Source organism: Sminthopsis crassicaudata, chromosome 6 (genome assembly GCF_048593235.1).
Source record: "Sminthopsis crassicaudata isolate SCR6 chromosome 6, ASM4859323v1, whole genome shotgun sequence".
NCBI lineage: Eukaryota > Metazoa > Chordata > Mammalia > Dasyuromorphia > Dasyuridae > Sminthopsis > Sminthopsis crassicaudata.
The window spans coordinates 132,654,059-132,726,147 of NC_133622.1; the positions used below are offsets into that span (position 1 = coordinate 132,654,059).

Genomic DNA, 72,089 nt, shown 5'->3' on the forward strand with positions numbered 1-72,089 from the left:
GAGCTTTAGATAGAGAGACCCTGTAACCTCTTGAAGCTAAGAAATTCAAGGTCTTTACAGTCGCTGCCAGAGACTCCTCCCTAGTAGGGCTACAGAGCAAGATATCATCCACATATTGAATAAGGCTGCTGCCGGGCAGCTCAAGATCTCTCAAATCTTTAGCTAAGGCTTGCCTGAATAGATGTGGACTGTCTCGTAAATTGCCCAGTTTAATTGACCAGGAAGTCCACCTGGCTTTGCCCATTCAAAGGCAAAGAGAAATTGGCAGACCTCCTGCAGAGGAATACAAAAGAAAGCATCTTTTAAGTCCAGGGTGGTGAACCATTTAGTATTTCCTGGAATTTGTGTAAATATAGTGTGGGGATTAGGTGCTATGGGATGGATTGGGATAACTGCTTCATTAATTGCCCTTAAATCATGTACCATACGATAATCCCCGTTCCTTTCTTAACAGGAAGGATAGGAGTGATTGGCAGTGGACCAGAAGTTTAAACTTAAGAAACTTCTCAATCAAAGGTTGTAACCCAATCCTGTCTTCCTGCTTAATTGGATACTGCTGTCTATGTGGGAACACAGTAGAATCCTGTAGCTTAATGAGGGCTGGTGTAACAAGAGTTGCCCTTCTGGGAATGCCCTGATCCCAGACGGAAGAGTCTATGTCCTCCCAGATTTCATAAGGAACATGGGAAGGTCTCAGAAGGAGCACAAATATATCACTTGGAGATTTGAGCAGAGAGAATTGGGTTCCCAGCTTTTCCATTAAATCCTGGCCCAATAGAGAAGTGGGACAGGAAGGAATCATTAAAAAGGAGTGTGGAAACAGCAAATCTCCCTATCTACAAGGTAAAGGAAAAGTTTCAAAGCACCTCTGGAGGTTCCCTTCAATCCCTATTACTTTACCGGGGGAGGGGCGCGTTGGACCAGAATAGGATAACAGAACTGAAAAAGAGGCCCCAGTATCAAATAGAAAATTAATGTGCTTACCTGCCACGTCTAGAGTCACCCTGGCTTCAGCTGCGCTGATAGAGAAAGGGGGGGGGGCCTCGCCAAACCCCGGGCCCTGTCATTCCAAGTCCTGAGAGGACTGGAGGGTGAGGCTTGAGGCAGTAGCTCTACCCCTTTCTGGGCAGTCCCTTTTCTAGTGTCCTTCCTTGTAGCATTTAGGACAAAGACCTGGAGGCTTTTTCTGGGGGCATGTTCTCTCCCAGTGACCCTGTCTCTTGCATCTAAAGCACAAATGGGTCTGATCTCTAGAAATGGCAGCCACTAAAAGCTGAGCCTGTTCTTTATTTCTGGCTCTGGCCCTGCAATCCTTTTCCATTGCTGCTGCTTGGTCTCTATTATTAAACACCCCAAAAGCAACTTCTAATAATTGAGTCATGGGGGTTTGAGGCCCTAGGGCCAATTTTTGTAGCTTCCTTCTGATATCTGGGGCAGACTGGTTAATAAAATGCATGCTAAGAACTGTGGCACCCTCCTGAGAAGTGGGGTCCAGATTAGTGTATTTTCTCAGGGCCTCTTCCAATCAACTTTGGAAGAGGGTGGGATTTTCCTCAGCTGTTTGAAGTGATCTCCCTGAGCTTGTCATAATTGACTTGCTTTTTGATTCCTTTCCTCATGCCCTCAATGAGGCAGCTTAGTAGGTGGTCTCTCCTCTCTCTATCCCTGCTTCCCTCCTGATAGTTCCATGCAGGGGAGGAGGAAGCCATATCGTCCCCGAATTTTTTTTTTTTTTTTTTTTTTTTTTTTTTTATTGTTTGTCCTTTTTTTTTTTTAATTTTTATTTTATTTTATAATTATAACTTTTTTTTTTTGACAGTACATATGCATGGGTAATTTTTTACATTATCCCTTGCACTTACTTCTATTCAGATTTTTTCCCTTCCTCCCCCAACCCCCTCCCCCAGATGGCAGGCAGTTTTATATATGTTAAATATATTATAGTATATTCTAGATACAATATATGTGTGTAGAACCGAATTTTTTGTTGCACAGGAAGAATTGGATTCAGAAGGTAAAAATAACAGTTTACACTCATTTCCCAGTGTTCCTTTTCTGGATGTAGCTGATTCTGTCCATTATTAATCAATTGGAATTGGATTAGCTCTTCTCTATGTTGAAGATATCCACTGCCATCAGCATACATCCTCGTACAGTATCTCGTCCCTGAATTTCTGGGCTAAATCCCAGATTCGCCTTTTCTCCTCTATGGTACAAGAAGAGGAGATTATATTAATATCTCCCCAGGAAAGATCATATTGGAGGGTGATGGCTTTGAATCCCTCAATATATTTAGTAAGATCCTTAGAGTATCTGCCCAATTTTTCCTTGATTTGGGAGAGATCTGACATGGAAAAGGGCACTTGTACTCTGAGTATTCCTCCCTGAAGGTTGGCAATTTCCCTCAAGGGGAAGAGATTGGAAGGAGGCTCCTGATCCACAGCTGTAGCAGGATCAGGCTCCGGTGGAGGAGAAGGGGAATTTACAGCTTTAGCCCGAGGAGGGCAAAGGCCTTGAGATTGGCCAGCCTCAAAGGGAGGCTGGAGAGATTGGGTTGAGGAGAAAGGCAGCCCACTTCGTGTATGAGAAGGACTAAGAAGTGGGGATTGGGCATTTCAGAACTCGACTCCCGTGGAGAGGGGAGTCCTATATCTTGGGACCCCGATCCTGTTTCTGATAAGGAGGAGGTTCTGGAGTGCAAGCCTTCTGCTGAGAGCCGGAGGGAGAGTAGAAGCTTCTTGTGCCCCTGAGGGAGTGGAGAAGAAAGGATCGTCTAAAAAGTATTTGACAACTTGTTGAATTCAACCAGGGAAGCTAATTACTCTATATCTTTTCTTACTTGGGGTATCAACTCCCTTTTTGTCATTCTTTCCATCTCCTCTCCTGTTTTCTGTCATGTTATAAATTCTTCCTGTTTGTAGTTGGGGCAAGCTGAATTTATGATGCAAACGCTTGGTATAGCTACATACTTCCTGCTCTATGCAAAGAGAGTAAGTGAACATCCCAAGCACAAATGGGTAATCCCTTTTCCTGCCTGTCCAATTTAGGTCAGTTAGTCTCTGCACCAGGGCAACCTTTTTTCTCATCTTATTCAGTGTAGTTCAGATTAAAATGTTCCTAGAACAAGTTCTATTTTACTATTGTTTTACTATTTAATATTCTATGGAGTATTACCCAGGTTGATAAAATATTTGCTTTTAATAATTGAATGAATATACTGGAAGGTAAATGCATTTTCTGTACACTTGCTGAAAGAAAAAAATAGCATATTAAGAATAATATGTACCTTGAATTATTACTAGCTAGAAAGCTCAGTGGATAGAATGTCAGATGTGGAGTAAGAAAGATTCATCTTATTTATGAGTTCAAATCTGGCTTCAGATACTTACTAGCTATGTGATCCAGCTCAAGTCATTTATCCCTGTTAGCCTCAGTTTCCTCATCTGTAAAATGAGCTGGAGAAGGAAATAGTAAATCAATCCAATATCTTTGCCAGGAAAATTCCAAAGGAAATCCAGAAAAGTGAAACATAAGCAAACAAGGGATAAATCATTAACATATGATTTAGATTTCTTTTTTTCTAGGCCTCCACATTTGATTTTTGTTCCACATATTTTGAAGATTATGAGCATTTTCTATTAAAATTCTGTTCAAAATATTTCTCCGTTTTTATGGATCAAGGGGGATAAATGTAAGTAAATAATGTGGAATCTATGATAATGATCTAATTACAATACAGTTTATTGATTGAATTCTCAAGAATATTTTCAGGTCTATATTTGTATCATGGAATCTGTTATTCATTATTTCATGATATACTGATTACATCTGATAAACATTTCTCTCCACTTGGCCATAATCTGCTAGATATTTGCTAGGTATTAGATTTGTATAGCTTCAAATGATATGATACAGTTTCTACCATTTTCTTCCATCTAGATAGTAATAACCTAATCCTGATTTGTTATGATAAATTACTCTTTTTTTTTACAAAAAAAAAATTCACATGATTTAGGCATATGTTAGGCAGTGAACATATCATTGTCTGAGTTCATATGAATATCTTCATATCTTCATATCTCTGATTCTTAGATTTGCATCTTAGCTATTTTATAAGCTCTATCTGGATATAAACTAATTTTGATAAGTACCTGGTGTGTACTTTTTATTAACATTTACTATTGATTATTGAAATAATGTACAGCTATTCAAAAAGTATTTTTATAGATTTTTGACTAGTTTATCATACATTCTGAGAATGTTTATCAAGGCTTTTCCTCTTTTTTGGAGAGTGAGGATTTGCCTTGTGTTTTGTCAAAATTCTATGGATTCTTGTACTCTACTTTTCAAGTTTGCTAAGGTATATTTTGCAGTTCCCAATGTGTACATTAAAACAGGAATTATATAGTTTTTACTTGCTTTAAATGCATTATTATCATTTACTTTTTATTTCTGGATGACAAAAGTCTCAACAAATTTACCTTCAGTTTCTCCTTGTCTGAAAGAAACCAAGATATTTCTAAGCATTCTTGTCCATTCCAATTTGACCTTTAGCTTCAAGCTCAGTACCTCGGTCTTTATTTCCCTGGTAGACACATTTAATGCTTTACATTTATCAAAACAACTGGAGAAAGATTCCATAAGATAAAGATATTTAATATATTATTTATTTTTAGTGGATCCATACAGATAGATGTCATCCATATACATCGAATACTTAGTGGTGTGTTTGATTTGAGTGTCTTTTAAATTTGGAAGTCGTATCTAGTTTTATATCCAAGCAGATCTTATTGAATAGGCAGAACAATAAGATTCTTAGGCTATATTCCTGAAATACACAATTAAAAATATCTTAATATTATTATGTTGTTAGCAGATATGAAATGGAAAATAACTTTTATAGCTTAATAATAGCAATATTATTTTTTTCATTATCAATGGGATTCAGACAGATCTTAGTATTATTGTCTAATATTTATTGTTACTTGAATTGTATTGATCAAATAAAAATGCCTGCTTTTTATAGTCAAAATCCAGTCAACAAGTGTTTATTCAGTGTCTGCCATATACCTGGAACACTTTGTTTTATTTTTGTCTTAAATATGGTTAACTTAATATAGTGCCTGGCACTGGAGACACTGAAATTCAATAAATACAAGGGTGACATGATCAGAATTGCATTTGAGGAAGATCAGTTTGACAGATAAGTGAAAGATGGACAGGAGTAGGAAGAGACTTTGGACATAGAGATCAACCAAGAGGCTATTGCAATAGTCTAAGCATGAGATGGTGAGGACCTGCATCAGTATTGTGATATAATGTCCAAGAGGATAAAGAGTATAGATGAGAGCTGTTACTAAAGTGCAATCATTAGGACTTGGCAATAGAGTGGATAAGAAAGATGAAAGTTGGAGCAGCTAGTTGGTGCAGTGGATAGAACAACCAGCCTTGAAGTCAGGAAGACCTGAGTTCAAATCTGACGTTAGACATTTAACATTTCTTGTCTGTATGACCTTGGCCAAGTCATTTAACCCCAATTGCCTCAGCAAAAAAGGAAAAAAAAAAAGAAAATGATAGTGAGGAGACAAAGATGACTACATAAATTTTAGGCTTGAATGATTAAGAATGTCCTTGACAGTAATCAGGAAGTTAGGGAGAGGGGACAATTTTGGGAGAAAGATATTGAGTTTAAGATATCTATAGGAAATTTAGCTCAAGATGTCTGATAGGCAGTTGTAGATATGAGACTGGAGGCCAAAAAAAAGGTATGAAATGAATTAAGTATATTTGAAAATTATCTTCATGGAGATGTTAATTGAAAAAAATACAAATCTTAGAATTTGAGTTCATTGTATACTCACTATAAATATGCTTGACATAACTGAAGAGGGATGCTAAATGCTCTTCTTATTCCCAAACGATTTTAATCTTTTCTGTTTCTATGTTCTAGAAACGTTTAGTTCCTTCAACATCAATTCAATAACTGTTTTTCAAGACTTTATGGGACAATGTTAAGTACTGATGAATATGTACAATCGTTTAGTCTATGATAATGGGATATTTTATTGGCTGAATTCCCAAGAATATTTTGAAGTCTTTTATTTGCATTATGAGCTTTTGTGTGTCTATATTTGAAATATGGTGAGATTCTCATATATTAGTCTAGTTGCCAAATCATGCCTTATTATATATTATTATTTAATTTAATTTTTTTAAGTTCAACTTTTTTATTATAGCTTTTTATTTATTTATGTATTATGATTTTAAAGAAAAGTTTGGATTCGCTCCTATAAATGACGCTCTCAAGCTCAATTAAAAAATGAAAATAAAAAGTTTTAATCAAACAAGGTACAATTTAGATTTACACGACAAAACAAATAGAAATAAGAACAATTAACAACATGACAATTATAGCAGATAGAGGAAGAGAATACATCACCAATTCAAGGGAACCTCAAAAACTCAAATGGCTGGGAGTCCCGTTTCAGCCTCAATCAACTTGAATTGTGTAAAGATTTTTCCGGGCGAAGCGTCCTCCCCAAGGGTGAGACTCAGTGGAGATGTGAGATTCTCAATCTTATATACCTCTCTTAAACAAAGAGGGCTTTCAGCCAAGAAGTCTGACATGTGTGACCATTTAGTGTTTTAACTCATTCCATATGTTATGGATCAAGTATCTCACTTTATCTGTCATTTTGACATATGTATGTATCAAATATCTAGTATTTTGACTCATTCCATATTGTCTATACCTTGACTTATTTCCTTAGCAATAGTATATGCTCAAGGACGGAGCCACCCGCTGTAAGCATAAACATTTCTAGAATTGGCTAGTTCCTGGTATCTATTGTCAAGGACATATAGAGTTCATGGAATGGTCAAATTCCCATAATTTAGAAGCTCAGACCTGTTAGATTTGAGTGAGCTTACAATTCTAATATGAAATTTTAATTTCTTATTCAACAAGACATATGCATGGGTAATTTTTCAACATTGACCCTTGTAAACCCTTCTGTTCCAACTTTTCCCCTCCTTCCCCCCACCCCCTCCCTTAGATGAAAGGTAGACAAATACATGTTAAATATGTTAAAGTATATGTTAAATGCAATATATGTATACATATTTATACAGTTATCTTGCTGCACAAGAAAAATCAGATTTAGAAAGAAGGTAAAAATAACCTTAGAAGGAAAATAAAAATGCAAGTGTAAAGGTCAGAGGAGGAATCAGGCACTCCACAGTCATGAAGTAAACAGGCAAATAAAGCCCGAGACCCTCAGATGTGATTTGCTGTGAGTAAACAGAGACCACCTCCTGAGCAGCAGCTCTGATTACATTGAGATTGCATCATCTCCTTCTCTGATTATGTGTATGACCTTAAGCTGTGGGGAAGAGGAAGCAGGTCCTCTTTGACCTAGAGCTCATCAGGAGTTCACAGGGAGTCAGCAAAAGTTAGCTAGGAACAGGATGTGAACATGTGAATAAAAGATCTTGAGCTGTTCTAAAGGCTGTTCTCAAGTACTCTATCATGTATTTAATTCATCTTTCCTATGAAATGATGGCCAGAGATCTCTGAAGACTTCAGACAGAGGCAAGCTTGGTAAAATTGGTTTAAACACTACAAAAGACAGTGACCAGAGATTTCTCTGAGGCCCTGGGAATTAGGAGAGACTGGCAATAGTGAATGCAGAGTGGGCATTAACAAGGGTATTCACAAAAGTAGTGAATGCTTTGTGGGCATTTACAAGTGGTGCCAGAATGAATGCATTGTAGATTGCCAGAGCCCCCATTTATCAGGAAGATGGTACTCCATCTGGGAGGGAAGCATTATGGATCTAGGCATAAGTCTACCTAAGATCAAGCTCTAGGATGATGAGGGTGTGATTTGGGGCAGGGATGGATCTGCTGTCCTTGTCTCCAAAGCTTTTGGGTGGGTCTGTAGCAAAAGAATTTCATGTAATCAAAGCTGTGATAAGAAAAGCTTTTATTGGTAAGAAAGGCTCCAAGATGTCTTGGCAGGCAAATCACTCAAGAGAGAAGTGATTTTGCAAAGAAACATAATTTGAAGGCCTACTTTATACAGAAACCGAATAATAGAACAGAATAAGCAAGACTACTTAAGTTTGTATCTGAAAAGGTCTTCCTGCTTTCAGAGGATGTGGGGCCATTTAAGTTTGTATAATGTTTTGTTGGTGATTTTACAATAACTTTACAGGGCTGTCTGGTTTCCCTCTCATAAAAGGACATAGCTGTGCATGCAGCTCAAGTAAATAGGTGAAAGAGCCAGATGGATCACCTCTGAAGAATAGCAAGGAGCTTGCTTTCAAGCTGGGAGGTATTTGCTCCCACGCCTATTAAATATAGCTCAGCAAGGAAAAAATCTAAAGCTAATAGAGATGGTTGAGAGTATAGATCAAAAAATATAAGCATTAAAAGTTGAGTTAGAGGTAAAATGAAAAATTACATTACAGACAATAACAAAGAGAGATAAAAGAATTACAGGCTGAGTTACTTGGTTGAGTTAGAGAAAAGACAAAAAGAACTGAAAGTTCAGCCTACTAGCTGAAACTGAGAAGGAAAAAAACAAGCAGAAAGTTGGTGAACATACCATGTGGAAGTTAACCAGAGAAATATTCTTTAGTATTTTGTTAATTTATCTCAGCTGCTATTGCTTTAGGGGATCTACAGAGAAAAGAATTAAATATCCTGCTAATGGGAAGGGGTTTGGATCTATTCATACACAAAACTTGGTTTTGGCTTTAATTCTGCCTACCACCAAGCATGCACCTTTGGGGAATTTCCCATTTCTTGATCTTCCTCCCTCAACTCCACCTTCATGGGTGGGAGGGGGAGGAAGAATGGGAGGGGTGATGATATTATCAGCACTGCTCACTACCCAATTCCAACCCCCAGGAGGCTTCATGGCCAGAGGCAAAGGAGACTTGTGTTTTAAGTGTACCAGTTGTTATTATGCTCAGAGAGTTTTTGAAAATGCAGCACTCCAACCTGATCAGTTAGTCTCTAAGCAAGCCTGTGAGGATAAGAGATTGCAGTTAGAGAAAGTAGAGTTTTATGCCTACAAGACTACAAAGATATTATCTGGGGAGCTGAAACTTGCCTTTGTTCATCTTATAGATCTTTCTTTCGCTTTTGCACAGAGTTGAATGTCCTTTGTTCATTATCTGTATGAATGACATACCATTGAAAAGATTGTTAGACACAGATGTAGATCGTACAGCTATTAGAAATGCCAGCTGGTCTAGTAATTTGCTAAAGATTACAGTAAACACCTATATGTCTGCCATAAAAGGCGCTATAGTAGCTAAAATTAGTGCTACCTCTTTGAGATGGGAATTTAAAGATAAGACAGAAGTTTATTTTTTTTAATAATTAAAATAAGATATGATTTAATTAATTATAATGTGTATAATGTACTTTTTTTTAATGACATAAGTAAGTAGTCTGCATAGGGTCTAGGAAAAGTAAAGGCAAATATTAATAAAGTTCTCTCATTACAGGCTGTCAGAAGTTCAGTTTTGGAATGTCCCTAAAGGTTGTCTAGTCAAAACTATAAGTCTTGTCAAGATAACATGCATATGTTAAGTGCTTACTGTATAGCAGAAATAGTGCAAAGTATGGAAATACAAATAGGTAAAAACCCGTCCTTGCCATCAATGAGTTCAAAGGCAGTAGGCATTTCCTCTACCACATTCTTGAATGAGATGAGGTGAGATCTTTCAGGACAGTTGTGAAAATCGAGTGGGGCTTCATCTACTTCAGAGTTCGCGTGGGCCTGAAGGACTCTGAAGTTCGAGCAAAGGGCATTGCCTTCCCCTCCTATGACATCTCCCTATTTCATCCAAATATGGGCAACTATGTACTTATTGGTCAAGTTCAATTTCATGGGTAGATCTCGAGTTTAGAATGTAAGACTCTCAGCCAATGAGGATGAGGGTCAGTGGTGGGAGGGAGCGTTTTGCGTTAGGGATTAAAGGTGCTGTCCTGCCCACAGGAGGCGCTTCCTCTCTTCCTCCAAGAGTGGGACGCCCTTCTCGCGAGAATGTACAATAAACTTTGCTTTTCTCTAGAGCTCTCTCCAGCTTTTTTATTAAATGGTGACCCTTCACCATTTCCGTACCACACAGTTTGGGGGCTAGTCCGGATCCTTTACTCGGTGAGTAAGTGAACTCCTGGGTGCTAATGGGATGGCGCCCTGCTTTGATTTAGGCAGCCCGCTAGCATCTAGGGGCTTCTCCTTGCTCCCTGACCTAGAGTGGACCCGAAGTGGAGAAACTCAGAGAAAAGCAACGGAAACTCCGCGGTGAAAATCCCAACCGGTTGGTGGAGGACAGATCAGTCAAGAAATTTGCTGCGCAGCAACCCAGTGGAGGTAAGCGTCCTGTGAAGCCCCTTGAGTCTAGTTATAGGTTCTGGAGGGGGCTGTAGACGGTAGACAGGAAGAGAGCTGGGCCTTCCTGGGTGACTGAGTTAACTGGCGATGGTTAGCGTGTTTGGGCATTTAAGGAGTCTGTTAAACTCCTTCCAAATTCAATGGGTGTGGCCTAGTCCCAGCCAGCCCTCGCGGAGAGAAATGAGAAAAATATCAGAAAATACCGGTAGATAGTCCCTTGGGAGATAAATTAAGTAATTGGAACAAACTGCCAAAATATGAGGAAAAATAAAAAGCAAGAAAAAGCGGATAAGGTATTGTTGTTTTGTTGCAGACTGGTGGTGCCAAAAGGATTAAATGGTACCTGAAGGGAAGGACCTGAGAGGATTTAATTCCATTAGCCCTTCCAAGGGCCTTCGGGCGGGGAGGAGAACTAGGTCTTTTGAAGCAGGGGTAGTTTCAGCTGACCAGAAATAGCTGTTAGTAGATCCCATTTGGGATCAGAAACCCTGTACACGGGGAAGTATGTGGGATTGAGCCAGTGAAGATGGTGGTTTCCTTCCTCTTCCTTCCACGTGTCCTGACTGCATTAGGGCCACATGGGCCGGGGGAAAGAAACCGCTATTTGGTGAAGTTCATTGTTTTAAATATGATAGCAAAGTAGTTTTATATTATTGGGAATTTAAAGCTGTGATTGGGATTTTAAGTTAAAACATAGGTTTTTAAAACAATGCTGGTAGCTTACTTAGGGGAGGTTGTGGTTGTATCTCCCTACTTAGATGGTATGTTTGCTAGAGGTATTGGGTAATTTGTAACTGAGCTATGCCTTAAGTGTTTGTCAGCTCTGTTGGGCATGTATTAAGTTTTATGAAATTTGGGTCAGTTACGTGCAAACATTGAAGTGTAATGTTTAAAAATATATACATATATATTTACTTAAGGACGGGACAGTAAAGATTGATTTGTAAAAGTAATTAATAGTTTAAATGGAGCTATGATCTATTGGGTAGGGAAGCATGGTGGTGTGGGGGAAGGGTGACCAGGTGGAGAGGTCCCTCCTCCCATTAAGTATACTGGGTTTTTTTTTTTTTTTTTGTTAGTTTGTTTTTAATAACTGCACCTCCTTGCTGATTTAGATATTATTTCTACTGTTTAAAGGAACAGCCTACATTTAGATAAAATCTTTTGGGACTGAAGCTAATATTTACGGAGTTTTGAATTCAGGTATAACTGTTTGCAGAGGTCGTTAAACTCCACCATCTGGAGGTGGGATGGTTAAAATTAGGACAGCTACCTGAAGTAAAACTGTCTTAAATCATGCCTCTCGTTTTTCCTCTTATGTTTGTAATCAGAGCCAAGTGGTCAGTGAGATATACATTGCTAGGACCGCTCCCACTTTGCCTTTCTTTTTGAGACGAAGCTGGCAATCTCTGGAACCCCAATCCTACACTCCTGACTATAGATCTATATTCAGATGCGTTTTTCATGTTTTGCATGATCATGGTGGGGAAAGAACTCTTGACACTCAATCCCCTATTAAATATGCAGAGAAGATGAAATGAAGGGGTATTCAAGTTAGAACAATATTAAATCTAGAGGGCTGGGAGATGGCTCACAGATTCCATAGTGTTGAAACATGAGGCAATACTATTAGAAAAGAATGTTCCATAATCCAAGATCATAATTTTAATCCTGCTTCCTTTTTGTCCCCTGGAGAATAGAACTATTGCTATTTTGGGAAATTTACTAGTCTGTTGTGTATAATCTGATAATTTCTGTAAACAGGGGGGGAAGGGAAACTGAGATTTCAACTGGTCAGAAAATTGGGAAAAACTGATGTCTTATTTCAGTTTAGGCCTAATTGGAAACTACTTACTCTTTGCTTACCTCATCATTTTGATTCCCTGATGAAGGACCTCGAAAACTAGACATAATTTGGGTACTGAATAGAACTCTGGAAAAGGTAAAAGATTTTTTTCTTTTTGCAGCGGACATCCAGGCTGCTTCTGGCCTGGATCGTTGTTAGAGCTCTATGCTCGGCACAATTTTGTCTCTACAGATAAGGGAGAGGCTGCAAAAAGTTGAAAAAGCTCTTTACCTGTCCACTAGCTAGACACACCTGATTTTAGCAGATGCAGGGTTTGGAGAAGGCTGCAGAGACAAAAGGCCTTTACAGGGGACTCTAGCTGAAAATTTGCTAGACTATGATTGGCTAGCTTATGTTTTAACTTTGAATTATTGTCCAGACTCAGTCCTGCCTCAGTTTCCTTGCCTCTTAGTTCTGCAAACCCCCCCCCCCCCCCCCCGCCTCTATCAGAATACTTGATAAGACCTTATGTTTCAGAATAGCAGAATGTCTCTCCCATTACAAGTTAATGGGAATCTCTTATCAAAACTTCTTGAATTCTCTTGTGTGGAATTAGACATTCTGTATATGATTGTATTTGCATTGGATGTTTTTAATAAAACAAACTGATTTCTATGAATAATGTTCACTTATGAAAGATCTACTTGGATATAAACTCATTGGGACAAATTCCTTATTGTTATCAACACAAGGTTATGATAAATATTTGTTTAGAATTTATGTATGGTTCTTCTAGGATGGTAAATGGGAAAAGAAATGGGTTTGTTAGAACTTACACTGTTACCAAGGGCAGTCTACCTGCCCATTGGTCTGCTCAAACTTGTGAATTGCTGTGAATTGTATGCTTTAAATCAAGCGTTAAAATTATTGCGTGACCAAGATGGGAATATATATACTGATTCTAAATATGCCTGGGGTGTGGTGCATGTATTTGGGAGGATTTGGGAGGAAAGAGGATATGTAAACAGTAAAGGTAAAGAACTGGTTCATCATACACTAGTCAGAGAGATACTAGAAAATATTCTGACTCCTAGGAATATAGCAGTAATACATGTAAAGGGACATCAGATGGGAAATTCTTTTGAGGCAAGGGGAAATAGATTAGCAGACCGGGAGGCCAAGGGAGCCGGAGATCAGGAAATCTCTCATATAATGGCTTTGATACCTGTACTTCCCCCTAGTCTACCCTCTCCTAGTTTTACTCAGGAGGAAAAAGAGAAAGCCTCAACTCTCGGAGCAGTTGAGAACTCGGAAGGACGATGGCTCTTACCTGACGGCAGAGAGGTACTGACCAAAGCAAGTATGAAGCAAGTCCTTCAGCAACTGCACCAGGGCAGTCATTGGGATGTCCAAAACCTGTGTGATGCTATACTGACAAGGTATGTTTCCCCCGGCCTATATACTATGGCTCCACAACTGGTGGACGGTTGTCTTGTTTGTCGAAGGACTAACAGGGCTGCCCAACGCCAGCTTCCAAAAGGGGGACGACCTCCTGGAATCAGACCATTCCAAAGCATCCAGGTGGACTTTACTGAGCTGCCACCAGTGGGGCGCCTTAAGTTCTTGCTGGTCATAATGGACCATCTGACCTCATGGGTGGAGGCATTCCCGTCAGGCCGAGCAACTGCCTCGACAGTAAGTAAGGTCTTATTAGAAGAAATTATTCCTAGAGATGGAATGGTGGAGAGGATAGACTCGGATCAGGGAACACATTTTTCTGCCCAGGTATTGCAGAATCCGATTAGGGCCTTAGAAATCACTTGGGATCTCCATACCCCTTGGCATCCTCCCTCTTCTGGGAAAGTAGAAAGGATGAACCAAGAAATAAAACGGCAGCTGACTAAGTTATCTTTAGAGACCCAACTACCTTGGACGAAATGCCTTCCTCTCGCTCTGGTTAGAATCAGGACCAAGCCACTTAGAGATATTGGGCTTTCACCTTATGAATTATTGTATGGTCATCCTTTCCAGGCTTATCCTAAGGGAGACTGGGACCCTATTTTAGAAACTAAGGATTTTTTTGTTAAGAGATATGTTAAATCATTGCTGGAACATTTGCAAGGACTTCAACAAAAAGGGCTAATAGCTCAGACTCCTCCTCTAGGTTTCCCTGTTCATAGAATTCAGGTTGGTGATTGGGTGATTGGGGAAGGACGAGAAGCTGACTCCGTGCTGGGACGGACCCTACCAAGTGATACTGACTTCAGATACTGCGATTCGCACTCAGGAACGAGGCTGGACACACCACACCAGGACAAAAGGACCTGTGGCGCCACCTTTATCAGAAGAGTGGACAGTTGAAGACAGGGGAGACCTCCAATTACATAAGAGGAGGGGACCTCCACTGAATGGGAACACTGATTCTGAATCCAGTGCATTGTAACTGTATGACTTCTCTTTTCTTACTTTGGGTCTCTTTGCCTGTTTGTGATTTGATGTATTTTCCTTTGGGAAGTTCACCTTAACTTTACGGTGTTATAATAGTTGAACACTATGAGGCTCTCCCTAAGCTTTGGGTTTATCTATTTCCTTATGACCTTCTAGAGATGAGAACCAATTTCTCCTGCTCATGCAGAATATAGGGAGAACATTTAACTTATCGAATTGTTGGATCTGTGGTGGATCACAACAATTGAACCAATGGCCATGGGTACCTGTCCCCTTAAGCCCAGCCTGGATCCTTAGCAACAGATCCCAAATTCATAATGGGACCAGTTTCTGGAATTTGGAAGAGAAACATCAGTGGTCATTGACAGAAGATAGGAAAGGGAAATACTGCTTAAATCAGACAGGACAAGGTTTGCAATTGGACAGGGAATTATTATATTGGACTAATAAAGCCAAAATTTTTCTTTCTTCGCGAACAGGCAAACCAATATTTAGGGATTCAGTTGTATGATGATTTGGGAAGGGGGAAACGGAGTTTAGATAACTCCATCACTTGGACTGAAGATGCAAATGGTTGGGGGGAGGCCTGGCCTCCAGAAAGAATAGTCAAAGAGTATGGGCCAGCAACCTGGGCTCAAGATCGAAGTTGGGGATATAGAACTCCAATATACATGTTGAACAGGATAATTAGGCTTCAGGCAGTTGTAGAGATTATCACCAATCAGACAGCTGAGGCACTACATCTTTTGGCTGATGAAGCTACTCAAACCAGAGAGGCTATTTTACAACATAGACTTGTGCTGGATTATTTGTTGGCTGAGGAAGGGAGAGTTTGTGCTAAACTAAATTTATCCACATGTTGTATAAAGATTGATAACAATGGTAATCTAGTGAAGGAAATCACTAAGAACATTAGGAAACTTGCTCATGTTCCTGTACAGACTTGGACCTCACTGTTCAATACTTCTTGATGGTCCTGGTTTGGGAAGCTGGTGGAAGCAGCTCCTTTGGTTTGGCCTTATAGCTCTTAGTGGTGTTATATTATTCCCTATCTACATCCCTTGTTTGATCAGATTAATAACCAGAATTGTCCAAAACTCATCATCTGGAATGATCAGGTTGGAAGAGAAAGCTGAAGGGTCTGTCAACAAGTAAGCTTCTATCATTGTGTGAAACATTAAAGTGAAGCTCCAAAGGAGCCTCTTCCATTATAGTTAGTTCAAATTTATTGCAGGAAGTGAAATCTCTGTCTCTGAAATACCTACTCAGGATTCCTTTTTTTTTTTTCCATGTGGGGTAAGGTAAAACAAGTTTTTAATCGTTCAGTTCTTTTTTTTTTTAATTAATTAATTTTTATAATTATAACTTTTTTTGACAGTACATATGCATAAGTAATTTTTTTTTTTACAACATTATCTCTTGTACTCCCTTCTGTTCCGAATTTTTCCCCTCCTTCCCTCCACTCCCTCCCCTAGATGGCAGGCATTCCCATACATATTAAATATCTTATAGTATATCCTAGGTACAATATATATGTGCAGAATCGAATTTTGTTGTTATTGTTGCAAAGGAAGAATTGTATTGGGAAGGTAAAAATAATCTGGGAAGAAAAAAAAAATAATGCTCACAGTTCACACTCATTTCCCAGTCTTCCTTTTCTGGATGTAGCTGATTCTGTCCATCATTGATCAATTGGAATTGGATTAGCTCTTCCCTATGTTGAAGATATCCACTTCCATCAGAATAAATTCTCATACAATATCATTGTTGAAGTGTATAATGATCTCCTAGTTCTGCTCGTTTCACTCCGCATCTCTTCAAGCCTCTCTGTATTCCTCCTTTTGGTCATTTCTTACAGAACAATAATATTCCATAACATTCATATATCATAATTTATCCAACCATTCTCCCATTGATGGACATCCATTCATCTTCCATCTTCTAGCCACTATGAAAAGGGCTGCCACAAACATTTTGGCACATACAGGTCCCTTTCCCTTCTTTAGTATCTCCTTGGGATATAAGCCCAGTAGTAGCACTGCTGAGTCAAAGGGTATGCACATTTTGATAGCTTTTTGGGCATAATTCCAGATTGCTCTCCGGAATGGTTGGATTAAGACAGAATTTTTTATTTATTTTATAGTTGAAAGATTCCCCATCGGTGGGAGACATCTTACAAAGTGAAAAAATTCAGACCTTATTTTATATAGGACAGGAGCAACTTAACCAAGTACATTAACAAGCTTCTCTAAGTCCTTGGAATTCCCCTAAATTTGTTATGGATTCAAGATAAGTAAATGGACAGATGGAGACAATGGAAGCTCTTCAGTTTGGGCTTCCATGTCCACAACTGCCTCAAATAATCTCTTTGGATTAAAGATTATTTCTATTCTATCCCTCTAGATAAGGAGAATATGAAGGGATTTGTCTTTTCAGTGCCCAGCATTAATCTAGCTCAGCCTTATAAAGAATTTGAATGGACAGTTTTGCCATAGGGTATGAAGAATAGCCCTAGTATGTGTCAATGTGAATGTGACTGCTTACCTTACTCCTGTAAGAATAGCATCTCCAAAAGTTATATTGTAACCACCATTAAGAGAAGACAGTGCTTTAGACTCGCCATGCCAGCTTGTAAAAAAAATCTCAAGAGACTCTAAAAGAGATGAAAATATGAACCTCCCAGCACAATCAGAACAAAATTTTATTTCTTTTATTTCTTACCCAGTGTTTGTGGATAGAATTTCAATAAAAGCCATTAAGAAAATACTACAATTTTCTGGTACAAGACCTGGCAAAATATATACCTCTCATGCCAGTGCAACATTGATGTGTGTTGTGGAACATTGATGTGTGTTCCCAGAGTGGAAAAATTTATTGTCCACAGCTCCAAGCCTTGCACATGGGTATGTAAATATAATTTTTAATATGGCTTATTCAGTAGATGTAGTACAAAGAATTGCCACAGCCTAAGTAAAATTTGTAGTTTTTAAAATATATCACAAGCTCTTTAAAGAAGTTCAAGAGCAAGTGAGAAGGCACTAAGGTAAGTATTATATCCTGCATGTCCATTTTCATAGTGGACTTTCCAATCCTATCTTTTATCATCAGGCTGCTAAATTTTTCATAGTGGACTTTCCAATCCTATCTTTTATCATCAGGCTGCTACATTTGCAAATTGTGATAACTAAAGAGGAAGCTAGCAGCACAGCAAAAGGATGTATAGCTTGCCTTTTCACATTCCTATGCTGCTCTATGGAAAATGGACATCACTCATGTTAAGAGAGTTAAGAGGCAGAGCATCTATGTAACCATGGATATAAAACCATGGATATACATTCTCAGTTCCTTATGGCTTCATTCCAATCAGGAGAAACAGTCAGCCATCTTTCCCTTGTAGGAATCTCACATGCACTTTACATAGGTAATGTGCCAGCTTATACATCTTCTGCCTGTAGGTCCTTTTGCATTGAATCTGGCATTGCACATTCACTGGCATCCCATATCATCATTGAACAGTCTATTTAAACCCCCAAGATATTCCTGTCCAGGCCGGAGAAGGGAATTTTGGGATTTGTACGAGATGTAGCAATACCTACATGTAATTGCTTGCAATTTTTAAATTCTTTGGATTTTACCCTAGCAATGTGCTTCTGACACATGCAGAATGTGTGGCTAAACAACAGACTGGCTGACAAGGACAAGAACCCTTTCTCCACAGTGATGTAGAAGGGCTTAGATGGTATCTGAAAGGGCTGGGTTGGGTCAAGGTTTGGAGTCCGGATATGTTCTTGTTATTCCAGGTGCAGACCCAACAGCAGAGAAATGAATCCCAACCAGACACATCAGTGACTTGGGGAAACAAGAAGAAAAGGATTGGACTAAAACCAACAGGGCTGTGTCCAGAGGGATCGGCCAGAGGTTAGCAGCCTTCCAGACACTGATGGCAGCCATGTCCCTCCTGACCATGCACCAGAGACAGCAGATACAGCTCAATTGACTCAACTGAGTCAATTGGCTCAATTGGACTGTCTTGGGTGATGTGCAATACCTACAGACTGATCTAATTGGACAATGAGCTTGTGTGTTTCTCCCATGGCTACTCACTGTTCATATGGTGGCCTGGGGAGAGACTTCATCCTGTTTTCCACTTATAGACAATGCCTCTAAGTTAGTGGGTGAAAAACCAACACATCCACCTGCCAAAGTTAGTGAGGCAGTGCTACAGGACATGATTTTTCTTGTATACACCTTCCTCTGTGCCTTTCTTTTACTAAAAGATGTATACAATTGAAACTACAGACTTTGTCATCCCACTTCATTGACGTCCCACCTTCTTGAGCATGACTTTATGGAATGGGTTGAACACCATGCTGCATGCTTGGTTTTGGCCACTGTTTGGCTTAGTTGTTATTGTTTTACTTTTGTTTGCCTTTGTTCTGTTATATACATTCTGTAATCTCATTGATTAGTCAAGTTATTGTTGATGTTAAAGTCAGTTTGATGTGATGAGTGGTCCCCCCACTTTACAAGAGAAGGAAATTGCAAGGGTCAGAGGAATCAGGCACTCATCATTTCTTTGACTCAGGTCAAAGAAAGCCTGAGACCCCCGGATGTGATTTGCTGTGAGTAAACAGAGACCACCTTATGGGCAGGAACTCTGGTCGAATTGAGATTGCATCATCAATGAGAAGTGTCTCCTTCTCTAATTGGCTGTGTGTTTGACTTCATAGACCCAATTAAAGCTGTGGGGACAAGGAAGCAGATTCTCTTTGACCTTGAGTTCATCAGGAGTTCACTGAAAGTCAGCAAGAGGTTAGCTAGAAACAGGATGTGAACACGTGAATAAAAGATCTTGAGCTTGCACATAGCTGTTCTCAAGCACTCTGTCGTGTATTTAAACCATCTCTCCTATGAAATGATGGCCAGAGATCTCTGAAGACCTCAGACAGAGGTAAGCTTGGTAAAATTCTTGTAAGCACTGCAAAAGACTCTAGTTTCTCTGAGGGCCTGGGAATTAGGAGAGATTGGTAGTAGTGAATGCAGAGTGGGCATTAACAAGGGTATTCACAAAAGTAGTGAATGCCTTGTGAGCATTCACATGCAAGTGGACAATAAGAGAAGGAGTAGAAATGCTATGTGGTGGATCACACTCATTTCCCACAGTTCTTCCCTGGGTTCTCTTCATTACTGAACAACTGGAACTGATTTGGTTCATCTCATCGTTGAAGATGGCCATGTCCATCAGAATTGACCATCATATAGTATTGTTGTTGAAGTACATAATGATCTCTTACTTCTGCTCATTTCACTCAGCATCAGTTCATATAAGTCTCTCCAGGCCTTTCTGAAATCATGCTGCTGGTCATTTCTTACAGAACAATAATATTCCATAATATTCATATACCACAATTTATTCAGCCATTCTCCAATTCATGGGCATCACTTCAATTTCCAGTTTCTACCCACTATGAAAAGGGTTGCCACAAACATTTTTACACATACAGGTCCCTTTCCCTTCTTTAATATCTCTGGGATATAAGCCCAGTAGAAACACTGCTAGATCAAAGGATATACACATTTTGATAACTTTTTGAGCATAGTTCCAAATTGCTCTCCAGAATTATATATTATTATTAAGATTATGATGTTGATACAAACAGGATTGGTCTAATAAAGAGACAGTGGGCCTTAGAAGATACTAGATACTAGAGATACCAGAGAGAAGGGAGAAGATATTAGGATGGTTTGCCATTTTCTCTTCCATTTATTTTACAGAGGAGAAAACATGATTGAGGGAGTTTACAACTAATAAATATCTGAAGTCAGATTTGAATTTGGAGGGATATATAAGTCTTCATGACTTCAGGCCTGGCACTCTATTCATTGTGCCAATTAGCTGGCAGGAAAGAGGGAGAGTCAGATTCAACGGCCACTTCTCACATTTATTTGCCAAGTGACACCAGGAAAGTCTTAATATCCTACTGCCCCCAGCATCTCTTTTAAAACTATATATTTCAGAGCAAGTGTTGAGCTGCATTAGTAAATAGCAGTTTCTCACTTGGAAGTTCCTTTACCAATGAAACCACAGAGCCAGTTCCTAAACTTGTATAATGATTATGATGATGATGATGATGATGATTGAAGTGAGGAACATAACTTGAGAAAGAAGTATCTGAAACAGGGAGGAGCCAATGGCAGAGACAAGATGGCAGAGAGGACACAGACATCTTCCTAAATTCTCCTTTGCCCTCAATCTATTTTAATAATATTCAGCCTTGTAATTAATGCTTGACTGTCAGAACTCATGAATATTGGGAGTATAGAAGATATTCTCAAAATTTTTCAGAAAAGGTCTGTTTTTGCTTGCTGGTGCAAACAGAATAAGGCTACGTCAGGTGCAGCCTTCAGGCAAGTTGGCAGTGAGAGCATAGGAAACAGACCACAAGGAGGGATGGGGTGTGGTCTCAGCTGAAAATCTGCAGGGCAGAATTTTCCACAGTGGACCTTCTTTGCCCTAGCAGCAAGCCAGTAGATCAGCATAAAAGCTATAAAAATAGGAAGTAAAGACTATAATCCCAAAACACTAGGGTCTCTCTGGACCTGGCCACACCTACCCAACACCCAGAGTGACTCAGTATGATCCCAAGCACAGCTGCAGTAGTTGGCTCCAGCAAAGTCCTAGTAGCTGCCTTTCTATTGCTGCTTATTTCAGCGTAACTGCTAATTCCAGCACAGCCAGTGGCTGTCCGACTGTCCCTTCACTGCCACTTCCTGCTGTCTGTAGAGGAAGCTTGGAAATACTTCACTGCTCCCGTAAGCAGGTCATAAGGCTTTTTTTTTTTTTTTCCCCCAGTACAGAAAGAGAGCAGACTTCAAACCCTGAGGAGACTAAAAACAGTTTGTCTCTAGATCCAAAGGTGGATATGATCTGGTCCCCATCAAAAAAGGCTCTCATAGAAGAAATTAAAAAGGATCTTAAAAGAGAGCTAGATAAAAAATGGGGAAAGGAAAGGAAAGTTTTGCAAGAGGGTCAGAACAAGTCATTAAAAGATAGAGTGGATAAAGAAATCAATTCCCTGGAAAACAGAATTTGTGAATTGAAAAAAAAAATGATTCTTTAAAAAAAAAATTGGCAAAATGGAAAAAAAAAATTCCATAAAATAAAACAACTCATTTTAAAACTCAAATTGACAGATACAAAAAGAAATTTAAAAAAGCAAATGAAGAAAATAATTCATTAAAAATCAGACTTGAACAAATGGAAATGAATGACTTGAGACACTAAGTCAAGCAAAACCAGAAAAAAAGAAAAAAAATTTGAATACCTACTTGGAAAAACAATAGACCTGGAATATAGATCTAGGAGAAATAATCTAAGGTTTATTAGACTCCCTGAAAAATCATGATTAAAAAAAGAGCCTTGACAATATTTTTCAGGAAATCATCAAAGAGAACTGCCCAGATGTTATAGAAACAGAAGGCAAAAGAGACATTGAAATAATTCACTGATCACCTGTGGAAAGAAATCCCAAAATCAAAACTCCAAGAAATAGCATAGTTAAATTTCAGAACTATCAGACCAAGGACAAAATACTACAAGCAGCCAGAAAAAAACAATTTAAATACTGAGGAGCCACAATAAGGACTACTCAAGATCTAGCAGCATCCACATTAAAGGACTGAAGGGCCTAGAATCTGATATTCCGAAAGTCAAAAGAACTTTGTATGCAGCCAAGAATAAGTTACCCAGCCAAAATGAAAATTTTCTTCCAAGGAATAAGATGGATATTCAGTGAAATAGGTGAATTCCATTTATTTCTGATGAAAAAACCAGACCTAAAGAAAAAAAATATATAGGACTCAAAAGAAGCTTAAAAAGGTAAAAAGAACTCTTGAGAATTGTATTTCTGTTATGGGTATACATAGAGAGTACATGTATAATTTGGTTTTATTGTTATAATATAAAAAAAGAACTAGAGGGGGAAAGGAAATTATACCAGAAAAAGGGGGAAATGGATGTAAAAAGAAGGAAACTACATCTCATGAAGAGGCAAAGGAAACCTATTATATCTGAGGGAATCAAGGAAAGGGGATGAACACAGTGTGAATCTTATTCTCATCAGATTTGGTTCAAAGAGAAAATATTAGACATATTGGTTTACATAGAAACTTCTCCCACCTCATGGAAAAGTGGGAGGGGAAAAGCAAAAAGGGAAAGGTGAAGGTAAATAGAAAAGAATACAGAAATAGTAAGGAAAAGGTTTAAGAAAAGGGAAGGGGGGATGGAGGGATTCTAAAGAGGGAAATCTGTGTGAGGCAAATGGTGCTCATAAGTCTAATACTAAGGAGAGGGGGTAAGGGGGAAAGAAAAGAGAAAAGAATAATCTGGGGATAATAAGATGACAGGAAATATAGACTTAGTAGTTTTAACCATAAATGTGAATGGGGTAAACTCCCCGCATAAAACGTAGGCAAATAGCAGACTGGATTAAAAGCCAGAATCCTACAATATGTTGTTTACAGGAAACACACTTGAAGCGGGGTGATATATACAGAATAAAGATAAAAGACTGGGGCAGAATCTATTATGCTTCAGGTGAAGCCAAGAAAAAGAGGGGTACTAATCCTAATTTCAGATCAAGCAAAATCAAAAATTGATCTAATTAAAAGAGATAAGGAAGGACACTATATCTTGCTAAAGGGAAGCATAGCTAATGAAGCAATATCAATATTAACATATATGCACCAAGTGGTGTAGCATCTAAATTCCTACAGGAGAAGTTAAAAGAGCTGCAAGAAGAAATAGATAGCAAAACTTCAATAGTTGGAGATCTCAATCTTTCACTCTTAGCACTAGATAAATCAAACCACAAAATAAATAAGAAAGAAGTTAAAAAGGTAAATAGAACACTAGAAAAGTTAGGTATGATAGATATTTGGAGAAAACTGAATGGATTCAGAAAGGAGTACACTTTCTTCTTGGCAGTTCATGGAACCTATACAAAAGTTGACCATATATTAGGACATAAAGACCTCCAGTTCAAATACAGAAAGGCAGAAATAGTAAATGCGTCTTTCTCAGGTCACGATGCAATAAAAATTATATTCAGTAAAAAGCCATGGGGAAATAGGCCAGAAAGCAATTGGAAACTAAATAAGCTCAATTAATAATTTCATCCAAGAGAATGACAATAATGAGACATCATACCAATATGTGTGGGATGAAGCCAAGGTGGTAATAAAGGGAAATTTTATTTCTCTAGAGATGTACTTGCATAAAATAGAGAAAGAGAAATTCTAATTCTCTCTAATTCAATGAATTATGCTTACAACTAAAAAAAGCTAGAAAAAGAGCAAATATTAATTTGAAATTCTAAAAATAAAAGGAGAGATCAATAAAATTGAAAGTAAAAAAAAAACTATTAATAAATAAAACTAAGAGTTGCTTTTATGAAAAAAACTAACTAAATAGATAAAGGAAAACTAACTAAATAGATAAACCCTTAGTAAATTTGATTAGAAAAAGGAAAGAGAAAAATCAAATTGTTATTCTTATGAATGAAAAGATAAAAATTTCCGCTAAGAAAGAGGAAATTAGAGCAATAATTAGGAGTTACTTTGCCCAACTTTGTGCCAATAAATTTGATAACTTAAATGAAATAGATGAATACCTTCAAAAATATAGGTTGCTACATTAACAGAGGAAGAAGTAAATTGGTTAAATAATCCCACTTTAGAAAAAGAAATAGAACAAGCTATTAATCAACTCCCCCCCCAAAAAAAAAAAAAATCCACAGGACCAGATGGATTTACATGGGAATTCTACCTAACATTTAAAAAACAATTAACTCCAATGTTATATAAACTATTTGAAAAAATAGGGAATGAAGGAGTCCTACCAAATTCCTTTTATGATACAGACATGGTACTGATACCTAAACCAGGTAGGATAAAAGCAGCGAAAGAAAATTGTAGACCAATCTCCCTAATGAACATCACCTAATGAACATCAATGCAAAAATCTTAAATAAAAGATTAGCAAAAAGATTACAGAAAATCATCTCCAGGATAACACACCAGGACCAAGTAGGATTTATATCAGGAATGCAGGGCTGGTTCAATATTAGGAAAACTACTAGCATAATTGACTATATCACAGTAACCAAATTAGCAAAAGCCATGTGATCATTTCAATAGATGCAGAACAATCTTTTGATAAAATCCAACACTCATTCCTATTAAAAACACTAGAGAGTATGTGAATAAATGGACTTTTCCTTAAAATAGCCAATAGCATCTATTTAAGATCATCAGTAAGCATCATATGTAATGGTGATAAACTAGAACTATTCCCAGTAAAATCAGGAGTGAAACAAGGTTGCCCACTATCACCATTACTATTCAGTATTGCATTAAAAATGCTAGCTTTAGCCATAAGAGATAAAAATAAAGTAAAGGAATTAGAGTAGGTAATGAGGAAATCAAATTATCACTCTTTGCAGATGATATGATGGTATACTTAGAGAACCTCAAAGATTCTACTAAAAAGCTATTAGAAATAATCCACAACTTTAGCAAAGTTGTAGGATACAAAATAAGTCCACATAAATCATCAGCATTTTTATACATCGTTAACAAAATCCAACAGCAAGAGATACAAAGAGAAATTCCATTTAAAATAACTGTCGATGTATATGTATATTGTATTTAACTTATGCTTTAATATATTTAACTTGTATTGGTCAACCTGCCATCTGGGGAAAGGGGTAGGGAGAATGAGGGGAGAAGTTGGAACAAAAGATTTTGCAATTGTCAATGCTGAAAAATTACCCATGCATATTTGGGAACTTATCTGCCAAGGTAAAGTCAGGTACTATATGATCAAAGCTACAAAACACTTTTTGCACAAATAAAGTCAGATGTAAACAATTGTAAAAATATTAAGTGCTCCTAGATAGGTTGAGCGGATACAATAATGACAATACTACCCAAACTAGTCTATTCACTTAGTACTATTCCAATCAGACTCCCAAAACATTATCTTAATGACCTAGAAAAATAACAAAATTCATCTGGAAGAACAAAAGGTCAAGAGTTTCAAGGGAAGTAATGAAAAAAAAAAATCAAATGAAGATAGCCTGATCTAAAACTATATTATAAAGCAGTGGTCACCAAAACCATTTGGTATTAGCTAAGAAATAGACTGGTTGATCAGTGAATAGGCTAGGTTCTCAGGACAAAATAGTCAATAACTATAGTAATCTAGTGTTTGACAAACCCAAAGACCCCAGCTTTGGGGATAATAATTCATTATTTGACAAAAACTGCTGGAAAATTGGAAATTAGTATGGCAGAAACTAGACATTGACCCATATACCATACACCAAGATAAGATCAAAATGGGTTCATGATCTAGGCATAAAGAATGAGATTATAAATAAATTAGAAGAACATAGGTTCATTTACCTCTCAGATCTTGGAGAAGGAAGGAATTTGTGACCAAAGAAGAACTAGAGGTCATTATTAATTACAAAATAGAAAATTTTGATTATATTAGGATAAAAAGCTTTTGTACAAATAAAACTAATGTGGACATGATTAGAAGGGAAAACATTTTTGCAGCTAAGGGTTTTGATAAAGGCCTCACATCTCCAAAATATGTAGAGAATTGACTCTAATTTATAAGAAATCAAGCCATCCTCCAATTGATAAACGATCAAAGGATATGAACAGACTGTTTTCAGATGATGAAATTGAAACTATTTCTAGTTATATGAAAAGGTGTTCCAATCCTTGCTGATCAGGGAAATGCAAATTAGGGCAGCTCTGAGATACCACTCTGCCATACATATCTGAGATATGTATCTCTGAGATACATATCTGCCAGATTGGCTAAGATTGGCAGGAAAAGATAATGATGAATGTTGGAGGGGATGTGGGACAACAGTTCACAGATGCATTGTTGGTAGAGTTGTGAATGGATCCAATCGTTCTAAAGAGCAATTTGGAACTATACTCAAAAAGTTATCAAGCTGTGCACACCTTTTGATCCACTAATGTTACTACTAGGCTTACTTATATCCCAAAGAGATATTAAAGAAGGGAAAGGGACCCGTATGTGCAAAAATGTTTATGGCATCCCTTTTCATAGTGGGTAGAAACTGGAAATTGAAGAGATGCCCACCAATTGGAGAATGGCTTGAATAAACTGTGGCATATGAATGTTATGGAATATTATTGTTCTATAAGATGATCAGACGCATGAATACAGAGAGGCTTAGAGAGACATACATGAACTGATGCTAAGTGAAATGAGCAGAATCAGGAGATTATACACTTCAACAACAATACTACATGATGATGAGTTCTGACACATATGGCTCTCTTCAACAATGAGAGGATCCAAACCAATTCAAATTGATCTGTAATGAACAGAACCACCTACACCCAGAGAAAGAATACTGGGAAATGAGTATGGACCACAACACAATATTTCTATTCTTTCTGTTATTGTTTGCTTGCATTTTTTTCTTCTCAGCTTATTTTTATCTTCTTTCTAAATCTAATCTTTCTTGTGCAACAAGATAATTGTATAAATATGTATACATATATTGCATTTAACATATACTTTAACACATTTGATATGTATGGGACTACCTGCCATATAGGGGAGGGGGAGTGGAGGAAATGAGGAAAAAAAGTTGAAAGAGAAGTTTTTTCAAGGGTCAATGTTGAAAAATTACCCATGTATATGTTTTACATATAAAAACCTATAATAAAAATAAAACTTAAAAAAATATCTAAAGTATGGATTCATAGAAATATAAATAAGTGGGAAGAAACATTCATATGTCCATAGTTTGGGGGGTAAATCATGAAATAATATCTGAATAGTTATGCAATAATCAATTCAGAGTGAGAGAAAGCCATTGGAAGCTAATGAAATTTTATCTGAAAATTTTACATACATCAATTTTTAAAAATCTTTGGTAAAAAATTTTGTTTCTTTTGTTAGCAACAGACCTCTAGATTGGTACTTTAGATAAGGAATTGATTCCAATAGGATACAATTGTGGTAACCAAATGTTAGAATGAAATCTTGGCCATAGAGTTTCCAGAGAATTATCTGGCAGTGTTATGCAGAGTGAATTAGTAGATGGAGACTCTAAAGACAATGAAGAAAAATACCAATTTATAATTCCAGAAAAATTTAGAGTCTTTCCACAAATGCTAGGACTCTTAAAAATAGCTGTCAGATGCCAGCCATGAAATCAGGAGGATGTGAGTTCAAATCTCAGACACTTAACATTTCCCTGGGAAAGTCACTTAACCCCAATTGCCTCAGTAAAAAAAAAAAAAAAAAAAAAAAAAAAAAAAAAAAAAAGCTGTCATAGCAGAAACTCAAGGAATTTTAATGTATGTATTAGCAATTAACCACATAAGTCATACTGACACATTTGCACTATAAGCACAGAATTCTTTACACTGGAAAAACACAGGTTTGTCTGTGATTTTGCTGATGTAAATGACTACTGAATGAAAAAAAACAATTAGCTATCAAATACTTATTAAACATTTTTTATGATCCTCTCATCTAATACACTGGATGTGAGCAGTACAGATACAAAGAGTGAAATAGTCTTCAGAGGAAAAGAGCAAATTTTCTAATCAAAAAGACTGATACATTAATAGAAAAGTATATACAGAATAAATTTAAAGTTGATTCATCTAGCATAACTATAAGGTAAATATATATTTCACACGTGTTTATAGTTGGAAAATGTAAAATATAAGGGCACAGACGTTTTGGGGGAATCAAAGAAAGTTTCATAAAGAAAATGATGTCTAAGCTAAATCTTAAAGGAAGAGAGTAACTCTAGGAGGCAAAGAGTAGAGATTGCACTCCAGTCATGATGGCTAGTCAATAAAATGTCAAGGGAGACAGATGGGAACTAGAAGTGACATGAATTCTAGTTTGGCTGAATTGAAAAGACCAACACTTGGGAAATAATCTTTAATGAGGATAGAAAGATAGGTTGCAGTCAAATTGAATATGGATTTAAAAGCTACGATAGAAGATTATATTTTAACTAAGAGGTCATTGAGTAGGAGAGGCATGTGATCACATTTTCACTGAAGAAAATTCACTTTGTTGAATGCATAGGATGGACTTCAGTGGTGAGAGAATTAAGTTGGGGTGACCAAATATGCCTATTGTAATAATCTACACCAGAGCTGTTCTGAGTTTAAACTAAGTTAGTTACTATGAGTTCAAAGAAGGGGTTAGATACAAGAATGTGAAGGCAGAGACAGCAATAACTGGCAACTGACTGGATATGTGGAGTCAAGTAGAGTGAGAATAAAGACAAGATGATAAACCAGAAATACAGGAAGGCTATTAATATCTTTGACAGGGAAGCTTGAAAGGGAGTATATAGAAGGAAAGATGATATGTTTAGTATTTGACATATTGAGTTTAAGTTATATCTATAAAGTCTTTATAATATTCAATAAACAATTGGTAGTGAGAGAATATGTCAGGGTAAAGAACTGGATTATAATTCTGAAAATCTTCTACATAGAAACAATAATTAAACTTATGGGATCTGATGAAGTTCCCTAGTAAAGCGAGTATAAAGGATGAAGAGAAGATGACCCAAAACAGAATCTTAAGTAAAACTAAAATCCATTCAGAAAGAGAATATGATATGGATGATGAGCTAGCAAAAATATAGAGAAGATGAAATCAGGTAGGTAAGAAGTCATAGAGGAAAGAATAATGTCATGAAAACTCAGAGAAGGGAAAATCTTAAGGAGAAAATGGTAAACCGTATATATGTAGCAAACATATCAAGACAAATTAGGACTTAAGAGATTGATAACTAAGGAAAGAATAGTTTCAGTTGAATGTTAAGGTCCAAAGCCAAATCATACTGTTGAAGAACTACTGAGAAAGAAGGAGGAGCAAGAATAGACAATTTTTTCAAAAAGTTTGGCTGAGAATAGGTGAAGGAATATAGAACAAGATTTTTAGAAGATGACAGAGTCTAGGAAAGTTCATACTTTTGAAAATTAGAGAAATTGGAATACTTGAAATGGTTAGATAAGGAGAGATTAAAGATTTGAGAATGCTGATGTTTAAGGATGTCTGCTGTAGAGGATAAGAGGGTATGTGATTACTTTCTGTGCCAGTAACACATTTTCTGTATATGTGAATACTTACATGTTATACAACATATATGTGTGTGTGTGTGTGTGTGTGTGTATAAATTTTAAGAAAATTGAATGGACATGGATTGTAGGAAATTATAGGGTTTTTTGCTTTTAAAATACATTTTGTTATCTTTTGCTCTGCATTATATAAATTTCTTCCTCTATCCCTTCTCTTCTCTCATTCCAGAAAAATTAAATCATTCTATATATATATAATTTTAAAAAAATACATCAAATACAGCAATACATTAAAAGAAGATCATGAAACTATATAGACAGTATTCATACCTATATACTATCCAACTCTGAAAAGATGTGGTTTCTAATAACTCTTCTTTAGGAGCATATTTGTTCTTTATTATTTTTTCAATAATAATTTTGTATTTTTTGATGACTTTTCTTTCCATTTACATTTTCCAGTCATTTTGTATTTTGTTTTCTTGGTTCAACTTATTTCATGTATTTTTATGCTTTTTTTTTTTTTTTACTTACCACATTCATACTTTCTTACAAATAATATTCTGTTGCATTCATGTAAGGAGGATTATGGATAGAGGTAAAGGGGAATTTCTTTGGTACCCAAATTCAGGTCTCCCTAATTCTTATTATAGTAATCTGCTTTTCACCTTTTAATAAGTTATAACTTGATAAATAATCCAAATAATAAATGTCATACTATAAAAAATAACAGTAGTTTTTACAACTATTTGTTCACAACTATATGTGGATAAGAAGTCATAACAGGATGATGTAATCTTAATTTGCTGTCCTTTAATAATTCGGTATATTGTTCTTTTGAATTTTATTTTTCCCTTTTGTATTATTTCAGAAAAGACTTTTCATGTTTCTCTTAATTCTTCAATTTGTCCTTAATTGAAGTATAGTGAATATTAAATTACATCTACACACAAGTTGTGTAGTTATTCCCCAATTGTAGGGCATATATATCTAAGCTTTTGCTATAATTAACAGTTTCACAGATGCATGTTTTCTTTCTGTCATTAATCTTAAATTAAAAGCTCAGTTTTGATACCTCTTAATCAAAGGAATAATTATCATTAATATTATTTCATTATTTTAAAACTGTATCTTGTAAAATTCCATATTGTTTTTTAGAATGAATTGGACTAATGCTTTCCCATCAGTTAAAGCATAAATATGCATTGAATGTCTCCATTCTTAACCATATTTGTTGATTTGATGGGTGTGAGGCCCCAGGTTTATAGGTTTATTAACTTTGAGTTGGAGTGGATATGAGAGGTCATATAGTATAATCCATTTATTTTATAGGTAAAGAATCTGAGGACCAGAAAGCTTAAGTGACACGTTTCAGGTTACACAGATAGGATAGAACAGTTAGAATGTTCCCACAGTTCCAATCTAAATTTACAATTCTTTCATCTATATAATATATTATGCCTCAGGTTTTTAATTTATACACACACACATACATATCATTATCAGTGATTTGGAGAAGTTTTGTAGTTGGTTGCAATAAAATATTTCTCATTTACTTGGAGCTATTTTCATCCTAAATATTTATTTTAAAAATACTCAGAAATTTAAAATGTTATACTTCTTTTTTTTTGCTGAGGCAATTGGGGTTAAGTGACTTGTCCAGGGTCACACTGCTAGGAAATATTAAGTGTCTGAGGCCAGATTTAAACTCAGGTCCACCTATTTCAGGGCTGGTGCTCAATCCACTACACCACCTAGCTGCCCCTAAATATTTTACTTTTAATAGAGAATGTAAATGCAGATCTTTTCCAAACATATATTCATATATATATATATACACACACATATATATGCACACACACGCACACACACACACACACACACACACACACACACACACACACACATATATACTTCTAATTATACTAATTTTAATCTTTCAGAATATTTTTACTTTATTGCAGTCAAGATGATCTATGTTGTTGGTGGCTTATTGAATCAAACACTGGACTGGGATTCTGGAAAACTTGAGTTCAAATCCTATCTTAGACTAACTATATGACCCAGCTTCAGTTTCTCCTATATAAAATTAGTCTAAGGATAATACCTTCTTCATGGGGTTATTGTCAGGATCAAATTAGATAAAATGTGTAAAGTGCTTTGCAAACGTTAAATTTTGAGGATATTCTTTTTTATTTTTTTAAATTTAATTTTTATTTAATTTTATAATTATAACTTTTTTTTTGACAGTACATATGCATGGGTAATTTTTTACAACATTATCCCTTGCACTTACTTATATTCAGATTTTTTCACTTCCTCCCCCAACCCCCTCCCCCAGATGGCAGGCAGTCTTATACATGTTAAATATATTATAGTATATTCTATATACAATATATGTGTGTAGAACCGAATGTCTTGTTGCACAGGAAGAATTGGATTCAGAAGGTAAAAATAACAGTTTACACTCATTTCCCATTGTTCCTTTTCTGGATGTAGCTGATTCTGTCCATCATTAATCAATTGGAAGCAAACATTAAATTTTTATAGAAATGTGATTATACATTTGTCTCCATCTATATTTGTGAACCTTTTAATCTTGTTACAATTTTTGGATATTTTATCCACTTGTAAGTTATTATGATGAGAGGCAGATTTGCTTAGTGGATACTATCCTTAAAATCAGAATCACCTTAAAGTTCAAGTTCTAAATCTGACCCATATTAATTGTGTAATCTTGGTAAGTGTCTCAACTTCTCAATGCTTCCAGAAAAAATCCTTCTAATTTCCTATTTCTATGAAAGGCACTTCCAGCACTTGAGTTTGCAATTACACATCATCCTTGACTCTTTACAGAACCCTCTGAATCTAGTTATTTGCTAGTTCTTATCTGTTATTTTACCTCAACATCTCTTTGCATATATCTATCTATTCATCCTGCCATTCATCAATTCTATAATCTTTATAAACTTGGCTCTCACAATCTCTTACTTGTTTCAAAAGGTTCCTACTTTTCTTCTGTATCTATTCTTTCTCTTCCCTGATCCATCATCCTAAACCTGCCAAATTGATCTTGCTAAAGTATAGATCAACTACTTCTCTCTTCTGTTCAAGAGGCATCTGTAGCCTTCCATTAACTTAAAAATGAAATATAAACTCCCATATTTGGTTTACAAATTTCTTTGCAATCTGCTGCCAGCCTATATTCCCAAACTGAATTTACATTCTTTTCTTTACTCTACCCTCCAGCCAATAGCTAAACTGACCTCTGTGTTCACATCAGTGGGCTGCCATTCTATTTCCCTTTGTACAAAATGCCCTTTAAATTTGGGTATTTTCCCCTCTGCCTCTAGGAAAATCTAACTCCCTTCAAGGCTCAGAACAAGTGTCACTTCCTTTGAAATTCCTTTTCTGTTGAACCCTCATGTTAGTGCCCCACTTCCATCATTTTGTGTGTGAGAAGGTGACTAATCATTTGTCAATTCTTTACTAAAAGATATATTCCAGGATAATCACAAAACTCCTCTCTGGGATTCAGTATAAGTCTAATAAATATGTTCAGGAAATTGTGAGAAATTAGTAACCAGTTCAAAAGTAGTACATTCTCCCTCTGTCCCTCTGTCCCTTCCTCCCTCCATCCCTTCTTCCCTCCCTCTCTTCATCTCTCTCTCTCTCTCTCTCTCTCTCTCTCTCTCTCTCTCTCTCTCTCTCTCTCTCTCTCTCTCTCTCTCTCTCTCTCTCCCCTCATTCCTTTCCTCCATCTCTCTCTCTCTGTCTTACACACACACACTCAGAGTTATCTTATATGTTTATTTTCCTTGACTCCTTTATCTTGATTTCCTCAAACTCAGAGGCTTCAAAAACTCTTTGTTAAAAGCTATGTGACTTGTTAAAATAATCAGGTGGCACCAAAAATACAGACATATTTTAAAAAATGCTTTAGGTAGTAGGCTACAATAATATCATAGCTAGGGTTGTTTTTTTTTCTCTTACCTGTAAGTTATTTCCTAGTTAGTCTGAGCAGAAAACAAGGGAAAAGAAATAAAATTTAAACCCTGATAAGAATTTATCCAGTGTAGTGCCCTGGATAAATGAGGAGTGAAAGAAGATTCATGCTAGATTTGATTTCAGTTGCTCTCACCAACCACAGCAGCCAGTTTTGCCACATATTCTCGCCTATATTCTTAGAGTCAGTCAACTTCTGCTTCTTCCAGTTTCTTCAAGCTCACTTTCAGTTCACTCACAACCTCATATTCATCCTTAGTAATTTTGTATCCATTTTATTCTGCTTGTTCTCTCTATGACAATGTATATCTTATCTTGCTTCCTGCAATATAAGAAAAGAATAGTATTACAGAGTGGCTGATCCTTCTTCTTATATTCTAGTTATGGGTAGACATGCCTTCAAGGTCAAAGGACTGAAACTAATGAATCTGAGAAATGTGGTAAAACACTCCCACACATTCCAACTCCCCAAATGATGCTCTGGCTTTTCTGGGCATTAACCATATTCATATGAATATGGCCTTTCATCTCAAAAGATTGCAAGATGCTTGAGGCTAGTTTATCTTACTTCTGTTATATTCCTAACATATAGAACAATATGTTGCATAAAAATCCTTGCTGATTAAGTCACATTTCAAGACACCAAATTCAGTCTATAGAATGAATTAGTAATAAAGTTCATTTAGCAGTCAATAAATAAAAAGTGTTTCTACAGGAATGGTAGAGAGAGATTGGAATGGGATTGTCAGTGTCCAATTGCCTGAAATAATTATTAGTCTGTTCCCCTAAGCACCTGTCAGATTGGCAAACTAAAAGAATGAGCCAGTTTCCCAAGATAAGTAATTGGTTGCTATTAGAAATGTCCTGAGAAAAGTTTTTACAAGTAAAAAAGGCTGCATACAGAAGATTCTGTTTAATTTGAATAGATACAAGTGATGAATTCAGTCCATGTTAGATTAAAAAAAAAGTTAGAACAGTGGATTTTATTCTTTTTCTGAAATAAGAGCTGTTCATAATATTGATGGCTTATGATTTCTGTGGCCAAAATAGTTTTTCCTATCTAAATATAATCATCAAGGGTACATCTGAAGAAGAAAAAAAAAGCAATGATCTAGGAAGTCTCCTAATGAACCAAAATTATTTAATGAAAAGGCAGCAAAAGGAGAGAAGGAGTTGTTTTCTCTAATGAAAAGGTAGTAAAAGGAGAGAAGGAGCTGTTTTCACAACTGGAAAGTTGGCAAATTTAAGTTTATATTAAAAGTTTATATTGATTATCTTGTTTCTTTTCCTTTTCTCTGCAGTAAAGACAATTCACACATATAAGCATCTCTCCAAAGAGGAAAGAAAGTTAAAAAAAAAGACAAAAATTAAGTCAATTTTCTTCAGTTAGCAGTGAGAAGTACTCATCAGAATTATGAAAAAGTAGATGGAAACTAAAAGTTGGAGTGAGATTTCAGATTTTTCATATAAAATTGTCTTTTTTTTTTCTGGAAAAACAATTGGAGTGATAGAGAGCTGGCCTTACGCTGAGGAAGACCTCAGTTAAAGTGTCACTTCTGATTTGCTGATTGTTATGAAACCTCTCAATGCCTTTTATAATTTTTTAAAAATTTTGTTTTACATTTACAATTTTATTTTCCCAATTCACATGTCAAAACATTATCTAACATTCATTTTACAGATTCTTAGTTCTTTCCCCCATACTCCTTTCTTGAAGGCAATTAATAAAATATTTTAATATATAATCATGTAAAACATTTTCATAATACTCATGTTGTGAAAGAAAGCAGGAAAAAAAACTCAAACTAATAAAAAAAAATGCTTCAATCTGTATTCAGAAACCATCAGTTCTTTCTCTGGAAATGATATCAGTTTTCAACACAAGTCCTTCAGAGTTGTCTTAGATCATTATATTGCTGAGAATGGCGGTCATTCACAGCTGATCATTTTACAGTATTGCTGTTTCTTTGTACACAGTAAATTTCACTTTGTATCAGCTCATGGAAGTTTTTCTGGGGTTTTCTGAAAGGATCCTTACTCATCATTTCTTATAGCACAATGGTAATATAATAGTAACAATATTCACATGCCACAATTTATTCAACTATGTCCCAGTTGTTAATTATCTCCTCAATTTCCAATCCTTTGCCACCAGAAAAAAGCTGCTCTAAAGATTTTTGTACATATAGATCCTTTTTGTTGTCTTTTTTGGGAATATAGACCTAATAGTAGTTTTTCTAGGTCAAAGTGTATGCATGATTTTATAGTTCTTTGTGTATAGTTCAAAAATGCCATATAATGTGGTTGAATCAGTTCACAGCTCCACCAAGAGCATTAATGCCTAATTTGTTCCACATCCCCTCCCACACTTGTCATTTTCCTTTGCTGTCCCATTAACCAATCTAATAAGAGGCAGTACTTCAGAATTCTTTTAATTTGCAATTCTGCAATTGATAGTGAGTCAGAGCTTTTTATTTTTTAATATGGCTATAGAAAACTCTTATTACTGCATCTGAAAACTATATACTTTGATCATTATACATTGGGAAATTTTCTTATTTTTATAAATATGACCCAGTTCTCTATATGTTTGAAAAATGAGGACTTTATAGGAGAAACTTGCTTCAATTTTTTTCATATTTACTATTGCTAATTGTATTTCCCTTCATCATATTTTCCTCTGTGTTTCTATTCTCTCTCTCCTTTCCCCTGTCCCTCAAAAATATTTTTCTTTTGAATATCACCTTTCCCAATATACCCTCAATATCTCCTTCTCTTATCCTTCTCTTACTATTTTCCTATAGAATAAGTTAGATTTCCATACTCAATTGAATGTTCATGTTATTCCTATGTTGAGCCAATTGAGCAATAAAGTTCACTTAGTACTCCTTACCTTCCCACTCTTCCTCTCCACAGTAAAAGATTTCTCTTGCCTCTTTTATGTGAGATAATTTATCCTATTATGCCCCTCCTGTTCTCTTTCTATGGATGCATTCTTCTTTCTCACCCCTTAGTTTTATTTTAGGTATCATTCCTTCCTGTTCAACTAATATCTGTGCCCTCTATATATGTTTCTGCCTGCCCCTAAAAAGGAGAAAATTTTTATGAGTTACAAATATCATCTTTCCATGTAGGAATATAAGTAGTTTAACCTTATTGAATTCCTCATGATTTCCCATTGTACTTAAAAACAAAATCATCTATTTTTTTCCCCTCAGAGTACTTGAAAGTTCTCTATTTCATGGAATATTCAGTTTTCCACTAAAGTATTGTATTGCTTTGTTAGGTAGGTTATTCTTGGTTGTAATTCTTTGCAAGCCCTCTGACTCTTTAATGATAAGTCTTGTGTTATTTTGACTGTGGTTCCATTATATTTGAATTTTTTTCTGATTGTTTGCCACATTTCTCCTTAATCTGGGAACTCTAGAATTTGTCTATAATATTTATGGAAGTTATCATTTTGGGATCTCTTCTAGGAGTCAATTAGTGGGTTCTTTCAATTAATATTAAATCTCTGGTTCTAGAAATTTTCCCTGGCAATTTTGAAAGATGATACCAACCCAGGGAAACCCTTGGAACCCAGGGAAAAAGTAAATACAGAGAAAAACTTGGCAAATAGTGGTTAGTTTCAAAGTTCACTTTTTAATTCTTTATCATCACATCTAATTTTGTATCCAACAATATTCCAGTGAACAAATACATGCACATATATCCACTGTAATGTCTGGGCTAGTTTTCTGGAGGGTCCTAGGACAGTCCTTGGTATTTAGGTGGAGAAGTGAAGGAGGCAGGAGAACTACCACATGGCTGGTCAAAGATGGAGTCTGGAATTTTTAGTTTGGAGCCTGAAGTCTTCTCTGTGTCTGTGGCTGAGAGAGTCTTCTGTGTCTGAGACTCCCCTAAATATCTCAGTATTATTACATCACTGCAGCACATTGAGCATGTTAGAAGAGCCATTATATCACCATATGGAGAACTATTATCTCACATTGAGTAGGTGCTTCACTATAAGTACTGTGCAGTCCTTGATTCAAGTACACCTTTTCAGATTTCTAGCCCTCTACAATATACTCTACTATACTACATTCAGATCAATTAACAGATTCCCTAAAAACAATGAAAACTATTGAATATGTCTTAATGATGGGGTTCTATCACTAATATTCAAAGCAGGAAAAAGTATTGAACAAATTAATAAATTTTTAATCTATTTATATGCCCCAAGTTAATCATTTGGTAGCTTAAATAAGCTTTTTGTTATGATAAGCAGACTGAGCTGTATTGTTTTTTTTTTTGTTTGTTTGTTTGTTTATTTTTTTTCCTTTAATGTTCCTTAGTCTTTCAGCTGTGAGCTACTTAAATCCTTTCTTTCTTTTTTTTTTTTTTTTTTCCTGAGGCTGGGGTTAAGTGACTTGCCCAGGGTCACACAGCTGGGACGTGTTAAGTATCTGAGGCCAGATTTGAACTCCGGCCCTCCTGAATTCAGGTCTGGTGCTCTATCCACTGCGCCACCTAGCTGCCCCTAGCTACTTAAATCCTGACTTTTTGCATATCAGTCTTTAGGATGGCTAATGTCCAAACAGTAGGGAATATAAAAGGACCTTGGCCAGGTGGTCTGTGAATTTATATGAATTCAGCTTTGCTCTTCTACTCTGATTTTTTTTTTCCAATATCAATTACTAAGATTGTATTTTTTCCCTTGTGACCAATTCTCTACCTCTTACTGTTGGTCCAGTTAATTTTTTCCAGTATTATTAGAGATTGAGTCTGACCTCCTAGTCTAGACACATAGCCCTAGCATCTCCCCAGAACAATTTTGAACTTTAAGAGGAGAAAGTATATGAACTATGACTTTCCTATAGCACATAAGCATAACAATTGTGGACTTTTTCTCCCACTCTGGACTCTGTACTGTTGGGAAAAGCAGTAAATATTGTGATCACACTGAGAAAGGCATATGTTCATAGTACATTAATATATGATCAATTTTTAATTAAATACACTAATAGATTGGCTTAGTGACACAGATAGTCTAAAATAGTTGATAATTCAAATAAAAAAATTGTGTTTTTTGGAATGGTAAATCCTTTTTTTTTTTCCATTTTGGCAATAGGCTTCTCTTGATAACTATGCTATTTTTAGTTCATTTACCATGATGTCCTCCATCTTTTCTTTTAACAAAGAAAAATATGAGAGGAAATGTGGTGAAGTAGATATGACTGGCTTCAGAGTCAGTAATATGTGGACCACAACATAGTGTTTTCACTCTTTTTGTTGTTGTTTGCTTGCATCTCTCTCTCTCTCTCTCTCTCTCTCTCTCTCTCTCTCTCTCTCTTTTTGGATCTGATTTTTTTTGTGCAGCATGATATTTGTAGAAATATATATAGAGAGGAATTGAACATGTTTATCATATATTGGATCATTTTCTAACTGGGGGAGAAGAGGAAGAAAGGGAAAGAATTAGCATACATGGTTTTGTAGAAGTGAATGTCAAAAATTATCCATGTACATATTTTTAAAATAAAATGCATAATTAAAATTGAGAGAGAAGGAGAGAGAGAGAGAAAGAGAGAGACAGAGAGACAGACAGACAGACAGATAGACAGACAAGCAGACGGAGGGAGGGAGGAAGAGAGGGAGAGGGAGAGGAAGAGAGAAATTGGGTCTGAGTCCAGATTGGAAAATACATTGGTATGAATCCTTTCCTCAAAGAATACTAGCTGTATGCCACTGACTAAATCACTTAGCTTTTCTTCAATTATAATTAGGAGTATGCAATGGATTTAGAGCTGCAAGTAATCTTGGGAGTTTAATCACCTTCAGCTTTTTTTTTTCTTTAAATATTTTTTTCCCAACAATATGTCAAAAGAAAAAAATTTTCCATTTATTTTTGCAAGAATTTGAATTTCAAATTTTTTCCCCTCCTTCTTCTTCCTTCACCTCTTCTGAAAATGTTAGGCAATATGATGTAGGTTATACATATTACTAATAAATCGTGATTGGGAAAGAAGAAACAGATTAAAAGGGAAAAAAATGAAATAATAAAATAAGGAAAAAGGTAAGCTTCAATCTACTTTTAGAATCAATCAGTTCTTTATCTGGATGTGAATGGCATTTTCCTTTGTGAAGCTATTGTAATTGTCTTGGATTATGATTCTAAGAAGAGCTGAGTTATTTACTGTTGAACACACAGTGTTGTTGATACTATGTACACTATTTTCCTAGTCCTGTTCACTTCACTTTGTATTAGTTCATACAAGTCTTTCCAGGTTTTGCTGAAATCTGTCTCCTCATCATTTCTTACTACACAATAGTATTCCATTACATTCATATACTGTAGCTTGTTCAGCCATTTCTCAAAAAATGGGCATCCCCTCAATTTCAATATTTTTGCCACCATGAAAAGGGCTGACATGAATATTTTTATACATGCAAGTCCTTTTCCCTTTTTTGGGGATGTCTTTGGGAAACAGACCTATTAGAGGTATTGTTGGATATTTATTTTTAGATTAGGAGTGACCTGAGCATGTTCCTCACATACCATACATCACTACTAATCCTGGTAACTTTGAACTGCCTATCAACACATCTAGAATATTCTCACTCCTCACTATTATCGGTTGGAATATCTGAGTTAAAAACAAACAAACACATAAACACAAAACATCAAAATAAAAAACAAAAACAAACTCAGGTGCCAGCTTTTTTCAAGGAAGCTTTTTCTGATCTGTTCAGCTCCTAGTATCATTCTCTTCTAAAGACTGTGATAAAGATTAAGAAGTCTTAGTTTTTTCTTATTATTTTAGTGCTTGGCATAATACCAGGTATATAGTGGGCTCTAAATAAATGCTTGCTGATTGATTAAGGAGGACACAGTAGAGAGGAGAAGGTTGATAATGTAGAGAAAAGGGGAGATTATGAATAGAGCAAAGTCTTGGAGGAAACAGGAAGGGATGGGTTCAAGGACATAGATTAGAAAAAGGAAAGCCACCTAGTCAAAGACTGGAGAGAATGAGCAGAGAAGAAACCTGAGAAGAAAGATAGGAATAGAAAATTAGGAGAATAGAATTGAAGGATTTCATATAAAGTATTTTCATCTAAGTAAATTAAGAGTCAAGTCTGGCCCAAAGTGAAAATGGAGCAGGTAAAGTTGGGACTTGAGGAGGAGAAAAGGTTGAAATAGCCACTGTGGTGTTTCCAGGTATCAAAGATGCAAAATGTTCTGGACCATCATCTCCAATATTTCTGTACTAAAAATCAATTGAATTGAGAGCCAAAATGATTTTACTATTTTCCCTTTATCTTTTCCCATACATGCTTTCTGATTCATCCAATAAGACTGATTTACCTGGTCACAGTACTATTAATTAAAAAATGCACTATGCTCTAAGTTCTGACTTTGTTTCATTCTTGATATTCCCAGATTCTGAGAAGCTTTAATGATATCTGAGAAATTTAGGTCTAGAAACTAAACTTTGAAATGATTTGTATGCCAAAGAACTGAACCTGTAATTAATATACACTACCACTAGGTGACAATGGTGAATGCTTTGTTATAAATAAGTTTAAATATCACTAACAGAACATTTAAAACACTTTATCCATGGGGAATGCTTTTAAAATCATAAAACCTAGGTACAACTCAATACGTTTTTTATTAATCTTTAGCAATGAACAATTTAAAAATGCATTCTTATTCAATGACTTTGACTAGGATTTTATTGTTCAACAAACCTGCTTTTCTTAGAGTCAAAAGCCAAACTACAGGCCATCTCAGCATCAAAAGACCTTGTGCTAATTTCCTCCATTCACCAGTGGCCTTCCTTCTTTTCCTGATAATAATAATTTCTATTTACTTGTCAGAGAGAAATTTTAATTTCCTTTTCCACCATCTTGATTTTCCTCTTTCCTTGTATGGGGTAGAACTTCATTTGTCTATGTTACTGTGTGTATAAAACAGCATGAATATATTTTTATTTTTCAAAATTCTGAAGGAAATAGTTTTTCATATTTTACAACATACTTTTTATTTGTTTCTTTACCAACAATTCTAACTCTCAGATCTAGTTCACACACACACACACACACACACACACACACACACACACACACACATCCCTTTTAAAGGAATACAACCTTTTCTGTAGTTGAACAGATCAGAAAAGGCTTCATATAAAAAAGACTTTTCCCAGTGGAGATGCCCCAACTATGAGTTCTCTAATTGAGGGGAATGCCCAATGCTTGGACACATTAAACCAGATACCCTATCTTTTCATTTAGGAAACCAAAGTTTGAATACTCAGATTTAACAAACCAATGGAAGTTATTAATGACAACAGCCTTGAAGCAGGATCTTTAGAAGCAATTTCTGAGGGTCCAGACTCAAAATGTATTCAACTTATTGTTGGATACAAGGGCCCTATTATAAACAATCTAAGTTTACATTTTTTGAATACAAATATTTTTCTGATGATGTGTGGCACTATGAAACATTACAATTCCTGAAGAGTTAAAGATAAAGTGATAGATCTGGGCAATTTCCAGTCACCTGATCTATCTCTTGCCACTGAGCCAAAATGACTCCGGAAGAGAAAGTGAAACAGGCCTCCCTCACTTCAATCCAATTCACTTGCATGCCATGGCATCCCCTCCTTGAAGTCATTGTCCTTTTCAAGGAAAAAAAAAAAAAAAAACCTTCTGTGAGAAGCAATAGGAGCCCCCCCCCCACTGGGGACTCAACTGAAACTGGCCAGTTGGGCAACATAGTTCATTGTTTTTCCTCTTCTCTTCAACTCTTTTCTCTTCTCTTTCTTCTTCTTTCCCTTCCCTTTTCACTATTATAACTTCATCTTTAGGTGCTGTAAATATAAGGAATATAAATCTTGATTGCTAAAGCCTTCCAAGATAGCTTGGAGGTTTATAGGCTAGGACCATGCCTTAAATCCAAATCATTTTTGGTGCTTGTTGATTGAACAACTATTGGTCCCAGGCCAAAACTCACTTAGTCATTGTTTGACCCTTGATTAGCTCAGAGTGAATTTTCTTCTGTTTTGGCCAGAATTCTAAGGGTCTTCTCCTCCCTTGATTTTTTTTTTTCTGACTAGGGAAAAGAGGTCATTCTCTCCCTTATTTCTTACTTATCCTTACTCAATCACTGGCCTTTACCTTGTCATACCCTGAGATCTGAGAAATATCTTAATGAGACCAATGTTTCTTACTGTATCCAGGGCCATCTGTAGTTATCCTGTTCTATATTGGCTCTGGATAAAGTGAGACTGGTGACCTTGCATAAGCCTGTCATACTTTAATTTAATATACTTGTATGTCATAGCATTATTTTCTGGATGCCATGGTCCTCTTCAAAATAGTACAAGCAGCAACAACAAAGATAAGGTTCACTCAAACATCAATTTTGATCTCCTTGATGTTACCAGGCTATGATTCATTATATGACAGGACTTACACAAAAGATGTAGTATGAATGATGTTATCAAATAAAGGTGTAAGTGAAAAAATAAGTAAAGTTGCTCATATTGCAATAGTAAAGGATGACTGGAAAAACCACATGCTTCGCTGGTATTCTCATATCAAGGAAACTTAAAGAAGACCCATGCATCTTGGGTACTCATTGGGTAGAGACATATATTTTTTTAATTTGCCAATGACTACTTCCTAAACCCTCTCAATATTATAGGCAATATAACATTATATAAAGAATTAAAAACTTCAGTGCCAACAAATAAAATTTCCATTTTTATCTAGATTATAATTTATTTTCATAGGAAGATACATTCTATTTTACAGTAAAAATAGTATATGCTTTTTGTACATATAAGCTCCAAAGCTATTCCCTCAAATTTCCATTCACACCATCCCCTAAGGGCTATCAAAATGTGTATACTCTGATCCAGCAGTGTTTTTACTGGGCTTATATACCAAAGATATCTTAAAGGAAGGCAAGGAATCCAGATGTGCAAAAATGTTTGTGGAAGTCCTTTTTTGTAGTGTCAAGAAATGGGAAAATGAGTCGATACCCATCAGTTGGAGAATGAATAAATTATGCTATATGAATATTATGGAATATTATTGTTATATAAGAAACTATCAGCAGGATAATTTCAGAGAGGCCTGGAGGGATTTATATGAACTAATGCTAAGTGAAATGAACAGAGCAATATTATATAATGACCAATTCTGATGGACGTTGCTTTTTTCAACTATGAGATGATCAAGGTCAGATCCAATGACATATCAAGATAATTATATAAATATGTATGCATATATTGGATTTAACATGTATTTTTACCATGTGTAACATATATTGAATTACTTTCAAATAAGGGGAGGGGAGGGGGAAGAGAGGGGAATTGGAACACAAGATTTTGCAAGGGTTAATGTTGAAAAATTATCCATATATATGTTTTGAAAATTAAAAAGGTTTAATAAAAAAATTTCCATCCACACTGTCAGGTCTTATTTCCAGAGATCAGATTGCCAAATATCCCCTCATAGTTTTAGGAATAGCCCTGAAAAATTAGGCATATCTATTTTTAATGTTATTTTAGTTCATGAGCTCCTAATGGCTCCTATAAATCATTGATATATGGATATCAGCTAATTAGTTAGATTTTTGTAAAGGTCACTTACTAAGGTATTGTAGCAGATCAGTTGTTACAAACTAACCATTCCAAAGTCTTTTCCACAAATATGTATAAAGTCAAAAGGAGAGTAGTCTTGAGCTTAGAACACATGTGGTAAAGATATGGCTCACAAATCTGAGAAGTCCTTTTGCTCAATTATCAACATGTTTTACTTAGGTATGCTGAATTCAGTTTTTTGGTTGGAATTTTTGTGGAATCTTGAACCTGCCTTTCCTAATTTATCTTAGGATTGCAATACAGACCTTACAGAATGTGATTCCTCCAGGAATTTTGATGCAATGCTAATTTGGAAAAATTGTAATTCCTTGGTCTTCTAAAGTCCATAGTTCTTTTCTAGACAAGGGCAGAGGAAGCTGAGACCTATGGCATAGACCTCTCCACTCCAATGATTCCTTTTCAAAGGCTTTAGCTAAAAAATCTTTAATTTACCATGAACAAAACAAACTTCAAAACAAAAACTGGTTAGCTGTTTTAGAAAGGACTTGTTGCTTGTGGCCAATTCCATAAACCAATTCAAATTGACTTAACAAACCCTGTTCACACTTAGATCACACTTTCAACTGATTGATTCAAAGGTAACTGGAATTAGTGTCTTCTTATAACTTTAAAGGAATGGAATAATTGTCTACACTGATCCTACCTCCTCTCTTAAATATTCATTGAAATACCAACTTTCATGAAAACAGTCTATGTCTCATTGGGACACAGAGTTTCTACTGGGCTTTCATCCTTCCGTAGGGAATACACTTGGAAGTTTTACTAAGCTGCAAAGATTTTGAGTATGAGCAGATGGATGGCTATGAACCTATCATATGAATAACTAAAAATCCACCCAAGAATGGAAAGAAACTGTGTTGACAGAGTGTGTAAATGAGATTTGGCCTTGCCACCATTCGGGAGCACTGGGTTTATTCAATTCCAATTTTCCTTTCATAGAAACAACTGTGTGTGTGGTGCAGGTGGGATTGTCAACTCCCACAGAAATGAAATGCCTTATCATTCAACTGCAACCACTTTGGCTGAGCAAAGAGTGAGATATCGATGGGCTCTGCACAAGAGAGCAAGGGAATGGCATCCAAAACCCTGAATGAAAACGTTGTGATGTAGAAAAAAGGTAAGGATAATAATAATGTATTGTGCTGACTGAAAACATCTTTTCTTTGACCATCTTGTGGTCTGTCCTCAGTTGCATAAAATAAGAGAAGTACCATTCTGCTAGAAAAAGAAAAACAAAATGGGCTGGGAAAGAGTCATGACAGAGTCTTGAGGGACAACCATGATTAGTGGCCAAGACTTAGATGTCAATCAGGAAATATTAATCATATCTCTTTACATACTTGAGACTTAGGAATTAGAAACTATTATCTTCATTTTATAGATGAGAAAACTTATGGTCTTACCACTAGTGTCTAAATCTGGATTTGAACTTAGGTCTTGCTCTATGTCCAATGCTCCATCCATTTGACCCCTAGTTACTTTATTAGAAATCAGGAACAAAGTCATATAGAAAGTTTTGGATGAACCGAACTGAATTGTAAAGGAACCAAAGGATTCTTAGGGAGAAATATGAGAAAATAAGGATGTAGAATGAGGACAAAGGCACTAAGATGTGTGAGGAAAAATAGGGAGAACAGTTTGGCTGGACTGTAGTATGGAAAGTAATGTGTAACACGGTTGTAAAGATAGATTGGGGTCAGGTGGTGAAGAGCTTTACATATCAACAGGAGAGTTTATGTTAGCTGCTAGAGGTAATGGAAAGCCATTGCAGTTTATTGAATAGTGGAATAACATAGTCAGACCTTTGTTTTTGGAAGACCACTTTGTCATTTGTGAAGAGAGGATGGATCAGACAGTCATGAGGCAGGAAACCTAATTAAGAGATTAGTTATTGCTCTAGTCTATGCAAATAATACTATAAGTCTGAAATAAGATGTTGGCTGTGTGAGTAGAAAGGGAGGGGATGTATTTGAGAGATTCAATGAAGCTAGGAATGACAAGATTTGACAAATACAGGATATATGTGGTGAAAGGAATGAAGGATGATATCAGGTTGTGGCCCTGAATCTTGGCTAATAGGGAAATTGGGAAGAGGGGTGGGTTTGTGGGAAAATAATTCTATTTTAGATATATTGAGTTTGAGATGAGAGTCAGTTTATAAATCTTTATTAAGTGCCTCTGCCATGCCAGGCACTATGCTAAACATGGAGGATACACAAGAAGGTTAAAGACAATTCTTGTCCTCAAGGGTTCACAATCTAAAGAAGGAGACAAATATGTAAAAACAAGCTACGTATAGAAGAAATAGGAAATGAATACGAGAGGGAAGGCTCTGGAATTGAGAGGGATTAAAAAAAGTTTCCTGTAAATGAAATTTTAGTTGGTACTTGGAGGAAGCCAGGGAAGTCAGTAGGCAGAGATGAAGAGAGAGAGTGTTCTAAGTATCGCCAAGAAAATGCTCAGAGCCAAGAGATGGAATAGCTTGTTTGTGAAGCATCAAAGAGATCAATGCCAGTGGGTCAAAAGTATGTGGGGGTGTCTAACCTGTGAGAAAATTAGAAAGGTTGGTTTGAAGGGTGGGAAAGCTGGTTTTAAAATATTTTGAATGACAGAGGGTTTTGTATTTTTTCCAGTAAGTATTAAAGAGTCACTGAAATTGCTTGAATGGGAAGGTGAATGGAAGGAGACATGTACTTTAAGAAAAGTACTTTGGTAGCTGGATCAATGCTAATTGGCTACAGGAAGAAACTTGAGAAAAATAGACCCACTAGCAGATTATCACTACAGTCTAACCTACACAATGGTGATAGTAATATCAAAGGAGAGAAAAAATTGAGAGATATTGAGAATTGAAATTGACAGGCCTTAGCAATAGATTGGATATGAAGGGTGAGAAATACATAATATGGAGGAAGATACCCGTGTTACAAATCTGAGGAAATGGGAGCTCTTCACAGAAATTGCTCTTAACAAAAATAGGGGAGTTAGGGCAGGGGTCTGGTTTAGAGGTAAGAGAATGAGTTCACTTTTGGATATGTTGAATTTGAGTTGTCTTCTGAACATCCATTTTGAGATGTCTGAAAGGCCATTAGAGATTCAAGATTGGTAGTCAGCAGAGATTTATGGAAAATAATATAAAGATTTGAGGAACATCAGCATAGTGATGATAATTAAATCCATGGGAGCTGATAGTCAGGTGAAGTAGTATAGAAAAACAAGAGAAGAGGAGTCTGAGGGACACCTTTGGTTAGAGGTCATGACCTGGATTAGAATCTACCAAAGAAAACTGAGAAAGAATGGTCTGAGAGGTAAGAGAAAACAAAACCAGGAAAGAAGGAGGTCCTAAAAAAGGACCTAAAAAAAGGAAAAAAAAAAGAAGAGGAGAAGAGGGTGATCAATAGTGTGAAAGGCTTTAGAGAGGTTAAAAAGGAGTGTTAATAAAAATTGGATTTGGAGATAGAATGGAATGGGATTGCTAGAAGCAGGTGGGTCTTAGTAAGAAGCAGAGCCACTTCTTCATATAAGGAAAAAGTGAAGAAGAAAGAGGAGTGATACAAAAAAGGAAAATGGGAGAGGAAGGAACTCATGGTGAATGGTCTCAATTGTTCTGAGACAAGCTCTTCAGTTGAGAGATTGTCAGGAAGGGAAACTATTATATTTTGAGGAAGGAAAAAACGGTTTGGAAGAACTGCTGTGAAGAGTAGCATAGTGAACTGATGTGTAGCAGAATAACCTAGTGGCAGTGAGGATCCAGTTAAGGTTATATAACAAATTAAAATTGACACAGAACTGTGTGATTTTTCTCCCCTGGCATTTGGTAACATACTCAAGAACGAAGATGGCAGATAGAAGATGGGAGTCATCCAAAAGTGAGAGAAGGTGTAATTGATATTATAATAATATTTGAGCTGATCACCAAGATGTAGAGTTGGGGGAAAGAAAAGTTAGTGCAGGGGAGATAGCCTAGGATAAAATGAAAGGGTTAAGGGATTGGATATGGTATGGTGTGGATAAAGGGTTGGGTTTGGTAAGGGAAAGCAAAGCAAGGGTAGAAAGCCAATAAATTATAGTCAGATAAAGATATCTCAGGGCTTTGGAACATGAAGGTGATGCATTTGTGGATAATGAAAAGCGCAAGAGTCTTTGTGTGTAGCTGAGATGGGGTGGAGGAGTAAGTCATGGGAAGTGAGTAGGCTGACAAACTGAGTGATTAGGGTAGTTATTTGAGGAAGAGTCAATGTATATTAGATGTCTCCAGGATGGCTAATTCAAGCTCTTCCTGCCTGTAATATAGACAAGATGTAGAGATAAGGACTAGAGCAGGTCTTAAGTTTTTTCTATTCACAATCCCTTTTCACCCAAGAAATTTTTACACAACTCCAGGTACATAAGAATATAAAATAGGTATGCAAATTATACATTTGTGGACAATAAATCACAAACAAATCTATTTAAAAACAATTCTTTAGTATATATATATATATATATATGTATATATATATATATATATATAATTTTACCATTTATTAAAGACAAAATAAAATTTGCATACTAATGAGATGATGCACTTTACTTTTTTTTTTAAACACAAAGAATTAAATCTTGATGAAATATTTGACTGTTGCCAAATTTATCATGACCCCAACATTCAATTATATGATCCACAGTTTAAGAAACTTTGGGTTAGATGTCAATATAAATAAATTGATTCAAAATTGGTTAAATGACTTCTACTAAGACTAGTCATAAATGGTTCAACTTCACTTAAAGGAAGGGCTTCAGTAGACTGCTTCAGGGTATCTAGTTGGTCTAGTTTTATTTATCATCTCTTCAACCTGATCACCCTTTTTCTGACTCTTTCCTGACTATCCAGTCTATTCTATATTCACACCAATCTCTCATCATGAAGATGTTTCTGACTCATCAGTCTTCCCCATTGCCAAATTCCTAAGACCACTATTTCTTGACTGGTCCAGGTCTTAATATGCTCACCTATCTCTTGGCTCCACCCTTGACTTTGCCTCTCCATACAATAGTACCTCTTTACATGTTATTTTCCCTTATTCATCTGTAACATTCTGGAGAGTTGGGAGAGGTTTTTTTTTTAATTTAAGTTAAATTTGTATTCCCAGAAACTGTCACATGGTAAATGCTTAATAAACACATTATCTCTCAATGATTTAGTTAAAGGTATAGATGGCATGCTCATCAAATTTGTGGATGACATAAAGTTTGAAAGGGTCACTTTGAGGAGATAATGGGTGAAATACCAAGAAGGAACATAAGCACTCAAGAATCACAACTCAGTCAGTTGATTATTCACAGACATGCACGCATATAGTTCCTTGGTCCTTCAGTTCCACAATCACAGCAATGTCAGAGAAATACAGTAGTATATGTACCTTGATTGAGGAAAGTACAGAACTCAAGGTCTCTGCCTTTATGTCTAGTTATATGGTTATTGGTGCTGAATGGATACACATGGACCAAGTGGAATGGGGGCCTTAGGAAGAATCAATCAGCAGATGGCCTGTACCATGATCCCTATGGCTTTATCTTCCATAATGTAATTAGGAAAATTTGCTAATCTAAATACCTGGATTAGCTTGTTTGCTGAACTGATTTTGAGCAGAGAAGCCTTGCATTCATTACTAAAATGAAGATGACAAAATCAGTTACTGAGTACATTGGAACTTCCCAGGATGTATAATGGTCAATTAATAGTGGCATGATATCATTTTTGTTAGCTAGACCCTAGCTAGCAAAAGGCCAATATTCCTAGCAGCTAATGTTGGGTTGCAGTATTTAGATTCAAAAAGAATCAATTTTTAAAAATGATAAATCAAAAAAAATTAGGAACAACTCCCCAGTACTCCAATACCCCAATGTATAATATTAAGATTAAGCTTAACAGGAAAAAATATTAAGTCTTACATTTGAATAAAAATGTCAGCTTCACAAGTATAAGATGATGAAGGCATGGCTAGACAGCAGGAAATCTGAAAAAAAATTGTGGAAATTTAGTTGACTGAAAACATTAGCTTAATATATACCAATAGTGAAATATGTCAGCCAAAAATCTAACTTTAATTTGGGCTGCATTATGAGATGCATATTTTTCTTAAATCAGATATTCACTTTGCATATCTGTTTTTCTTTTCTAAAGTCCTTATTTCTGATGGGCAATGTGATGAAAACACCCCTTGTGTGCCTAAAGTCTTCCACTGACTGACTCAAATGTCCTAATCTTTAGTAATGGATCCTAAATTCTTTGTGTAAGTATAATTTATGTCCTAAATCATTAGAAACAGAGACTAATCATCTATTCTGACAAGTCTTAGAAGTTTCTATTTCATATTTTTGATTCTTCCCAAGGAAGACAATGGACCTCTCTATTGTGATTATCAGATTAAAAAAAAAAATTGGTAGTCCTCAGCAAGCAAAAAAACTACTTCTCTCTTCTCCTCTTGAATCTTAGTAAAAATATATCTTGCCTGATGGTATCCCTGGAGCCATAGTATAATTTTTTTGAGGCAAGCAGTTTATTTCTCTTCAAAATATATATCTCTCTCTTCTCTGGCAATAGCCACACATGTTTCTTAGTCTAAAATGCTCAGTAGTCCTTCTCCATGGACTCTGGGTAACAATCAAGGATCTCAACATCCTGAAATAATTTGCTTAATGTGATGAGACAACATTGGTGCAAATAGCATGTAAGAGCAGAAAGAGAATTAGACTGGGAATAATTTAGAGATATGGGTTCCATTCCCAGCTCTTGATAGTGCCTTGCAGTGTAGTCTTGCATGAGTTAATCACTTTGGGTCCATGTCTTCATCAAGGATAGTCAAGGATAGAGGAGAAGAAGAGAAAATATCTCTCTGATCAACTTCGTGAGATTTTTTCACATGCATCATAACAAGAGATATAGGATATAACTTGTATAGAAATATTTTGGAGAATTGCAAGTGCTATATATATAAATTTACAGCAGTATAATGCCCTAGAGTAAGATAATAAACCACCTCAGGAGGCTTGGTTGAATTCTGATGATTGTGTATAAAATTCTCAAAAAGTATGGGGAAAAGTATGTGTATAAAATTCCTCAAAATATAAAATACTTAGTGCTGGAAGAGCTGTTAGAAGCCATCTAGTCTGTTCCCTGTTTTACAAATGAAGAAACTGAATTTCTGAAGGAAAGTGAACTTACCTCAGGTCCCTCATCTAATAGGGACCAGAATCAAAAGTGAACCCAAATCTTATGATTCTAAATTGAAGGCCAGTGTCATTGTGTCTTGCTACTCTTTTGAATTTGAAGTCATATTCTAGAATTATTTCAAGCTGAGTTACTGAAGAATTTTATCCTCTATGAATACAGGACATTCTCCATTTAACACTTTCAAAGTTCGAATTTCACAGAAATTTAGTATGAATGACTGCAAAACTGAAGCATATACAAAAACAGTCCTTAAAAACATGAACAAAACACTACCGACTACTCTTACTCCAACCAGAACATTTTGTTGCTAATAAAACCACATAAATTGGGTTTTGGACTGTTTGTTTAGAGCATGGTTTATTGGAACAGGAAGTATGTTTCTTCTTTTCTGTCCCTCTCCCTGTTTCTCTCTTTGAATTTACTCAGCGTTGGGTTGTATTTGCACAGAGCATTAATAAGTTTAAATTAGATAGGTCTGCTTTAGAACTCTTTAACACATATCCATCAAATATTCTCTCTGGTTCTCTGATTGTAAGAAGGAGTGTGGTTAAAATTCTGTTCTGGTTTACTTTGGGGGACAAGCTAATAACGCTTTATACACATAAATCATATTACTTACACTTTAAATTACTTGAGGAAATAGACAAATTTCCTTCATATTGAATGGCTGTTGAATGTTATTTCTCATATTTGTGTGATTGGCCAATGAGAAAACAATCCTTATGAGCCGGTGCAGAGTGCTTGGATTGTATCAAGGCTTGATACAATCTCTCATTGAATATTTTGGAGCATGTATTGGATCCATTCACTGAAGGTCCTTTTTGATTAGTTTCTAGGATGAAATTGGATATGTGTAAAAAAGATTCCCACTCATCTGTTAACTTCTTAGTTACATTTGTGTAAGGGAGCAATAACTTTTGTAAAATCTGGGGAAGAAGAGGACCAAAATATACCTTTTCCATGATTAAAATGGAATGATGAACACATGGCTTTACTGGTATTTCTATCTGTTGTGTAAGGCTATTTTTTTTTTGCCTGAAGAAATATTGGAGATAGCTGAGACTTGGCAAATTTTGAGACTGGAAGTTTGGGAACTGGTGTCCATGCCAGGGTTTGAAAACTCTACACCATTGAGGCCTGGAGGAGGGACCTGTTTGACCCAGTCCAGCAATAGATTAACATCAAGAATTCTGTGGTCTGCTTCAGTAAGACATCAGTTTTTTTTTTTTTTTTCCATTGGTTTTGCTGTATTTGCAAGACAATTTGAAAAGTTTGAGTTATATTTCCCATATACTGAGGTGGTGACTCATTGGTATTTGAAAGAATTGTTTATACTTTAGTTCTTGCTATGCCTTTTCAATACAAATTATTTTGCAAAAACTTAATTAATGTTAATTGATTAAAGCATACCAGGGCACTAATCACTAAATTAATCAATGATATAAGAAAGATGAAGAAAGAGGAAACTGATATTGGAAATATACCCCAATCCTTCAAGGATACTTTAAAAATCTTGAGACGTGCTCCTGAGGGACTAAACTCCCCTGTGTGAGTAGATGTTGAGATGAGAACTCCCAGAGTTCATGTATGGGTATATATGCATTCTGATTCTTTGCTTGTCTATTATTGAAACTTAGGGGGCCTTTTAGCTCTAATTGTTAAGAGATTGTTTTGTTCCAAGCCTAATTTTTACCTCTTTGTAATGTATATATAAGATATTTAAGGCTCTATTTTCAAAGACTTAAAAAGTAATAAGGGAAGGAGAGTTTGGGAAGTGAAGAGAATATATATTCTAAATAACTTTGAAGGAAGAGACAGGTAAGTATAAAGAAGTTTAGGCAAAATGATTTGAGAAATTCAGGCAGGTGGAGACTTCTTTTACCTAGAATTGGAAGATGTCCATGAACAGCTCTATAAAGTAAGTAATCTGAGTCAAGCTTTAAAAGCAGAGGACATCAATAAATGGAGATAGAAAATGGAAGATAATTTTTCAGATTTAGAGAACAGAATGATCAAAGGCGCAGAGTTGGAAGATAACAGGATGAGAATGGGGGCTTAGAAAATAAGAAGAGTAGTAACCTTGGATAAATTCAAGCTAGCTTATTGGGGCCTCCATACCAGGATCAGGTCCTATTCATACTTAATTAAATAGGTAAGGGGGGTGAAACAAAACGTTTTCAAGTCAATTTATATGATTTTTAACAATGAATAGAGAAGATACAGCAATGTTAATGATGGGAGGGGGTAAGCCAAAGACAAGAAAATCAGTTAAGAGGCTACTGACAAGTGAAAATATGTGAGAATCTGAACTAAGGCAGTTGCAGTTCAAGTGGGAAGGAGGATGGTGTCTTGGCAATTTATCAATTGATTAAATGTATGGGATAAGATAAAGGGAAAAGTCAAAAATAATTCCTAATTAGGATTAATTAGGTAAGTTGTGAAAGGAAAGTTTAAGGAGGAAGATGGTGAATATAGGTCTAGATAAATTGAGTCTGAAATACCAACAAAATATTCTGGTGATTGTGAATATAGGAATAGAGATATAGAAAGATATAGATATGGAGATATAGATTTGGAAGCTATCTGCTTAGAGTTAATAATTGGATTGATAGGCATGGATGAAATGACTAAAGGGAAGAGAGTAAAGAGATAAGAGAAAAGGTACATGAACAGGATAGTGGGGAAATACCCATGTTTAAGTGGGAAGTGAGGAGAAAGGAAAAGATAGAGGAATAGTCAGAGAAGTAGGAAGATCCTAAAAGAGTAAGATCAAGGGAGCAGATGTATATCAAGTTGAAAAAGAGTGTCCATAGTATGATACCTTCCAATGTCATTGAGGAGGATTAAAAAATGGTTTTAGCAATAAGGAAATAATTTGTAACCTTGTAGAGAACTCTTTCCATAGAGTGGTGGTAGAGATAGAAGCCATATTGCAGAGGTTTGTGTATGTATATGTACGTGTGTACACAAGTATACATGTTAGAGAACAAAGCTAGTGTTAGAGAACAAAATTACAAAGGTAAATTTATTTTAAAGTATTTTGTGATATATTTTCTTTTACTAAAAACATACCTATAACTCGGCCCCAACTTCTACACTCATTTAACTTGAACTTGTAAGTTTTACTTAATTTTAGACTTTTAATACAAATGATTACTTTGTTTTAAACCACAGCAATATAGTCAATTCACATTGAAGGGCAATTTGAGATACATATATGAAAATTCATGACTCTGGTAGTTGCTATTCAGTTTTAGGATCAGAGACTCAAAACTGGAAGGAACTGCAGAAGCTGACTCCTTATTTTACAGATGAGGAAACTGAGGTCCAAGGTGGTTGTAACTTGTCCAGGGTTCCATAGGGAATTAAGTACCAGATGCTCTGGCTGTAGTCAGTGATTCTCCTATTATGTCTTTTTCACTAATTCCTATTTATCGTGTATACATCTTGTTTGTGCATAGTTGTTTGTCTATTGTCTTCCCTATTAAATTGGGAATTAATTTCCTTTACCTTTTGCACAGTGCTTGATATGTAGCAGTCATTTAATAAATGCTTGTTGACTGACTGACTGTGCTATTTTGGCAGTGAACAATTTACTTAAACGATGTGAGTGCTAGATTTAGAATCCAAATTTCTGGATTTAAACTCCAACCATGTCAGCATTTATTTCCTATGTGACCTCAGGTAACTGATAACTTTTCCAAATCTCAGTTTACTAGGTGGTAAAATGAGAGATTTGATCTGCAGCAACTCTACAATTCCTTTTAGCTCCATTTTACTGATCCTGTTATCAGTAAAATAAGGACAAATAAACTTTTAATTTCCTCTTTCATGAAGAAATTGTAAGGAAAATATTTAATAAAGTCTCAAACATCATACCACAAGCCATTTTTATTATTGTCTATAATAATAAACTTGAAACAGACTAGTCTCTTATGCTAAAATGAACATAACTTGTCCTTCCCCTCCATTTTTCCTAATTTGAAATCAAATTTTTACCATATAAAAGTACATATGATGGTTACAATTTAACCATTTATTGTCTATTAATAATACACTTTAGTATATCCTTTTCCAACTACATTATGTAACATATAGAGAATACTCAAAATAATATCACTTAATTAAGTGTATGAAACAAACCAAAAAGAGACTGCTAAAATTTTCTAATACTATGTTTAGTTTTATGAGTTTCTTTTTCAACCTCCTAGTTAGAGATTTGAGTAAGAACTATGTTAAGTTCCATAGGTGTGTTGGAGTTGGGGAAGAAAGGAGATCATCAATATTTATGGAAACAGGGCAGTCTAGGAGAGGGGCTGGAACCAAACTTTCAAATAATCACTAATTTAGTTTCCTGTGCAGTAATAACATTCCACTTATTTCTTAATCATTGGATGTTTGACCTGAGGATATCAGCCTAAGGCTGGAATAATGAAATTGGAGATATGCTACAATATGCTATTAATTTAGAGAGAAAAAAAAAAAACAATTTGTCTGGATGCTTAAAAATTCGGTCATGGTTTCTATGCTGTCTGCTTTGTCTAAAGGTGATGTTGGAGTAGATGCGTATGCCCAGAATGTGAACAGAAGATTTATTTAATTCAAAATCTTAATTACTAAAGTATCAATGAATTTAAAGTGACATTTAGCCATTTGATTTACCCTATTAATTTTTTAATCATTCATTCAACAACCATTTATTGAATGGTTTCTATGTATAGAGATATAATTATGATCCTTTCCTTACCCTCATCCAATTTATTTTTTTATTTTTAATTTTTAAAAATTAATTTTGTAATTATAAATTTTTTGACAGTACATATGCATGAGCAATTTTTTTAATAACATTATCCCTTGTATTCAAGTTTCCAAATTTTCCCCTCCCTCCGTCTACTTCCTCCCCTAGATGACAGGCAATCCCATACATTTTACATGTGTTACACTATAACCTAGATACAATATATGTGTGTAAATCCAATTTTCTTGTTGCACGTTAAGAATTGGATTCCAAAGGTATAAGTAATCTGGGTAGAAAGACAGTAGTGCTAACACTTTACATTAAATTCCTAGTGATCCTTCTTTGGGTGTAGCTGTTTCTGACCATCATTGATCAACTGGAAGTGAGTTGGATCTTCTTTATGTTGAAGATATCCACTTCCATCAGAATATATCTTCATACAGTATTGTTGTTGAAGTGTATAGTGATCTTCTGGTTCTGCTCATTTCACTCAGCATCAGTTCATGTAAGTCTCTCCAAACCTTTCTGAATTCATCCTGCTGGCCATTTCTTACAGATCAATAATATTCCATAACCTTCATATACCATAATTTACCCAACCATTCTCCAATTGATGGACATGCATTCATTTTCCAGTTTCTAGCCAGTACGAAAAGAGCTGCCACAAACATTTTGGCACATACAAGTCCCTTTCCCCTCTTCAGTATTTCTTTGGGATATAAGCCCAGTAGTAGCACTGTTGGATCAAAGGGTATGCACACTTTGATAACTTTTTGGGCATAGTTCCAAATTGCTCTCCAGAATGGCTGGATTGTTTCACAACTCCACCAACAATGCATTAGTGTTCCAGTTTTCCCACGTCCCCTCCAGCATTCATCATTATTTGTTCCTGTCATCTTAGCCAATCTGAGAGCTGTGTAGTGGTATCTCAGAGTTGTCTTAATTTGCATTTCTCTGATCAGTAGTGATTTGGGACGCACTTTCATATGAGTGGATATAGTTTCAATTTCATCATCTGAGAATTCTCTGTTCATATCCTTTGACCATTTATCAATTGGAGAATGGTTTGATTTCTTATAAATTAGGGTCAGTTCTCTATATATTTATTTTCTAGATTCTTTTATGGATTCTCAAATTTTTCTAGATTTTTTTTTCTGGATCCTCTCTCTAAAAACAACTCTGCTAGAATCTTTTCTAGAGCCTCAATTCAGAAATTTTTTTACAGCTTCTATTCTGCTTTGTCTCTCTAGAAAAAACTCTTTCCTAGATCATTTTCTGAAGCCTCAATCTTTTCTAGATTATTTTCTGGAACTTCAATCTTTTCAGATCCTTTTCTGGATTTTCAAGCCAGAAAACATTCTTTACTAGCGTCTTTCCTGGACCTTCAACCTATCAGAACCTTTAGCTATAAAAATATTTAACAAATTTGTTACTTTCCTCCTAATCTTGTTTGCATTAGTTTTGTTTGTACAGAAACCTTTTAGTTTGATGTAATCAAAATCTTCTTCTATTTTGTGATCAATAATGATCTCTAGTTCTCTTCTGGTCATAAATTCCTTCCTCCTCCACAGGTCTGAGAGGTAGACTATCCTCATTTCCTCTAATCTATTTATGGTCTCATTCTTTATGCCTAAATCATGGGCCCATTTTAATCTTATCTTGGTATATGGTGTTAAGTGTGGGTCCATATCTAATTTCTGCAATACTAATTTCCAGTTTTCCCAACAGTTTTTTTCAAATAATGAATTTTTATGCCAAATGTTGGTATCTTTGGGTTTGTCAAACACTAGATTACTATAGTTAAACCCTTTTTTGTCCTTTGTACTTAATCTGTTCCACTGATCGACTGGTCTATTTCTTAGCCAATACCAAATAGTTTTGGTGACTGTTGCTATATAATATAGCTTTAGATCAGGTACAGCTAGACCACCTTCATCTGACTTTTTTTTCATTAATTCCCTTGAAATTCTCGACCTTTTATTCTTCTATATGAATTTTGTTGTTATTTTTTTCTAGGTCATTAAAATAGTTTCTTTGGAGTCTGATTGGTATAGCACTAAATAAATAGATTAGTTTGGAGAGTATTGTCATCTTTATTATAGTCACTTGGCCTATCCATGATAATTTTTGGAAGCCTCAATCTTTTCTTGATCATTTTCTGGAACTTCAATCTTTTCAGATACTTTTCTGGATTTTTAAGCAAGAAAACATTCTTTACTAGCGTCTTTCCTGGAGCTTCAACCTTTTCTAAACCCTTTTCTATGGCTGCAATCTAATAAAAGAGTTTTCCAGATTCTTTTCTGGATTCTATCTTTAGAAACGTGTTTTCTAGATTATTTTCTAGAGTCTAATTCTAGAAAGCGTTACTTTCTAGATTCTTTTATGCATCATCTCTCTTGAAATCATGTTTTTCTAGATTCTTTTCTACAGCCTCAGTCTAGAAAACACTTTTCTAGATTATTTTCTCGATCTTCACTCTAGAAACCAGACTTTTCTAGATTATTTTCTAGAAGTTCAGTGTAGAAAACATTCCTTTCTAGAATCACTTCTGGATCCTCTCTCTAGAGAATAATTTTTTTCTAGATTTTTTTTCTATTGCCTAAATCTAGAAAATATCCCTTTCTACTTTTTTTCTGGATCCTCTCTCCAGAAACAACTATTTTCTAGGTTCTATCCTTGAGCCTCAATTCAGAAAAAAAAAAACATTCTTTTTTAGATTCTTTTATGAATCCTATCTCTAGAAAAAAACCTCTTTTCTACATTCTTTTCTGGAGCATCAATCAACATTTTCTATATTGTTGTCTAAACCCTCAATCCAGAAAAGTCTTTTCCAGATCCTATAATAGAGCCTTAGTCCAGAAAACGATATTTTCTATATTGTTTTCTGGATGCTCTCTCTATAAACATCTTTTTTTCTAGATTATTTTCTCGAGGCTCAATCAAGAAAACTTTTTTTTTGTAGATTCATTTCTAGATGCCCACACCTTTCTAGATTATTTTTGAAGCTTCAATCTTTTCTAGCATCACAATAAAATAACACTCAGTGTTTTCTAGATTATTTTCTGGTTCCTCAATCTTTTCTAAATTCTTTTCTGGATCTGCTCTGTATAAACGACTCTTGTATAGTTTCTTTTCTATAGCGTCAATTAAAAAAATTCTTCTAGATTTTTTTTCTGGATCCTCTCTCTAAAAAACAACAGTGCTAGAATCTTTTCTAGGGTCTCAATTCAGAAAATTTTTTCTAGCTTCTTTTCTGCTTTGTCTCTCTAGAAAAAACTCTTTTCTAGATTATTTTCTGGAACTTCAATCTTTTCAAATTCTTTTCTGGATTTTCAAGCCAGAAAACATTTTTTGCTAGCATCTTTCGTGGATCTTCAACCTTTTCTTGATCCTTTTCTATAACTGTAATCCAGAAAAAGTCTTTTCTAGATTTTTTTTCTGGATTCTTGCTTTAGAAAGAAATCTTTTCTAGATTCTATTCTAGAACCCCAATCTAGAAAACAATCTATTCTAGAATCTTTTCTGGATCTCCTCTCTAGAAAAAATTCTTTTCTAAGTCCTTTTCTAGACCCTCAATCTAGAAAACATTCTTTTCTAGGGTCTTTCTTGGATCTTATCTCTAGAAACTACCCTTTTCCAGAGCCCCAATCCGTAAAACAATCTCTTCTAAATTTTTTTTCTGGATCCTCGATATTTTCTAAAACCTTTTTTGGATACTCTCTCTAGAAACAACTCTTTTCTAGTTCCTATTCTAGAGCCTCAATCCAGAAAAACAATCTTTTCTAGATTATTTTATGAATCCTCTCTCTAGAAAAAAAAAACCCTCTTTCTATATTCTTTTCTGGTGCATCAGTCTTTTCTATATTGTTGTCTAAATCCTCAATCCAGAAAACATTCTTTTTTAGATCCTATAATAGCACCTCAATTTAGAAAACAATCTTTCCCACATTTTTTTCTGCCTCCCGACTCTAGAAATATCTTTTTTTCTAGATTCTTTTCTAGAACTTCAATCATTTGAATTCTAGATTCATTTGTAGTCCCCCAAACCATCCTAGATTTTATTTGGAGCCTCAGTGTTTTCTAGAGCCTCAATAAAATAACCCTCACTGTTTTCTATATTATTTTCTGGATCCTCTCCTCTGGATCCTTTTCTAAATCCTTTTCTGCATCTACTTTCTATAAACGATCCTTGTATAGTTTCTTTTCTACAGCCTCAATCTAAAAAAAATTATTCCAGATTTTTTCTGGATCCTCTCCCTAGAAAACATTCTTTTTTAGATTCTTTTATGGATTCTCAAATTTTTCTAGATTTTTTTTTTTCTGGATCCTCTCTCTAAAAACAACTCTGCTAGAATCTTTTCTAGAGCCTTAATTCAGAAATTTTTTTACACATTCTATTCTGCTTTGTCTCTCTAGAAAAAAACTCTTTCCTAGATCATTTTTTGAAGCCTCAATCTTTTCTAGATTATTTTCTGGAACTTCAATCTTTTCAGATCCTTTTCTGGATTTTCAAGCCAGAAAACATTCTTTACTAGCGTCTTTCCTGGACCTTCAACCTTTTCTAGATCCTTTTCTATAGCTGTAATGCAGAAGATGTCTTTTCTAGATGCATTTCTCAATTCCATCTTTAGAAAAAGTTTTTTCTAGATTATTTTCTGGAATCTCAATTTAGAAAAACGTTCTTTTCTAGATTCTTTGATGGATCATCTATTTTGAAACAATGTTTTTTCTAGATTCTTTTCTACATCCTCCTTCCAGTAATCATTTAATAGATTCTTTTCTATATCTTCTTTCTAGAAACCAGCCTTTTCTAGATTCTTTTCTAGAACCTCAGTCTAGAAAACATTATTTTTATAGAATCTCTTCTAGATCCTGTCCCTAGAAACAATTCTTTTCTAGATCCTTTTCTAGAGCCTGAATCTAGAATATATTCTTTTCTCCATTCTTTTCTGGATCGTCTCTCTAGAAACTAGTCTTTTGTGTATTTTTTTCCAGTGCCTCAATCCAGAAAACATTCTTTTCTAGATCCTATAATAAAGCCTTAATTCAGAAAACAATCTTTTCTACATTCCTTTCTATATCCTCTCTCTCGAAACATCCTTTTTCTTGATTCTTTTCTAGAGCCTCAATCAAGAAACATTTTTTTCTAGTTCACTTCTAGACCCCCAAACCTTTCTAGATAATTTTTGGAGCCTCAATTATGTCTACAGCCTCAATAAACAAAAAATCCTCACTGTTTTCTAGATTATTTTCTGTACTTCAATCTTTCTAAATTTTTTTCTCGATCTCTTTTTATAAACAACCCTTATATAGTTTCTTTTTTACAGCCTCAGTTAAAAAAAAGTTCTAGTAATTTTTCTCGATCCTCTCTCTCTAGAAAACATTCTCTTTGAAATTCTTCTATGGATTCACTATACTTTCTAAATTTTTTTAGATTTTTTTTCTAGATCATCTCTCGAAAAAGAGCTTTGCTAGAAACTTTTCCAGAGCCTAATGAAGAAATATTTTTTCTAGTTTTTTTTTCTCGTTCGTCTCTCTAGAAAAAAAAAAAAAAACACAACTTTTCTGAATCATTTTCTGGAGCCTCAATCTTTTCTAGATTATTTTCTGGAACTTCAGTCTTTTCAGTTCTTTTTCTGGATTGTAAAGCCAGAAAACATTTTTTACTAGCGTCTTTCCTGGAGCTTCAACCTTTTCTAGATCCTTTTCTATAGCCTCAATCTATCAAAAGACTTTTCTTGTTTCTTTTCTTGATTTTGTCTTTATAAAGAAGTCTTTTCTAGATTCTGTTCTAGAGCCGCAATCTAAAAATCGTTCTTTTCTAGATTCTTTTACGGATCATCTCTCTTGAAACAATGTTTTTCTACATTCTTTTCTAGAGCCTCATTTTAGAAAACATTTTTCTAGTTTCTTTTCTAGATTTTATCCCTAGAAATAAATCTTTTCTAGGATATCAATCTAGAAAACATTCTTTTCAAGAATCTTTTCTGGAACCTCTCTCTCTAGAAACATGTTTTTTTCTAGATTCTTTTCTACAGCATCAATGTAGAAAAAATATTTTCTTTTTTTCTTTTTTTTTTTTTTTATTATATATATATATATATATATATTTTATAATATTATCCCTTGTATTCATTTTTCCAAATTACCCTCCCTCCCTCTATTCCCTCCCCCCGACGACAGGCAATACCATACATTTTACATGTGTTACAATATAGTCTAAGTACAATACATGTGTGTGAATATCATTTTCTTGTTGCACAGTAAACATTAGAATCCGAAGGTACATGCAACCTGGGCAGACAGATATTAGTGCTAACAATTTACATTCCCCTCCCAGTGTTTCTTCTCTGGGTGTATCTACCTCTGTCCATCATTGATCAACTGGAAGTGAGTTGGATCTTCTTTATGTTGAAGATTTCCACTTCCATCAGAATACATCCTCATACAGTATTGTTGTTGAAGTATACAGTGATCTTCTGGTTCTGCTCATTTCACTCAGCATCAGTTGATTTAAGTCTCTCCAACCCTCTCTGTATTCCTCCTGCTGGTCATTTCTTACCGAGCAATACTATTCCATAACCTTCATATACCACAATTTACCCAACCATTCTCCAACTGATGGACATCCATTCATCCTCCAGTTTCTAGCTACAACAAAAAGAGCTGCAACAAACATTTTGGCACATATATGTCTCTTTCCGCTCTTTAGTATTTCTTTGGGATATAATCCCAGTAGTAGCGCTGCTGGGTCAAAGGGTATGCACAGTTTGATAACTTTTTGGGCATAATTCCAGATTGCTCTCCAGAATGGCTGGATTCTTTCACAACTCCACCAGCAATGTATTAGTGTCCCAATTTCCCCACATCCCCTCCAACATTTGTCATTATTTGTTCCTGTCATCTTAGCCAATCTGACAGATGTGTAGTGGTATCCCAGAGTGGTCTTAATTTGCATTTCTCTGATCAGTAGTGATTTGGAACACTCTTTCATGTGAGTGGATATAGTTTCAATTTCTTCCTCTGAGAATTGTCTGTTCATATCCTTTGACCATTTATCAATTGGAGAATGGTTCGGTTTCTTATAAATTATGGTCAGTTCTCTATATATTTTGGAAATGAGACCTTTGTCAGAACCTTTGTTTTTAAAAATATTTTCCCAATTTGTTACTTCCCTTCTAATCTTGTTTGCATTAGTATTATTTGTACAGAAACTTTTTAGTTTGATGTAATCAAAATCTTCTATTTTGTGATCAATAATGATCTCTAGTTCTCCTCTGGTCATAAATTCCTTCCTCCTCCACAAGTCTGAGAGGTAGATTATCCTCTGTTCCTCTAATCTATTTATTATCTCCCTCTTTATGCCTAAACCATGGACCCATTTTGATCTTATCTTGGTATATGGTGTTAAGTGTGGATCCATATCTAATTTCTGCCATACTAATTTCCAGTTTTCCCAACAGTTTTTTCCGAATAATGAATTTTTATCCCTAATGTTGGAATCTTTGGGTTTGTCAAAGATTAGATTGCTATAGATGTACCCTTTTTTGTCCTTTGTATCTAATCTGTTCCACTGATCTACCGGTCTATTTCTTAGCCAATACCAAATGGTTTTGGTGACTGCTGCTATATAATATAGCTTTAGATCAGGTACACTTAGACCACCTTCCTCTGAGTTTTTTTTCATTAGTTCCCTTGCAATTCTTGACCTTTTATTCTTCCATATGAATTTTGTTGTTATTTTTTCTAGGTCATTAAAATAGTTTCTTGGGAGTCTGATTGGTATAGCACTAAATAAATAGATTAGTTTGGGGAGTATTGTCATCTTTATTATATTCGCTCGGCCTATCCAAGAGCACTGAATGTCTTTCCAATTATTTAAATCTGATTTTATTTTTGTGGCAAGTGTTTTGTAATTTTTCTCATATAATTCCTGACTTTTCTTTGGTAGATGGATTCCCAAATATTTTATACTCTCAACATTTGTTTGGAATGGAATTTCTCTTTGTATCTCTTGCTGTTGCATTTTGTTAGTGATATATAAAAATGCCGAGGATTTATGTGGATTTATTTTGTATCCTGCCACTTTGCTGAAATTTTGAATTATTTCTAGTAGCTTTTTAGCAGAGTCTTTGGGGTTCTCTAAGTATACCATCATGTCATCTGCAAAAAGTGATAGTTTAATTTCCTCATTTCCTACTCTAATTCCTTGAATCTCTTTCTCGGCTCTTATTGCCGAGGCTAGCGTTTCTAGTACTATATTGAATAGTAATGGTGATAGTGGGCAACCTTGTTTCACTCCTGATCTTACTGGGAAAGGTTGCAGTTTATTTCTATTGCATATTATGCTTACTGACGGTCTTAAATATATACTCCTGATTATTCTAAGGAATAATCCATTTATTCCTATACTCTAAAGAGTTTTTAGTAGGAATGGATGTTGGATTTTGTCAAATGCTTTTTCTGCATCTATTGAGATGATCATATGGTTCTTATTAATTTGATTATTAATATGGTCAATTATATTAATAGTTTTCCTAATATTAAACCAGCCCTGCATTCCTGGAATAAATCCTACTTGATCATAGTGTATTATCTTGGAGATGATTTTCTGAAGTCTTTTTGCTAATATCTTATTTAAGATTTTAGCATCAATATTCATTAAGGAGATTGGTCTATAATTTTCTTTCTCAGTTTTCGATCTACCAGGTTTAGGTATCAGTACCATGTCTGTGTCATAAAAGGAATTTGGTAGGACTCCTTCATCCCTTATTTTTTCAAATAATTTATATAACATTGGGGCTAATTGTTCTTTAAATGTTTGGTAGAATTCACATGTGAATCCATCTGGCCCTGGGGATTTTTTCCTGGGGAGTTGATTAATAGCTTGTTCTATTTCTTTTTCTGAAATGGGACTATTTAAGCAATTTATCTCCTCCTCTGTTAATCTAGGGAGCCTATATTTTTGGAGGAAGTCATCCATTTCACATAAGTTATCAAATTTATTGGCATAAAGTTGGGCAAAGTAACTCCTTATTATTTCTCTAATTTCCTCTTCATTTGGTGGAAAGATCCCCCTTTTCATTTGTAAGACTATCAATTTGATTTTCCTCTTTCTTTTTTTTGATCAAATTTACCAAAGGTTTATCTATTTTATTGGCTTTTTCATAAAACCAACTCTTGGTTTTATTTATTAATTCAATAGTTTTTTTACTTTCAATTTTATTGATTTCTCCTTTTAAGTTTTGTATTTCGAGTTTAATTTTTGGTTGGGGGTTTATAATTTGGTCTTTTTCTAGCCTTTTAAGTTGTAAGCCCAATTCGTTAATCTTCTCTTTCTCAATTTTCTTCAAATAAGCCTCTAAAGATATAAAATTTCCCCTTATTACCGCTTTAGCTGCATCCCAAAGATTTTGATATGATGTCTCATCATTATCATTATCTTGGGTGAAATTGTTAATTGTTTCTATAATTTGCTCTTTCACCCAGTCATTCTTTAAGATGAGATTATTCAGTTTCCAATTACTTTTTGGTCTATTTACCCCTAACTTTTTACTGAATGTAGCTTTTATTGCATTGTGATCTGAGAAGAAGGCATTTATTATTTCTGCCTTCCTACATTTAATTTTGAGATCTTTATGTCCTAGTATATGGTCAATTTTTGTATAGGATCCATGAACTGCTGAGAAGAAAGTATATTCCTTCCTATTGCCATTCAGTTTTCTCCAAAGGTCCATCATACCTAGTTTTTCTAATGTTCTATTTACTTTTTTAATTTCTTTCTTGTTTGTTTTGTGGTTTGATTTGTCTAAATCTGAGAGTGCAAGGTTGAGATCTCCCACTATTATAGTTTTACTGTCTATTTCTTCTTGCAGTTCTCTTAACTTTTCCTTTAGAAAGTTAGATGCTATACCACTTGGTGCATATATGTTTAGTATTGATATGGCTTCATTATTTATGCTACCTTTCAGCAGGATATAGTTTCCTTCCTTATCTTTTTTAACGAGATCTACTTCTGCTTTTGCTTGATCTGAGATAAGGATAGCTACCCCTGCTTTTTTGGCTTTACCTGAAGCATAATAGGCTCTGTTCCAACCTTTTACCTTTACTTTGTATGTATCTCCCTGCTTTAAGTGTGTTTCCTGTAGGCAACATATTGTAGGGTTCTGCTTTTTGATCCAATCTACTATCCGTCTCCGTTTGATGGGATCGTTCATCCCATTTACATTTACAGTTAAAATTACTAATTCTGTATTTCCTGCCATCGTATTATCCCCAGATTATGCTTTTTTCCCTTGACCCCCCTGATCCCCCTCCCCGATATTTAATTTACAGACCCCCCTTGTGACGCGCAACCCTCCCTCTTTTTTTTTTTTTTTTTTTTTTAGGATCCCTCCCCCCTCCCTCCAAGTCCCTTCACTTATTCTCCTTTTCCTTTTCCCTTTTCCTCTCCCCCCTTTTAATGAGGTGAGAGAAAATTCTCTGAAAAACAAATATGTTAATTATTTACTCTTTGAGCCTCTTCTGATGAGAGTAAGATTCACACAATGATTCTCCCCCTCACTAAGTTCCCTCAGATATGGTGTATTTTCTATGTCTCTTCCTGGGATGTAGTTTCCCTCTTTTTATCACTCCTTCCCCTTTTTCTGAACCGACCTCCTTCCCTTTACTACACCCCCCTTTTTTTCTTTTATATCAGTAAAATCAAATTATCCTTGAGTATTTTTTATATACCCACAACAGAGTTACAGTTCTCAAGGGTTCTGTGTACCTTTTTCTGTTTCTCTTCAGTCTTGTGGATGTAGATCAAATTTTTTGTTTAAGTCTGGTTTTTTTCTTAGAAACATATAGAATTCCTCTGTTTCATTGAATGACCATCTTCTTCCATGGAAAAAGATGCTAAACTTAGCTGGGTAGTTCATTCTTGGTTGCAGTCCTTGATCTTTTGCCTTACGGAATATCAGGTTCCAGGCCCTTCTATCTTTTAATGTGGAGGCAGCCAGATCTTGGGTGACCCTTATTGTGGCACCTTGGTATTTAAATTGTTTTTTTCTAGCTGCTTGCAGGATTTTCTCCTTTGTGTGGTAATTCTGCAGCTTAGCCACAATATTCCGTGGTGTTCTTTTTTTAGGGTCTATTTCAGAAGGAGTTCGATGAATTCTTTCCACATCTACTTTCCCTTCTGTTTCTATTATCTCTGGACAGTTCTCTTTGATAATTTCCTGTAAAATAGAATCTAGGCTCTTTTTTTGGTCATAGTTTTCGGGAAGTCCAATAATCCGCAGATTATCTCTCCTAGATCTATTTTCCAGGTCTATAGATTTTCCCAGTAAGTATTTGACGTTGTTCTCCAGCTTCTCATTTTTTTTGTTTTGTTTGACTGATTCTTGGGTTCTCTGTGAATCATTCATTTCTATTTGTTCCATCCTGACTTTTAAGGAGTTATTTTCTTCTTTCACAGTTTTTAGTTCTTTTTGTAAATGCCCAATTTCGTTTTTAAATGAATTATTTTGCTCTATTGAATTTTTTTCCATTTCCCTAATTTTTTTTTTTTTTGAGAATTATTTTCTTTTTCCAATTCCGAAATTCTATTTTCTTGAGACTTTTTTATCTTTTCCAATTTAGAAATCCTACTTTCCTGTGTTTTTTTAACCTTTTCTAATTCACTAATTTTGTTTCCCTGCATCTCCTGTGAATTCTTTATTTTTTCCAACTCCAATTTCAGGACGTTGTTATTCTCTATCATAACTTCCCTTTCTTTTCCCCATTTTTCTTCGATCTCCCTCAATTTTTTAAGAGCTTCTTCTAGGAGAGAGTTATGTGATGGGGGGCAGGAATCGTTCCCCTTTAGGTTGTTATCTTCTGAATCTTTGCTGTTAACTTCCTCGGGGTTGGTTACCCGCTCTTTCTCTGTATAGAAGGAATCTATAGTTTTTTCTAGCTTTTTTTGCTCATACTTAAAAAATGTTTTGGGGTCTGTCCCTGGGGTAGGAAATTATTTACTTCTTTACCAGCTTCCTCCCAGACCGGATGGATGCAGCGGCCCCTGCGCCGGAGCTAAGATAGAGCTCTGGGAGAGAGTTCCCCACCCCCTCCCTGGAAGTGCCTCAGAGGTGATTAGCACTACAGTGCTTCGAGGGCGTAGAATAGTGAAGACTGCAGGAAGCCCAGCCTATGTGTCCGGGTGGGGAGTGGATGTCTGCAGCAGGTGACGTGAGAAGCCCCTGTGCTCAAACTGGAAGTGTCTGCCAGAAACCGCGGTCCCTAGTTCAAAGGTTCCGCTTCTCTGGGACTTCCTGGAGCTGAGTTCCACTCCCTCCAGCTAAGCTAGGCAGTGTGTGTTGCCTTGGGCCGTATCCACCCACTTGTCAGTCTCTTAACTATTCTCAGGAGGTAGCTGAGGCCACACCCCCTGGTGCAGAGTCTACTGAGTCACCCCCCAGGGTCGGGGAAAATCTAATCTGAGTTTTAAAATATCTTGGCTTTCTCTTCTGAACTGCTAAATAATTAGCAGAGAAGAGCTAACAGCCTGTGCCAGATTCCTTTACCTCAGTGGCTTCTCTGATCCCAGAGCCCTTCCCAGCGCAATGGGCGCAGTGTGCCCCTACCCCACCGTCTGTGCTGGTCTTTCTTATTCCTCCCCTGAGAACTGACCTTTCCTGTTGAAACTCCAGATTCTCTTCAGCTGGTAAGTCGTGCTTCCAGTCCTTGTGGTATCTATTAGTCCTGAGCTAATTTTGAGACTTAATTTATCTAATTGGTTGTGAGGGAGTGAGGACGTTCACTGAGTCGTGTGTTTCTTCTCCGCCATCCGAAAAAATATTTTCAAGGACTTATTTGGATCCTCTCTCTAGAAACAACTCTTTTCCAGAGCCTCAATCCATAAAACAATCTCTTCCATATATTTTCTGGATCCTCAGTCTTTCCTAGATGCTTTTATGGATACTCTCTCTAGAAAAAACTCTTGCCCAGATTCTATTCTGGAGCCTCAATCCAGAAAAAAAAGAAAAAACAAAAACAAAAACAAAACAAAAAAAAAACAAAACATTTTTTCTCCATTCTTTAATGAATCCTCTCTCTAGAAAAAATCCTCTTTTCTACATTCTTTTCTGGAGCACCTACTTTTACATATTGTTGTCTAAATGCTCAATACAGAAAACATTCTTTTCTAGATCCTAAAATAGAGCTTCAATAGAGAAAACAATCTTTTCTATATTCTTTTCTGGTTCATCTCTTTAAAACATCTGTTTTTTTTCTGATTTCTTTTCTATTCCCTCAATCAAGAAAACATAATTTTTCCTAGATTCATTATCTAGACGCATCCAAACCTTTTTAGATTATTTATTGAAGCCTCAATTCTTTGTCTAGAGCCTCAGTAAAAAAAAAAAAAAAAAAAAAAAAAAAAAAAACTCTCTGTTTTCTAGATTATTTTCTGGTTATAAAAACTTTTCTAATTCTTTTCTGGATTTCCATTCTATAAACAACCTTTCTATAGTTTCTTTTCTACAATCTCAATCTAAAAAAAATATTCTAGATTTCTTTTCTGGATCCTCTCTTTAAAAACAGCTTTGCTAGAATCTTTTCTAGAGCCTCAATTCAGAAAATTTTTTTCTAGCTTCTTTTCAGCTTTTTCTTTCTAGAAAAACCTCTTTTCTAGATCATTTTATGGAGCCTCAATCATCTAGATTATTTTCTGGAACTTCTATCTTTTCAGACCCTTTTCTGGATTTTCAAGCAAGAAAACATTCTTTGCTCACGTCTTTCCTGGAGCTTCAACCTTTTCTAGATCTTTTTCTATAGCTGCACTCCAGAAAAAGTCTTTCTAGATTGTTTTCTTGATTCTATCTTTAGAAACGAGTCTTTTCTAAATTCTTTCTAGAGCCTGAATCTAGAAAACTTTCTTTTCTAGATTATTTTATGGATCATATCTCTTGAAAAAATGTTTTTGAAGATTCTTGTCTAGAGCCTTCATTCTAGAAAACATTTTTCTAGATTCTTTTTCTAGATCTTCTCTCTAGAATCCAGTCTTTTCTAGATTCTTTCTAGAACCGCAGTCTGGAAACCATTTTTTCTAGAATCTTGTCTGGATCCTCTCTCTAGAAAAAAAGTCTTTTCTATTCTAGAGCCTCAGTCTAGAATATATTCTTTTCTAATTCTTTTCTGGATCCTCTCTCTACAAACAAGTCTTTTCTAGATTCTTTTCTAGTACAACAATTTAGAAAACATTTTTTTTTTTAGAATCTGTTCTGGATCCTCTCTCTAGAAACAACTCTTTTCCAGAGGCTCAATCCATAAAACAATCACTTCTAGATTTTTTTCAGGATCCTCTATCTGTCCTAGATCCTTTTCTGGATACTCTCTCTAGAAACAACTCTTTTTCTAGATCCTATTCTAGACCCTCAATCCAGAAAACATTCTTTTCTAGATTTTTTTGTAAATCCTCTCTCTAGAAAAAAACCTCTTTTCTACATTCTTTTCTGGAGCATCAACCTTTTCCATATTGTTTTCTAAAACTTCAATCCAGAAAACATTCATTTTTCGATACTATAATAAAATCTCAATCCAGAAAACTATTTTCTAGAATCTTTTCTGGGTCTTCTTTCTAGAAAAAAACCTCTTTTCTACATTGTTTTCCATATTGGTTTTTAATTAATTTTATAATTATAACATTTTTGGACAGTACATATGCATAGTTAATTTTTTTTACAACATTATCCATTATACTCCCTTCTGTTCTGAATATTTCCCCTCCTTCCCTCCACTCCTTCCCTCAACGAGATGGCAGCTATTCCCATACATATTAAATAAATATCTTATACTATATCCTAGGTACAATATATATGTGCAGAACCGAATTTTGTTGTTGTTGCAAAGGAAGAATCGTATTCAGAAGGTAAAAATAATCTGGGAAGAAAAACAACAACAACAACAAAAAACGGATATAAAATGCTCACAGTTTACACTCATTTCCCAGTGTTCCTTTTCTGTGTGTAGCTGATTCTGTCCATCATTGATCAAATGGAATTGAATTAGATCTTCTTTACATTGAAGATATCCACTTCCATCAGAATACATCCTCACACAGTATCATTATTGAAATGTATAATGATCTCCTAGTTCTGCTCGTTTAACTCAGCATCAGTTGATGTAAGTCTCTCCAAGCCTCTCTGTATTCCTCCTATTGGTTATTTCTTATAGAACAAAAATATTCCATAACATTCATATACCATGATTAACCCAACTATTCTCCAATTGATGGACATCCATTCATTTTCCAGTTGCTAGCCACTATAAAAAGGGCTGCCAAAAACATTTTGGCACATAAAGGTCCCTTACCCTGCTTTATTATTTCCTTGGGATATAAGTGCAGTAGTAACACTGCTAGGTCAAAGGGTATGCTTATTTTGATAACTTTTTGGGAATAATGCCAGATTGCTATCCAGAATAGTTGAATTCTTTCACAACTCCACCAACAATGCATCAGTGTCCCAGTCCTATTGAAACATCAATTCCTTTCCTTACTTGTTCTTCTCTATTTCCCATTCTATTCAGTCTGATTTTCCCTTTGTTACTTTTGCAGTTTGGGATATTATTGTTGATATCAATTCTCTCGTATTTGCTTCAAAGGAACTTTTTTTGTACTATGCATTATCTTC

The 72,089-nt window shown here is 35.4% G+C and overlaps 1 long non-coding RNA gene across 1 annotated transcript; it reads left to right on the forward strand.

Annotated features, from left to right (window-relative positions):
* The first annotated feature begins 19,482 nt into the window (after positions 1 to 19,482).
* On the forward strand, positions 19,483 to 50,745 carry LOC141547618 (uncharacterized). The gene is made up of 3 exons (XR_012483562.1): positions 19,483 to 19,596; positions 45,419 to 45,596; positions 50,646 to 50,745. It is a non-coding gene; the product is annotated as an uncharacterized LOC141547618 (long non-coding RNA).
* Positions 50,746 to 72,089: the final 21,344 nt, after the last annotated feature.